The sequence below is a fragment of the Pinus tabuliformis genome, chromosome 9 (genome assembly GCF_031772625.1).
Source record: "Pinus tabuliformis cultivar Carrire ecotype Pingquan chromosome 9, CPIR1, whole genome shotgun sequence".
Taxonomy (NCBI): domain Eukaryota; kingdom Viridiplantae; phylum Streptophyta; class Pinopsida; order Pinales; family Pinaceae; genus Pinus; species Pinus tabuliformis.
The window spans coordinates 1,431,525,391-1,431,597,479 of record NC_142307.1 but is presented as its reverse complement, the minus strand read 5'-3'; the positions used below and the strand labels follow the sequence as shown (position 1 = coordinate 1,431,597,479).

The window sequence follows — 72,089 nt, the reverse complement described above, 5'->3', positions numbered from 1 at the left end:
AACAAAACTGAGGAAGAAAGTACTGCTGCAACTTAGTGACCTTCTGAAACCATATCTCAATATAGCTTTGATATCCTTGGTCCTTTTGCTGATCTGGATCATTCTTCATGTCACCTTCTATCATGACTTTCTCATCTTCCTCTTTTTGTTGATCTTTCTCTTGAATACATGGAAGATTTGATGGTAACCATGAGGGAACTTTCTCCATCTCTGATTCTGATCTCTTCTCTTCATCAAGTGCAGCCCATGGTTCTTTGATCTTTTCTTTTGGATCTTCTTTTGCCTTTGGTCCTTCAATGTTGTCAATATAATCTCTGCTTTGCAACACTCTTCCTGAGCTCTGGTGAAGATCATTGGGCTCAAGAGGAGTTGTTTGGATATGTTGTGCCTCAGATTTGCAATGGGGTTGAGCTACTCCATTGCATGGCTTTGGAAATGGTACGGGTAGCTGAGTGGAGGTGTGAAATTGAGATGGAGATGGATGGCATTGTGATTGGGTAGGCATTTGGGGTTGCCTTGGTGGAGGAGGAGGCGATGGTTGTGGATGAGCAGGTGGTGGAGGAAAATGAGCGGGATGAGAGTTGTACTGGGGCCTCCACTCCTGATAAGGTGCATTCCACTGAGGCTGTGGCTGAGCATAAGAGTGAAATGAATGAGCAACTGGTTGGGCATAATATGGATCTGTGAAGGAACAAGGAGAATATGACCAAGGAGGAGGTGTAGACCAGGAAGGATGAGCAGGGGGATCCCAAGAAGGCATGAAAGTGGCTTGATAAGGGTCATAATAGGTCTCGGGTATCCCTTGCAGCTCCTGCTGGTAAGATCTAGGTCCATGTGGCCTCCTTTGGTTCATATAATAGAGTGATTCAGTGGCTCCCTTGGCTCTTTGATATGCAGCTTTGATTCTAGGCAAGGAAGGGCACTGATCTGTAGGATGGTATTCTTCACATACAAAACACACTTCTAGGGAGTGCATTGGACATTCGTTCCTAGGATGCTTTTTAAGGCACCTAGGACAAAAAATGACCAAAGCCCTCTTGGCTTCTTCTTGCTTCTTTTGGATCCGCAAGGTATCCAGTTGCATGGCAAGAAACTGCCTCATGTCACTCTTGAAATCTTCGATCTAATTTGCAAATTCATCTTTGGATAAGGGACTGCTCCCAACATTTTTGCTTGTAGCCATTTGCTCCAGAGGAATGTTTTCTTCTTCTTCTCCCCTAGAGGTTCTTTAAATATGCCTTGATGTCCACCCAGGGGTTCTTTCATCACAGCCATCGAAGAAGAACGTTGGCTGTGTGAAGCAGTGGGGGTGTTGTGCAATCATTTTTCTAACTTATCTCTACTCCTACAAAGCATGAAATGAAATCTTTTTGGTTGTTTTTTTTCTTTTGTTTCTACTTCTACTTGCAAAACTGAAATAGATTAAACTGCAACTAACTATCTTGCGAAAATGAAAATGCGGAATTGAAATGAAAGCAGGAAAGGACTAATCTATTTTGCTCAAATGAAATTGCAGGAATGAAATGCTAGTCTACGCTTGCGGAATTGAAATTCTAATCTATGAAAGCAAGAAATGCTAATCTACTTTTGCATAAATGAAATTGCATAATGGAAATGAAATAAACTACTTAGCAAAAGGTTGTAGTGGAAAATAGAAGAATAGCAACAATCACCAATACTCTGCCGCTTCCCCGGCAACGGCGCCAAAAAGATGGTGGGCTCCAGTATTGTAGCAATAATGCTACAACTCCTGGAAATCCCTTCTTTAATTTTATCAACCCGGTAGTTCGTAACAAACTTGGAAGCGACGGTGCTGTATGCACAAGTACTAGCTCTTGTCGCAGCTGTCACTTGGTCAGCTGGCACAAGTCCACTAGGGCTCAAGCCAACTTCTATATGCTCTCAGAAGAAGCTTGCTAAATGATGGACGAAAGCTAACTCAAAGGAAGCTAATCTACTTGCGAAAAGAAACTGAAAGCCAAAAAGAAACACAAACCCTAGCAAACCCTAATTCTACCAACTAGTCCTATTGATGCAAAAATGAGAATGCAACTACGAAAAGAGATGCCATTACTTCTAGGAAGGTAAAATGCATGTGTCTAAGTTATCACTATCTGAAGAAAACATCTTTTTGTATTTTTGCTTAAGTTGTTGAAATTATCATGCATGTGCTTCTAACTAGTTTTCCACTGTGCAGGGATGGATCAAGGGATGAAATGCTTTGGGAAAGGTTGGGATGGTACAGAGAGGGTCTACGGGATCCCCAGTATTCTTTCTGAGAGTTTCACAAAGTCTGGAGGACATGCAACCGTGTTCATGAACTTCTACAGGAAGTCTGCAGGGGCTTCTACAGGAAGTTTCTACAGGATGTTCTGTAATTCTTCTACAGGATGTTTACGAATTGGATTTTTGAGGATGGATGGTTGATGGAAGATGCATGGATGGTTATGGGGGTAGGATGGGGGTCTGAAGTGACCTAGGAACTGATGGATGGAGTGGTGAGATGATGTGGAAGGCTGACTTGCATCAACGAAGGTTTAGGCAAAGGAAGAGCAAGAAGGTAGGGTTACGTGGCAAAAGAGCAGATGGGAGATGAGGAAACAGACTTGGTGATGGAGAAGCTGATCTGGACGAGGCTTAGATGAACGAGGAGGTGATGAAGGTGCCCTGCATAGTGTTTACAACTGAACCAACAAAGACATGCAAGAAAACAAAGATCTAGTTATAAAACCTATGACCTAGTTACTTCACTCTAATCTGACCTAACAGCAAAGGAAATGAACAGAAGTTTATTTGCAGTGAAACCATGTGAAACGATTATGAAACTAAGTGATTATAAACCTAAACATGCATCCAAACTGATATCGAGTTCTGCAAATGAGATTCAAACACTAATGATTGCATGGTGAAGCAAAGAAAGTGTTTTTGTTGGCAGCAAGGTTACATTGGTCCCAGCTCGTTATCCCACTGAAGGAGAGGTGAGACCCAAGGTACTTGATGGCCTTTTTGTAGAGCTTTTCCTTGTCAATATCCTATCAATATATGCTAACATAAACAGCTACTTTAACCATCAAAAGAAATCTAAATAATAAAGCAAGATGTAAGTCTAAAGAGCAGATTTTATTTCAAGAACGCAGCAAACACATAAATATAAACAAGGGAGGTACTGGGCGCTTGAGATGGGCCCAACCCCAAGAACTACAGCCTCCCAAGAGAGATTTAGAGCTGGTGCAAAGCTGGATCCATCTTTATTAATCAAGAAATGAAAAGTTACATCAAAACTGTCCACAAGAAGAACTTGAACATGAGCTGAAAGCAAAGCTAATCTATTGTATATAAATCGAACTACAAACTAGCTAACTAATGGCCAAAACAAAATGACTAACTGGCTACAAAATGACTACCCACTAGCTAACCCAAATGAGGCCCTAAGCCTTCTTATTTATACAATTTGAGGACCCAACAGTCCTCCTAAAGTTTAGGGACTTGGCTGCCCAAGACTTGTAGTTAACAGCAGTCCAACTTGACTTGCTTGGCTGCCCTTGAGCTGATTGATTCGGTGGCCCTTGAACTCCGATCTGATGGTGGAGAATTCGAGGTAAGGGCCCATAAATGAGGGGGACACCTTCCTACAAATCCTCTAGCTTGTTCTCCCACGAATTTGGCTGCCAAGTGCTCATTAAGACCTTCAATTTTGTCTCCAAGTTGACCAAAAAGGCTACACAAAGCACCCATTAGACTTGTTGGCATAATGACTAACCAAATTCACTCTATTAACATAAAAATAATCAAAAACATGCAATAAACAAATGAGAATGGTGGACTAAGCCAACTTAGGAGGTTGAATGAGCCCAAATAATTGTACATTTTTGGGGCTCATCAGACTCCATGTCTTTACCTTTCATGGATTTAGGACTTCACGCATTAATCCTTTTATTATAGATCCATGACTCCACGTCTTTATCATTCATGGATTTAGGACTCCGCACCCTATTTTCCATGGATTATCATCTACTCTACTTTGAAACTTCGCGCTTCAGCTTAAGGTACCGATTGTGAGCTCATACTCATTTGATGGTTTGTTGGTAAGGCCTTGTTCCAAGACTTGCACACATCACAATCTCATAGATCAAAGGAATCAAATGAATTTCATAATTAACTTATTCACATTTTACCAAATATTGTGCATGACTTCCACAACCATTTTGGTTCTGGGGAAATGACTTTCGCAACCATTTATAATTTGAACATCTTTGTTTGCAAATAGCCACGTCCACTGTCACATCTTGCTCAGTACAATATTAAGCATATATAATCATAAAAATCATGTATCATGACTTCCACAGTCATTTATAATTTGAGCATCCTTGTTTGCAAATAACCAAGTCCCACGCCACATCCTGCTTAGTACAAGATTATGCATATATAATCATACAAATCACATATCATCCATAAATCATAATTAACCATATATTCCACATAACCATGATCATCCATGGATATATATGTTTCAATCCTAGATCACCATCCATTTCATACACCAATGTCCAAACTAGGATACCAAAATAGAAAACATCGATAATATGCTCTTAATCAAAATCAGTTCTTATACACACAACCATAGATATTATCATAACCACATAGCAACTTGGTGACCCAAACTAGGTATATAGAATATAAGCATGTATATAAGTATGTCATGCATAATTTTATATAATTACATCAAAATCACCCTCTCTAAGTGTCACAAAACTAACCTTGCCAAGGTGGGACACTACATACTCCCCCTATTAGATTAAACTTGGCCCGAAGCTTTATTATAGTCATTGGATATATATATATATATAGCTTTCTAAAATCCAATCAAGTTGTCCATGAAGACCAAAAATACCCTTATTAATCAAGTACCATGTATAGTTATGCCATACTAAATAGATTTTAACATATACTACAATACATACTATATCAAAACAATCATCTAATCAAGCATATTATATCTAGATACTATCATTTGACAATGATCTCACATTACAAATGATTGTATTTTCCTTATGTAGTTCATTAAGAATTCAAACCTTTCCTGTGTCATTCTCTTAGTTTTCTATAGAAAAATTAAGCTTGCCAACTCACAAACAACTCTCACATTAGTTGTATAAACAACAATGATGGTCCATCCCATCTCACAATAAAATTTGCATACAAGAAGCATCAAATCATCCACATACAATATCCATTGAAACTATGCAACAAAACATGTCATATATATAACCCACTCTTACATCCCACTTGATTTATGTCTCTTCTCAATCCAAGTTTTCCCTTTTTCATTCCATAAGGCACCCTTGCAATCAAAATATTTAAGATATACCTACAATTTTTACCAAAAGTTTCCTCTTTAGGAAAAATCACAATTTGATATTCAAGACATAATTTTTTTTTTCATTTTTTTTATTATTAAATTAACAAGCTAAGGTTCCATACAGTGCTCATTGACCCACTTCTATATTGTAGGTCATTCCTTGAATTCCCTTAATCTTCATCATTATTCACTTCTCTTACTTGAGAATAATTATGAATGACTCAGTTAGAAGATATTAATTCCAAAAACAATTAAATATATATTTTCGAAAGTGGGTTGTAATCAACAAAAATTCTCATAATTATACAACTACAATATCTATATTATTGAATCTATCTTGATAGCTGTAAGTTAACTTGTTTTCCCACTATAAAATCACTCATGATTTCTATTCAATAATTAATCAATTAAGTTGGTTTCATGTCTTATTCCTTATTATTAATACATATACATACACACACACAAAAAAAACTATGAAAACCATACATTTCTCAAACTATGAAGAATCTTACTGATTTTAAATAATATTTAGACTATCATAAAGGAATATATAGCCTAAAGATATATATATATATATTACTACCTCTCAAAAGATTATAACCTTTTACAGGATTACTAACTACTCATACAACTATACATCCAAGCACAAAATTCCTAAATCCATCAATCTCTTCCATTCGACATATAATACAATCAACTTAGGCTTCTAAGTCATGCAATAATTTCAATTCATCAAAATGTGATCTCACTCTCCTTCAATTTCTCCCTCAAAAAATATCACAAGCACATATTCTTGTAAAACAAGAACTCAACTAAGCTTTTCATTAATCACATACCTTTTTCTTTAAGTTCAAATAAAACAAAGTTCTCACCACATAAAATGTTTATCTTCTAAACATGTTATTCTCTTTACAAGTTAATCAAATTCTAAGAAAACAGTTCATCAATTTCATAAAAAAATATGAATTTTGACTCGATCGCCTAACTAACAATAGTTTACAGTAGTTCTTGAGTTCATTCCTCATAATTTCTCTAATTAATTTGGTTAAATAGAATTCAACCAATATTCAACTGACAAAATCATTAAAGAGACTATTATGGCTTTCCTAGACCTAATTTGTCTTAAGCCAATAGAAAAGATATTTCATCAACTTATCACAATAATCTTTTTCTACATTTCAAGCATTTGAAAATCATTTTAATTCTACCTAAATCCAACACATACAAAAGAATTACAATACTAGAGGATAGATACCTAGTTCACACTTGACTCCATATATCAAAATCAATTATTCCAAACATTCTAAACCACCTAATGGTGTTCAGTATACCAATCTTAGTATCTTATTTTGTAATAAAAATAAAATAATGGATTTAAATCTCAAGCAAATTCATGTTACGAATCTCTATCCATTTAACTTTAATTACACATAATCAATCCTCCTTAATCATGTCTATGAGATTCCATCAAAATATTTTTGTTCATTCTAACCAAAAGAATTACTTAGCTCATAGATATATGTTAGTATGGATTCCACACCCATACCTTACCTCATTACTTAGCTCATAGAAATATGTTAGTATGGATTCCACACCCATACATTTTCTCATAGATATATGCTAGTATGGATTCCACACCCATACATTAGCTCATAGATATATGCTAGTATGGATTCCACACCCATACATAACTTAAGGAAAACATAACCTTCAAGTGTTCCTTAAAATGGCTTCCACAACCCTTCATGCACTAGTCATTTAAGCCTCTTGTTTATTAGGAAGGTCATACCTCAACCTAGTATTTGAGTAATTTCAAGTTATTTGATGCATAATGTCAACCCAAACTACACAAAATCATGTCAAAGAAATCATAGGAATTCCATTCTTACTCATTAAGAATGTATTCCCAAATCATATTTTAACACATCAAATTAATGCACATACATTACTCTTGAATCTACATTCACAGTTAAAAGTGACATCCTTCAAGGTAGCTTTTGTTAAGTTTTCATTAGTGCAAATAAGAAAAAATTCAAAATTAACATGACGAACTCAATCATCACCTTAATTGAATCTTGGCCTTACACTTGTTACACATTCCCAAAACATACACACGAAGGTCATCATACTATAATTTAGATTAGGCCAATATTTTTCTTGGTAGATACAATTTCAGCTAGTAAAGATGGCTAGTAGGCCCATATCACATTGATAATGATGCATTAAACATATATGCAACCATGCATCCACTCCACATATCTCACTCACCCATTGACAATCAAGCCATTCACATATTTCATGCTTGGGTTTAAACCCAGCTTTCTCAAGCACATCCTTTCCCATCATATCTTTAAGTCTTTTAACATATTTCTAATAATTTTTCTTAAAAAAAAAGTAAGGGAATATAAGAAAGCATTCCTTTTATTTCATGAGTTTCTAAATGACATAATAATAATAATATCCCTTGTGAAAAAATATGCTTCCAAGTCACCATACACAATAATTCAACATGCATGCAAAATCAACATTCATGCACCATCAACCTATAAGAAAACATGTTAGCCGATTAGGCCCCAGTGTTGTAGTTGGCCCTGATACCATATGTAAGGTCCCACCTTACCAACCATCAATAATATAGAGAAATAAAGGTCACAGTGAACACTAATACTCAATTTTTTTTCTTTTTTTCGTATATTTTTTAAAATTATAATACGACTAACTTAGTTATCATGTAATCATGTTCCTTTATTTATTTCAATATAAGAATATAACATAAGAAGCCAATGCTAACTTTACCCTAAAACCAATTCCAAAACGCCTTTCTCCTCAAGTCTAAAAGAAGATAGCATGTGCTCTTTCCATACTTATATGTGAGCACTAAGTAAGACTGGAAATAAACTCCACCATGATACCATGTGTAAGCATTAAGCTAGATCAACCTATTTGATCTCCTAGATTATTCTAAATAAGTTCCACTTATTGACTTTTGACATCATAACCACAAAAGTATGCCACAAGAACCTAAAATATTATGCTTCTATCACAAAAATCACATATAAGGGTATGAGTATTAACCTACTTGTAACATGATAAATGAAAGAGGAATATGCCTCTCTTCATCAGTAAATCTAATAAATATGATATGTTTATTGATTCATCAATTAAAAATTCCTAGTGGCATTGCTTCAATCATGAGACTCGTATAATGAATGTTGCAGCAAAAGAAGCCATTGTTACAAATTTAGAAGCATATTATTCTTCAAAAATAGCCAAATAAAACAATGGACTTGCCAAAATTGGGAACAATAGTTTTCTACAGTCATTAAAGCATAGGACTATACCATAAATACATGCAACTCAAATGAAACTTATGCTCACTTGCACAAAATCCTACAAAATTGATCAATATAAAATTGTTTCCAACAAGAACCCCCTTTTTATATGAAAGCTTCAGATAATAAAAGTAACAATTTTCCTATTCTCTATTCGCACTTCAACAACTTATTAAATTTGTTTTCAACATTCAACTTGCAGAAAATATGAAGTTAATCCATTAACTAATATCTTCATAAATTTCAAGTGCATGAAAGCTACAGTAAGTAAGACATTTACTCTAACACTTTATATGCACAAAAGCTACAACCATTGAGGCATTTTGAAAAATACTTTGCAAGCATGCAATCTACATCCATTAAGCTCTTTTGACAAACAATTTGCAAGCATGTAATATACAGTCGTCGAGGCATTTTGTCAAACACTTTGCAAGCATACAATCTACAGTGATTGAGTCATTTTGTCAAACACTTGGCAGTAATGAATTTGAGATTCTTCTTCAAGCTATTTATCTCATAAAATTCATAAACTAAAATTAAAATGTTGGCATATTGAAACAAGGATTTTCACCCAAAAAAAAACTCAACACGCAAACACGGTTGGCAGCAGCAATTTGAAAAATCCCTCAGATTTACGAATCAAGCTCTAAAAATATTTTTTTGGGAATGAAATCGGGGGTTACATGGTTAATTGGTACGAATACCCCCTGATGTTGAGTTGAATTGCAATAAAAACTCCAAGAGATTCAATTCTTTAAAACAACAAAACTTTGGATCTCATTTACCACTTTTGTCAAACACATGGAATGCAAACTTTCATCTACAGCTCTACATGAAGAAAGGTAACCCAAAAGTATGCTACTATGAGATGTTCATTGAATTTATGAATTTCTATGTTCACAATATGAATTCTTGATACAAGCAATTAATTGAACATTTTACAACCTACAAAGCTACTTCCCTTTACATAAGTTGACAAACTTATCCACTGCTACAATTTGGAAAACACATGGAAGCCCTAAACGCTACAAACATTAATACTTTCTAACAAATAATTTGCAACAGAACAACAACAAAAACTTACATACAATAAATTGCATCCATTGAGGAGTTTCTTCAAACATTTAGTGTGCAACATCTTTTTTTTTAGAGGTCTAAGTTTCAACCAACAACCCAATTCACAGGAAGCCAGAACCATGTATTAAATTGTTAAAAGGGGGCAATGAAATGCTATCAAACATAGAATATTAGCTTTAGATAATAGACATGACCTGTTATGGACAAAATTTCATTATAAACAGAATTTGAAATCATTGGCAACACATCCTTTAATTCCCTAACTGTAGATTCTTATACATAGCTGCCATGAAACTATTAACTCATTGTGGGTTAACTCAGAAATAACTTTCTAAATATTTCATAAATATTCATAATTTTATAATAATTTAAAGTAGCACTAATAAATTTAAAATCTAAACACTTTAAAACTAATAAGAAACCAAAATTTCAAGAGCATTTATAGATATACCTGACAATGTGTATATATATAACTCGAAAAGGATGAGAGTATCCAATTCCCTTACCAACTCATTGTGAATCATCCGTTTTTCCACCCAACCATATCCACGGAGAACTTCTCCCCCTGAAACCCCCAAGTTGTAAGAGCTCTCAAGCAGTACCAAAATATAGCATTAGAGAGATATACAAGGTAAAATGAGAAATATAAGTTTCACTTCCTCTCAATACCACTCATGCACAACTACACTAGGTAGAACTACTTAGTAATTTAGTTTAGGAATTTCATATTCATTTCAACAACATTTATCTACTCTCCAAGACTCTCCCTCTCACAATCCTCTTCAAGTCTCTCCAATCCTCTGTATTACAATGCACATTCCCCCCCTTTTTATATGAGAATACATGAGACACATATATAGGAGGAGCAACAAATTCTTGTCATAAAGGCGGATTAATGTGCATGATGTGTATTCCATTTAGAGGAGTGTAACTCATGCCATTAAGAAGAGGTATGCATGCCTTAGTTAAGGAGAGTGTAACTTATGCATTAAAGGGAGCGTAAGAGGAATCTTTCATGACATGTATTTAATGAGTGTAAGAGGAATATGTCATTATTTGATGAGTGCATAAAAGAGAGTGTAATGTATTATTAGAGAGATTTACATAGAGCCATTAGAGTCATCAAGGAGAGGTGTGAAGTGATTGAGGAGATGAAGGTGAATTGTAATTCCATTTTAAAAATAATATCATAGTCTCATAAAAAATAATAATATTATTAATAATATTGAGGATTAAGTCGAAATTGAACTATTATGATTGATTAATGATAAGTTAAGTGAATTTCCTTCAACTATACTTGATTACCCATTGATTGAAGGTGATTTACTATTTTTTGAAATTCATACTTGAGATGTTATACATGACTTTCTATTTTTAGATCATCACTCCAGAATTGTCAGAAATGAGATTTTATTAAGGAAATTCATCCTTGAGTTGCCCATGAGTGGTATTTTTCTTCTGAATAATAGGGATTTTGTATCCCTATTGCATGCATCTCTGTGCCTTAGTAGATTGAGGACTTCATGCCCTGATCTACTCCAAAGATCCAAGATTACACACCTTGATCTTTTAAATATTTAGGACTCTCCGTCTCAATCTTTTTATTATAGATCCAAGGCCCCACATATTTATCTTTCATGGATTTAGAACTCTGCGCCCTAATCCTTTTATTATAGATCCAAGACTCCACGCCTTTATCTTTCATGGATTTAGGACTTCGCGCCATAATTTCCATGGCTTATCATCTACTCTACTTTGAAACTTCGCGCTTCACCTTAAGGTACCGATTGTGAGTTGATACCCATCTGATAGTTTGTTGGTAAGGCTTGGTTCCAAGACCTGCACACATCACAATCTCATAGATCAAAGGAATCAAATGAATTTCATAATTAGGTTATTCACATTTTACCAAAGATTGTGCATGACTTCCACAGTCATTTATAATTTTAGCATCCTTTTTTGCAAATAACCAGGTCCCCTACCACATCATGCTTAGTAAAAGATTATGCATATATAATCATACAAATCATATATTATCCATAAATCATAATTAACCAAATATTCCACATAACCATGATCATCCATGGATATATGTGTCTCAATCATGGATCACCAACCATGTCATACACTTATGTCCAAACTCGGATACCAAAAGAGAAAACATTGATAATATGCTCTTAACCAAAATCAGTTCTTATACACACAACCATAGATATTATCATAACCACATAGCAACTAGGTGACCCAAACTAGGTCTATAGAATATAAGCATGTATATAAGTATGTCATGCATAATCTTATATAATTACATCAAAATCACCCTCTTTAAGTGTCACAAAACTAACCTTGCCAAGGTGGGACACTGCACACACTGACAATGGAGATGACAATAGATATTTAAGTAGTTGAAGAAGATGGTGGATGAAGAGGATGTAGATTGAATTTAAAACCAAAATTGAATGTAAAAAAACTTAGGTTGGCCAATGTTGATTAGAATAATGTAGATAAAACACCCAACAATCGATGAGTGTTGAAATCCTAGTTTAAAATTTGCTATGTGAATGCTCCTTTTGGCTTATTTTAATCTTTTTTGCATCTACAAATACCTACACACTTGGCACCATTTTCGATATAAACCCCGGTGTTTCTAATTGGATATTTTTAGTAAACACCCTAAGGAATGCATCTTAGATTCATCAATGAGGTTGCATGAGGAGGAAATCAAGCAACATGATGAGATCGTTTGCTTGAGGAGGAACATGCAAATAACATGAGGAGTCTTAGCTTGATTTGTATGCTAAGGGTGTCATCATGTTGTAGATGAGAAGAAGATACTAGGTACAAGTGGAACACAAGTATGGTACATAAAGAAAGAAATGACTCAGTGGAGCAGAGAAAAATGGACGGTAATCATTCACTAAGGTTTTTAGAATCAAATAGATAAATTGCCCATCGACCATGAGTAAGATTTAACAAGTAACTTTTAGTAACCTTGCCAAATTTTCTAAACCCCAATTGACTTTTAATTTGTTGGCTAAATTTAATGTGTCACATTTAGCAACTTTCTAAATTAATTGAACCCCCCATTGACCTTTCATTCATTGGCAATATTTAATGTTTCTCCTTCAGCACTTTTTCAAATGCGTCAAACACTCAATTGACTTTTCAAAAGGGAAATTTTAGGAAAATTTTAAGGGCCAAATTTCACAAATGGGCTAATTTTCCATGTTTATTCCAAAAAAATATTCACCAAATTCTATTTTTTTCTGAACATAATTCACCCAAATTTTGAGGATAAAATTATTTGATCTTAAAAATCGTCAAAATTTTATAAAGACTATATGAAATTATTAGAAATTTCAATATTTTTACAAAATATCATCAAACATTTTACATTTTGCATATTAGAGACCAGTAAGATTTGCCAAGGTTTTCTACACTTAAAAATAAATTTCCATCTTTAAAATTTTCCCTGTTTTTTGGCTTTTGTAAATATTTAATGTGTTATATTTAGCACCTTTCCTAATCCATCGGATTTTGATTGAATTTTTGGTAGTAGGAAATATTTAACGTATTACCTTTAGCGCCTTACCAAATCACTGACGGTGGTCTCTATTGAAGAAAATGTCTCTATTACCAAATTCCTTGAACCAACATAGGTGTGAATTCGATGTAAATGAGCATACTTACTAGGAGTTACTACCCACTAAATTTATGGAATTCTCAACTCAAAGATAGGTAAGAGTAACAAAGTAAAAATGAAAAGCTACTATGTTGTGGATTTGGTTCAGCAAGCATTAAGGGAATTGTGAGGTCTAAAATGGGCCTCCCAAGGAAAATAATGTGTGTGATTGTACACAACACAACCACATTGTTGATCTTGTGGTTGTATTGGTAATGGTCATGCCAATGTGTGTGAATGTACATGGGATAGCCTTGTGATTGAGGGTCCCATCGTTGAGACACACAGTCACAATGATGTATGTAATTGTATTTGACATAGTTGGATGCTTGCAAGGCTACTTATTGAACAATTGTGTAGGATCATGTGACTAAGGGAGATACAGTTGCACAGATGGAGTAATGGGACCTTTTTTTTTGTAGGTGGGAGGTTAACTTGCATGTTCTCTACAGGATTCCATAATGGTTTTATAATGGAGAGAGCATGATTACATGGATATTTATGTATTAGTTCACGAACCCCATGGACATAGTGGGACTTGGCTATGTGGGGGTTGTTGAAATACCTTTAGTGCCACCCAATTCGCTCCTAGAAGGAGATATTGAGGTTCCTAGTGTGGCACTAAAGGCCCGACTAGGGCATGTTCGATATACGGGGGGGAGCAGTTAGAGATATTGGTAGATGTTGATATCTACTTCTTGACTTATGTATAGCAATGCGTAGAATAACTCCCTTGAGATACACCTCACTTTCCCTTGACTCTAGAGGTGTGGGTCTTTTGAAACAGTGATGAGGGAATCATTAAGGTTGGCACTAGCTCGATCAACCACTTCCACGATGTGGTTGTTAGAGTAGCGGCCGCACTTATAGTGTAGATATACGGTGGGACCACTACCTATCGATTTACCAAGAGATGGATGGGAATATTAGAGTGGATGATCTGCAAGACATTCTTTGATTAGACATGCTTTGTTCACTTGAGCTTGGTTTTTTAGCTGACGCAAAGTGTTGGTTGTCGATTATAGGAGTTTAATGTTTGTAACTGTCCCATGCAACTTTTTCTTTGAATAGGTTGTGCTCCTTCAATCTTAGATTCGGGTCAATATGGCTCCTGCCCCCTAGCCTAGGATCATGCAATCGAAGAACCTCATGATCAAGGAGGGAGGAGGCGAGGCCATGAGATTTTGGACCAAGGAGGTATATCAGTGGTGGCTATCCAACCCGTCATTATTTTGGAGATCCCATACATTGAGATGGATTTCCAGGGCAATGTTGATACCATTTGTCCCTTAGGGGAGACCTATGGGTGCATAGGTATTAGTTTGTTATTCTATCTACATTATCATTTTATCTATCGATTTGATATTTATATAATGTTCTGACATTTTTTTTACTTTGTGGCACATGATATACTTACAACTAACAGTAGTTTATCAATCAAAGCACGTTGAGGTCCCTTCAACACTGCTCCTTGTGGATTGTCTCCCAACACTAATGCTCTATATTGTAACCATTCACTAGCCAACACACCTTTTTCTTTGACTTGTCAAAGTCCTTCATCCTCAATGCATTACTTCCTTCACCACTAATCTCTTTTCTCAACACTTTGTTGTCTTCCTTGATTGCTCATATCCAGTTCAACAACTACCACTCGATTTTCTCTATTCTCATCCAAATTTGTTTGGCTCACTATCAAGTCTTTGTTTCTTCCATTGTACTCATTATTTCAAGTGCTCTTCCTTACCAAACCATCCTCACCCACCCCTCAATGCAAGGCTTTGTAATTTACACTACCATACTTGGTGGGTCAAAGGGCAATAACTCTTCATCAACATATGTATCCAAGTACAAATTTTGTATACCAATCTCCCCCAAAATGCTTTCTTGAATCTCTTTGGCCTTCAAATATCATTGGTGTAGCTCTACTACAAGCTATATAATGCATTCTTTTGATGCTCTCTTTACCCAAAATCTACAGCTCAGTCAACAAGGTAATTGCAACATTATATTGTTATCATATTTTGGATATTCCATTCGACCATCTTCCCTTCCCTCCAATGATATTGTGGAGCTCTATCAAGTCAATGCATCCATTCATATATACTCACTAAAATATTAACCTATACACTCTCATAAACCTTTTCATACAGTCGTTTCTCGTTAAACATGTTCACATTCCATCCAACTAACAAAACTTCTTGCCCAACAAAATTTTTTATCACGGTTTCTAACCCATGTTGCACTCATGCCTTGGTTGTTAGACAACCATTGCTTCATTTTACTCAAACCACACACTCGTGATCTAGCCCTAGTAACGAAAGTTTCATGGTTCTAAGATGTATACCATGGGTCACATAGGTGTCCAACAAATATTATTTTATTTTGACACTAGCATTATTAACAAAATTAACAAAAACATTTCAAAATTCTCAATTTTTAAAGGTTACATTTAATGACCATATTTTCCAACCTGACAAAAACCTATACCATTATGAACAAAAAAACCTAAAATTTGACCCTCAAATAAAAAAGTGATGGTGCCAATAACACAAGTATATTTTGGGAGCTAAAATTATGATTTAATTGAAGATATAGATTTAATAACTAATATTATCACAAATTAAATAACTCAAAATTGAATCTAAATTAATACCTAAAATATATTTATTAAGTGAGTTTCTTTTATTTACATTAAAAAGTAAATTAATTAAAAAATTAAAGCTTAAAAAATAATAATAATAAAATAAATTATATAACCCACCCAAAATTAAAATTAAAAAAAAACAATCCAAAAAAACACCAAAATTAAAACTAAATTACAAAATTCAAAAATAAATAAAAATAAGAAAAAACTTAATTAAAAATAAGCATACACATGTGCATGCCCACATACACACTTACAAACCATTTTAAAACTAAAATTAAGATATAGCAATTTTGGGAGGAAAGCAATAACCAAAATCACACCTCCCCCTATTAATCCCTGTTGCACCCAATCAGCCTCAAGCATTTGTTTTGATTGAAATAAATACTAAAGTTTAGACTCGACTAAAAGGCAGAAAACATTCCAATGTTTACATTACATTATAGTTATTTGTTTTGAAATTACCCAAATATATGTAGGGTATGTTCATCTACCATGAATATTATATGAATGCTAATAAATATTACTTTACAAATTATAAATTAAACTATGATATATATCAACACATATTACTTTACAATAACTTATAAATTAAACTACGATATATACCAACACATATCTGCTATAATCTTGTAAAACATATGTATCATCATTGTGATACATTGTAATCCACAATATTTTTTATATTTTTTTAATTATAATATTGTTACTCTCTACATTAGGTTTCCAACAATTTGGAGTGAAATTTCTAATCATTACAAGCACTCATATTCACATTCTCAAAATTTCCCTATTCAAGAAATTCATTCGACATAAATTTTATAGAAATTTTTTTTTAAATAAAAAAATAAAATGCATTTTTTTTTATTTTTTTAAATCTGTTAATTTTCCATTTTTTTAAGTCTGGTTTTTTTTTATCTTTTAAATGCTTAGTTTTCGAGCTTGTTTTCCCAATTTATTCATTTTTAATATGAATTCAAAATAATTTTCAAATAATAATTTAGGAATCTATTTCAAGATTTATTTTTTTTTAAATGCTTAGTTTGCGGAGCTTGTTTTTCCAATTTATTCATTTTTAATAATAATTCAAAATAAATTTTCAAATAATAATTTAGGAGTCTATTTCAAATTTTTATTTAGAATAGTATCAATTGTCAAAGTCATAGTTTCAATTAATCATTTTAGTTTTAAAAATAAAATTAGAACTATTGGTAGCATCATTTGATTTCAATTCAAAGATAAATTTTAAGATTTTTATCCATAATAATATTACTTGTCAAAATTGTGATTTCAAACAAATCAAAATTTCAAAGTGAATAATACAACTTATTTACTTGAGAATTGACTTTTATATTTTTAACATAGAAATATAAATTTTTTATATCAAAATTTCAAGTGAATAATACAACTTATTTACTTGAAAATTGATTTTTATATTTTTAAAATAGAAAAATAAATTTTTTATATCAATATTCTTATTTTGAAATTACAATTCTCATTAAATGCATAATTATACTTATTAATCTCTAATTTAATTTTAAAAAGCAAAATCTAAATACATTGCCCAAAAAATAAAACATAATCTTACAACCTCACGTTCTTTATCTTCACTCATTTTATTCATTTTAAATGTACTTTATCTTCACTCATTTATTCATTTTATTATTATGTTGTCAGACCAACCAAAATCTTAACTCATTATAATGTATAGGCTTGTACATTAATTCATTAGCCATCAATACAGAATGAACAAATATGGCATGAATATCATGCATATAAACCATCAATATAGAATGAACCAATATGGCATGAATATCATGCATATAAACCATAAAATGCAAGTAAAGGACAGTCAACCCCTTTAACTTGGCACATGGCACATACAAATGGATTTTATACAATCCTCGAGGCATGTAGACTTAGTCAAAGACCCTCACATAACAAAATTTAAGACCCTCACCATGACCATGGATCCCTTCAAATATTCAAAACACTTCACATGGAGAGAAAATTCAGAGCATTTTCAATATAGAAAATGTCAAATGAATTTGAATCCAAGCGCTCCGGTTAGGAGAAGGCTTCAAAAGGATAATTGAATTTGCTAGTGCTACCTCGATGACTCGTAGCAGCGGCCAGTAGTCTTCAAACAATGTCATCCATTAGGATTTCCAATCCTTTTCTCGTGGCTATCACTTAGGCTTGGTTCTCTTGATATTCTGTTAGTGTTATATGTTCTATGGCATGCTGCTAGAATTAGATTATTTTCTTACATGCAAACCATGATGTATTATAATGTATGCCCAAGAGTCTCAGCTGTTTCGTTTGAGAAACTTTGTAAACCTTTTCTGTCAATGGAAAGGCGCAACTTACAACGGAAAGTGACAACTTTGAATGCCAGAAGCCCCTTTTATCTAGGTTCAGTAATTACAATTCATTAAGACAAAAACAGAGTCGAAGTGAATCTTTACATCAACATATGTCTGTACTCGATGTATATGTATCACTGTACTGTGATCATTTCAACATTGTAATTATTCATTCACCTCTTAAAATTTTAAAATGCCACTCATCTGGGTGTATATGTAATATGTCATCATTGATTGTCGTCATTTAAACTCTATCATTGTAATTATCCAGACACCTCTTAAATTACCCTTCCAAATTTCAGATGTCCTTCAGTGACAATGTCGCTTCGAATAGCTGTGAAGAGTAGGTTCAAACAAAAGCCATGCATCTACACTCCGCAAGCCATAAGCATGATTCCTGCAGAAAACAATATTTCGATAGCACAATTCCACCAATATAATTTACATTTTAAATTCAATAGCTTGAATAGAAGGTCAAGAAGAGGATTCAAATTCAGTATCAATCCTGATAGAAAGAAGAAAAAAGGGGTGGTGAGGGGAATGAGGAAAAGCTCAGGTGGCAGCATATTTTTACCACACTATTGAAATATTAAAATATTTCAAGCCAATCAATAGTTTGTTTCATTCTGGCGACACTGTACAATACATAAAGAACATAATGGGTCATGTGTTACAAAAGCTCCAAACAAAAGCTAAGAGGTGAATGCTTCACTTTCATCGCGACAGTGTTTGAAACATGGCGGGCAATGCGTCCAGTTAGACCAATCCAAAAATCGGCAATAGCTGAAGGCAATGCATAGATACCACTTTCCAAAACCGAAGACACACTTTCCAATCCTTCCTCCATGATTCCACTCAGTGTGATGACGATTAAGCCAGGTCTCTTCTCTTCAGATGAGGTGAGTCCTCTAATGAAATCATTTGAAAATGCACGAATATTTGGAATACTGTTCTGCATATTATAGTTCTCTTTAGATCCTTTTTCACATTTTACTGGATCACATGGAGAAGGACCAACTTTTACTGAATGAGGACTTTTATCTTCTCCTTTGGTCCAATTGAAAACCGTGTCTGAGCCTAAGGTGGAAAATTTATTGATCAATTCCTCCTTTTCTGATATTAAAAGCTGTAAAGTTGCTTCCTTTTGCTCCAGAAGCTTTTCCAGGTCCGTCTGCTTCTGTTTACTACAATCCATAGCTTTACCCATTTCATCAAAGTCCCTGTAAAAATAGATGATGTCATAAATTCAATTATAATCTCTTTTTCATTTCTCAAGAATGTGGTAGGCAGGAAAATTTCAAATTACAAAAGTAATAACTAAATCAACAGTTTGAAATCAATTTTAAACATAACTAGAAGGCTATAACTGTCATAAAATTTTCAATTGGACGCAAACACTGTAGGCATTCCTTCAAATGAGAGATAAAGGGGCAAGATGAATGCAGATTACTCACTGCAGTAATGTTTCTATAAACATGTTTTGTCTCACCAAATCTTGCTTGATTTCACTCTTTTCTTCCTGGAGAGAAAGAATAGTTGAAATATATTTCTGCTCTTTCTCAGACATTGTTCTTTGGACTGCAATCAGCCTATCGTGTTGCATCACACAGACTTCAGCGAGAGGGAATAAAAACCCCTCCTCAATCTCTTCCATTGTTCCATGCACATTCTCTTGAGAGCATGCAACTTTGGCAATCGCTAAATCCTTTACATAGATTTATAAACAAAAAAACCTATGTTAATTCTCGTATGCGATAAGATACCAAATCTAATTTACTAAGTACTATACAAAAAGCATATCAATAAGAATATCGATAAGTGAAGCATATCAAGAGGAATTAATGGAACTCTTCAAATTGGAATAAAAAAGCTTTCTTATTTGAACTTTACAGAATCAAAATCTTGTGCTTTCATCTTCATCCAGCTATAATTTTAGAAAAGGATCCTAAGTTGGGAAGTTATGTACCTACTTCTAGTTTGGAGAAATTCATTCATAGTAGAGCTAACTCGAGATACTTGTGTAGCTTTCTACAATAAGAGTTTTTATTGCTTCTTGTATTTGTGTAGGAATTGATCATGATAGTTGCCCATGCGCAAAATTCTAATCAATAGCATTTTGATTTAGCAAAGTTTTTCGTGAAAGTCATAGATCGCTGCTCAGATCAACAGGATATATTCAAATATGTATCTCCCAAGATTTTACCAGCATTACTTCATTTAGAAATGTCTCCAATAAAAGCTTTTACTTCTAGAAAGGAGCTTAAAGCTCATGTGTCTGAAGGTGTCATTTCTATTATAGAGTACACCTCTCACCAAGGTAGCAAGGACTCTGACAATCAAGGAATAAATAATAGACAACATTGAAGTCAGCAAGGGCTTGCCACGGGAATTTTAACTTTGATAAGACTTATCTGTTCTACAGCTTGATTCATCTCATTAACATCAACATTGTTCAAGTCACTGAGGTCCCCCAACCAGCATATCTGGTTCACTTAATTGTTTCATAAGCCCAAGATTACGGTCAAACCTTTTATTTCTTCAGAGAAGTAATTAGGAACTTCAGCTATAACTAACAATAAAAATATCTGCTTATTTCTCTTACAGAAAGATGACATTTTTGTCAAAACAGCAGAGGAACAAACGAGCCATCAGCCCGCCTGCCATGTGCCATGAAAAACCTAGGTAATATAAAATCAAATTCTTTCTCATTCTTAAAGTTCGTTGCACTTTGAAGGGACGTGAACTTTGGATGCCTATTTTTAGTGAGACATTTGATGGCATGGGTTGGGATGTGAGAACTTGAGACCAACAGACATTTACACAACAATGAAGGCTATTACTTGATACAAACATGATTGAAGCGATATGGCTATCGATAGAGTTCCTATAAAGAATCTACCCTGGAAAAGGCACCTTCCCCAAAATTACAACAACGTAAAATTGTGTTATGCTTGTTTTCTAGGAAGGAAATGAACCTTAGTGTCAAAGCTTGGGTTTGTTTAAAAGCAAAACCGACAATAAATCAGCCTCAACATTACAAAGGGGCTATGGTTAAGGATAAAGCAAAGAGTATACCTGGCATGTAATGGGAATTCCTTTAAAATTCCATAATGAACAACAAGAAGCTATGCCTCTATTCTGAGAAGAAACTGAACATATGGGTTGGCAAGATAGGAAGTAGACAACACAGCAAATCTGACGTGGAATTCCATAATAAGCAGCAAGAGGCGATGCCTATATTCTGAGAATAAATTCAACTTTAGGGTTGATAAGAAAGATATTACAAAATGAGTTAGTTCATTGAATGATGAAACCCTAGATAGGGATGAGTGACATCACTGAGCACCTAAGTCACATGACACACCCCTAGGACACTACATGTCCTGTATCTCACATATCAGACACAAATTCGATGGGAAATTTGTCGAACAGGAGTTTGACCTGTGTCATGTTCACAGGACATGTGTCAAACTTGTGTCTAGCATGTGCCCTAGATGTGTCCCAATTTTAGGACACTCGTCCTCTCAAAAAGCAACCTATGGGCTCTAAAAAGGCAACCTGTCCCTATTTTTTCTCATTTTATTCAGCAGATTGGAGGTTAACGTGTCTTGGTGTGCAGATGAGGGTTATATTTCAGCTTTGAAGGGATTCCAAGTGCTGAGCAAGTGGTCTGTCAACCAGACTTCAATTTTTTTTCCTACAGCAGTTCGTTTTCTTCCTCATTTCAGAGAAATCATAGCTCAATCAGCAAGGGCAGTTGGAAAAGGTCAAAGAAAACGGAGAAATGCCCCTTTTGATGTTGTCCCCCATCCTTAATTTCATTATCCTCTGCTACTGTTCCATCTGCTGGAAGTGGAGTTACAAATGCAACTTCAAATGTTGAAATAAACATTACTGTAGCAAGACAGCAGGCTCAAGAACAATAACATCCATTGTGGAAGTATGTTACAATACATCAAGAACCCCAGGCCAAGTTAACATGGGGAGAGAATGTTATTTGGACATGTGGATTTTCCATACTCAATTTAAGAGCACCGAGTACCGAGTTAAGGGCCATTTGTTGGGCCAGTCTTGTGGACTTGGAGCATGTCCAGCAGTGAGTTCACCCAAACAAAAACAAATGGGAAGAGAGGACAATGTTGGAAGGGAAGGTGGCAGCAGTAAGTAGGAAAACTGAAAAAAGAGGATCCTCTTCTTCTTGAGGAAATCATGTAGCAAATTTCAATTTGGCACTGGGAGTGCAGTTCAACCAGCAAAAATGAGGGCAGCTGATCCAATCGACAAGATATTTCAACAAGAGAGGCAAGATGAGGTTGATCTTATGATTGGGATTTGTTTCTATCTCAACTTCATTTGATTTAATGTTGCACAGTCTCCTTTGTTTATTGAGATGTGTCGAGCTCTAATTGAAAGGGCTTCAACTGGGTATATCCCTTCTAGTTTAGAGAGGCTTAGAGCCACATTGTTGCTTAAGGCAAAGAAGGAGGTGGATAAAATAATAGAGCGTCTCAAATCATCATGGCCCTCATCCGGGGTTAGGATTGTTTCTAGGGATGGAAAGATGTGGCATGCCATCCATTCATCAATTTCATGGTGTCTTCCCTGAACAGACCAATCTTTTTGAAATTGGTGGATGCTCTTGGAAAATACATGGATGAAGAATATATGGGTCAGTTATTAATTGAAGCTACTAAAGATGTAGGAGTTGATTCTTGTGTGCAAATTATTATAAATAATGCACCTATTTGCAAGGTTGTTGGCATGATTGTGGAAGCTAAATATCCACAAATATTTTGGGCACCTTGCATTGTTCACTCTTTCAATTTAGCACTTTAATCTATTGTTCCAAATGTGACATGGATGGGAAGTCTTATTGAGAATGCATGCCATATTCGCAATTTTTGTACACAACCATACCAATGACTTCACAATCTATAAAGAGTACATACATCCATCATTGTTGAATATTGTAGATACGTCATTTGCGTGCTCATTCATCATGCTTTGAAGGTTGAGGGAGGTCGAGGCCATTCTTGGGTTCATGGTTATTTCAAAGATTTGGTCTTTTTGGAGAAAGAAAGATCAAGCTTCTTCAAAAAAAGTCAAGGATGCAATGTTAGATGATGGTTGGTGGGAGAGGGTAGATCTTACCCCTATCATCTCTTTGTTGTGGTTTGCAAACACAGACCAGCCCATCCAAGAATAGGTTTATGAGGGGTGCGATTCCATGATTGAGTTTGTGAAAACCATTATTTTATAGAATGAGTGCCCTAAGTATGGGACATCAATGGAGACCTTATTCACCACCATATAGGATATTCTTGTCAACAAGTTGGATCAGAATTGCCTACCTTTGCATTGTTTGGCTCACTCTGTTGGTTTTTCCACAGCACTTAAAGATCTAGTTTGAGTCTAAGATCACGATCACAAACACACTCAAATGCCACAACACTTCTACTCTGCACATCGGAAAATACACAGCAATGAATCAACTAGTACACAAGACATATTTCAACCCAACACTTGTTATATTACAAATCTTTAATACAACAATCTTATGGCTCCGTACCATGGATCATGGCCCTTACAATCAGCGATGATACAAGACAACAACTAGGGCTTGGTATCAACAACTATGAGTACCAATATGTCCTTGAACAAAATACACTTGACCTACTTGCTGATGTAGTGCTTCCAAAGCCCTTTCAGTCCACGTACATTAAACACATCTAGCGAGTACTCTGCCTTCCCTTTTGTTGATCATGCAACTTCTACTCCCTTAGAAAGCATGCATCTCCAACTCCACTATCTGCCATCATCAACCCTCCTGCTTCTCCAAGAGTGACTAAACTTTGGCCCAACAAAATCTGCCTACTAGTTGCTCTCCTTCTCCTCCAAGAGTGCCAACTCTCAGGGTCTTCACCACTGCCCACTTCTTGCCTCTCTGCTACTCCAAAGATGATAGGACTTAAGGCTTGAAGGTTGCCCTCTTATCACTAAAGTTATCCACTAAAACTCACTGAATTAGGGCTCAACACATGAGGCCTCTTATCATCAATCCTCCACCCTTGAGGTCAATGAACTAGAGCCCAAACAACCTGCCCTCTTAACAGTGACAAGCTTTCCCTTGTCCACTGTACTAGGGCACTCCAAGCAATCACTAACATCCCTCCAACAAACTGTGCATAGGTTGCGTCTCAATTGTCCAAACTGGACCTACCATCCCTTAGCAAAACATCAACATGGAAAGACAACCCATATATTTCTAGGGCGACTTCTTTTTGTTGGAAAATCAAAGTAGTTATATTAGGGTTTGATTCTCCTTTCTTGATAATTACTTATGAGTGTGTTGGCTTCTTTTACTTCTTTATTATCTTATCTTTCATCAAGCAATTACCATATTATGTGTGTATGAAGATCACAAAACAAGAGGCACAAGATATAGGCACTATGCCAAAGCAAAACCCCCCTGAAGGGGAAAACCCAATCAAGATAGTTCTTCCTTTCAATAGTATTCTTTGAGACTCTTCACCCTAGACCAAGACCAGACCTTCCCTCCACACCAAGTAAGCCTCCCAGATCTTCGACCCCTTCCAGCAACTTCGACTAGGCAGCAGCTTCTGGCAACAACGAAAGTTGGAAGAGTTCAATCTCCCAATCTAGGGCACAAACCAGAGAAAGAGAGGAACCAAAAGTTCAATTTTCTTCTTCTCCTTAGACTTCCCCAAACTCGCACTTCCTTCGGCATCCCGGCAACAGACTTCGCACTTCTCCAACTACTCTTGAGATATCGAACTAGCTTGAGAGATGATGCTCCAAATGACTTCGACTAGCTTGTATTTATAGGCTTCTTGTGGGTCGAATTAGGGTCCTTAGGCCGACTTGATCTCTCTTAGGCCAACTTGATGTGGAGGATACATAAATCATATTTGACTTAATACTAAACCTTTTTACATGATTCAAAAACCCAAGAAGGGTCTCTTTGAATGTACAATGACTCTATAAACTCAATATTAATCCTAGGAGTCCACAATAAGGACTTTGACTAATATAATGATGACCCAAGCATGAAACCCATGCTTTTAATAAGTCATTGTTACAATAAGAAAAATTATTTTCTTTATTTCTTTTAACAAGTACATTACATGATGAATCAAGTACATAAATGAAGACCAAACATAGTTACATTTTCCAACACTCCCTCTTAACTAGGGAGGTATTCATAATGTACAAATACAATGAAAGATCTCAAACTATATGAACCATGAAGATCTTTAGGCACCACAATGCCATGGACTATATTCCTGACCAGGGAAATCTATCCACTGGTCTCTCAACAATTTAGGCACTGCAATGCCATAGACTAGATTCCTAACCATGGCACTCTATCCATTGGTCTCTCAAAAATTTAGGCACCACAATGCCATGGACTAGATTCCTGACCAGGGAAATCTATCCAAGTGGGAATAAGATGGACTCAAGCTTTCAACCCCTCTAGGTACCATCAAGCTTACTTGCTAACCACCAACCCAAAGATCCAAGTGTATATCCAAAAACAAAGCTCAATAACCAACACCACGTTTCCAACTTCAGAACATCAACACAAAGTGTCGGCCAGATGTCCTCCCAGGCAATGCTTCACTCACAAAGCCTCAACACTCCTAGATCCAACAAAACAAGGATAACCAATCTCTCCCAATCAAACTGATTGGTAACCAACATGTTATCAAAGCCTTCGAGAGATTCACCTGTACAAACACAACTCCAATCAATAATATACTTTCATGTGTACATAATCAAATACAAACTTCTGGGGTCTAGATGTTGCTTTTCAACTTTTCATAGTAGGACTATCAACCGAATCTTTGACAAAAGATTCCTCAATCATACACTTTTCTTCCTATTTCATATGCAACAACATATTCTTCAATCGGATCCTGCTTTCCTTCTTTCAGCAGTACCTCAAAATGCATTCTCCAATTTCCTTCTCCTACTCACGACCTTCGCTAAAACTTACGGCTATTAGTCCTGGTCTAGTGCATGACACATGATGCAGAGAATCATATCTGACACTCCCTCTTAACCAGAGAGGATCTAATCATTCCTATATAAGGAATATTCTCAACCATCCTCTTATCCTAGGGAGATTCCTTTCATTCAAGCTCCCTCTTATTCTAGGGAGATTTCATCTAGACTCCCTCTTAACTTAGGGAGTTCTACTTCTTCTTTTTGTCATCGGAGAATCTTTCGTGGCTTCCAACCATTTCATCAGAGTTATTATCATCCTCATCATGCTTATCAACGAGCATCTTCACCAAATTGAAGATTGTGTACCTGCACAACTTAAATAGCAAGTACAACCAAATCTATAGAAGCATGAAGTTAGCCATATCAAAATCACAGAAGCATTTCAACTTTATACATATCAGATACCCAGACTTAATTACAAACAAGAGACATATACTCTTCAACATCTTGCTAGGGACTTTGTCATAAACCCTAGACTACATCATAACAACTTTCATTACAACTAGGGTTTCAATGTTTCTTCCAAAGGTATAACATACCCTACTACAACATATAGGAAAACCCAGAAACAATTCAAACAAGTATAGATCTACAAGGCATCTAACAACTTTCAAAATTCATATGTTAGACATTCCACTAGGGATAAATCCTAGATTTTGTACAAAAGAATCAATCAAAACCAATCAAAGCTTAGTCATTAACATGACCAGCTTCCACTAAGGTTAGTTGCAAACCTTAGATTTTCAATCAAACATCAATCCCAACTAAAAACCAAATTTCAACAATCTTACACAAATCTCAAATTATCATATTGTCATTATTCATCAAAGATTTTCACTTCTACTAAGGTTTAACTCCAAAACCCTAGAATTTCACAAATACTATCATCTTAGAGAAACAAACATTGACTAGGGCTTAGTTCCAAACCCTAGGATTCATGACCACCGACAAACAAGTCAACTCATACATCTAGGACTTCATCATCATGCATAAGCATTTCATATCATGTGTTAGTCAAACCCAACTTCACAAAGATCAATAAAAGTTAGACACAACAATCTTGATTACACTAGGGTTTGATTGGACAAAGACACACACACCAAGGAAATCATTTCTAAGACATTATAAGGGCCTTTCTCACCCATTCCATCAAACCCCAATGAGTTAGGGTTTCAATATAGAAACATAGAAAAGCCAACATTACCAATACTTCAAAGGTTCGGTATTTTAGACTTTATGATTCAATCCTAACAAGTTAGGTTTTCCTAATCATACCAAAATCCCAATCATGACATTATCAACAAAAACTTCAAATAGCATTTTCACAATAACCCTAAGAAGTTTAGGGTTTCAGTCATTCACATTAGCATACCCTTAGGCTAGGGTTTCCAGAACCTGTCTAGGGTTCTACAAAATCAATGAAGAATATGAGTTGGGTGGGTGGATTTATCAAGTGATGAATCAACCAAAACAAGAATCATTATGATTCAATATACCTAGACATAACAATGTTAGTAATAGATTGTTAAATGAATAAACCTTTAATATAAAGAAACCAATGTATTATAGTTTAAGGCATACCTCTGTTTCATGACTAACATTTCCTTGGGTGGCTTTCTTCCATACTCCTTGAGGATGTAGCAGATGTCTTCCTAATCAATTCCTTAGAAGTGTATTCCCCACCATTGTCAAACCTTAGAGTGTTTATCTTTTTTTTAGTTAGGGTTTCCACTTATGCCCTAAACTCCTTGAACTTATCAAATACTTCAACTTTTGTTTTGAGAAGGTAGAGTCATGTCTTTCTAGAATGGTCATCAATAAATGTCACATATTAGAGATGACCTCCAAGCGATTTGTCGGACATGGTCCCACACACATCAGAATGGATGAGGTATAATATCTCTTTAGACGTAGTTTCACTATTATGAAATGGCTTTCTTGTATGTTTTCCCAACGAGCATCCCTTGCACACTCATTCATGATCTAACTTCATATTAGGAATACCATGAACCAGCTGACTAAGAGTAGGGATGACCATACCGCCTATGCCATAGCTCAATGGGACTTATTTCCATATGAACCAAAGCTTGAGGAGGTGGTGTAATGACCCTATAAAGACTTCCTTCACGAACTCCAATAACCCTAGCTTTATCAATGTTAGAGTCTTTTCCCCAAACCAATGCTTTTCCATCAACAAAATCAACTCTTTCCCCTTTATCTTCTAAACAAGAAATAGAAAGAAAATTCATTTTCGAACCTGGAACATATAGAATGTTGTTGAGATGCAACTTCAATCCATTATCCAGCTTCAACGATGTTGATCCCAGGCCTCTAACAGCATAGCTTTTGTTGTCACCCAATTCCACTACATGAGAAGATGTCTCCTTTGATAGTGTATGAAGTTGTTTACTTTCACCTGTCACGTGTCTCGATGCTCCACTATCAATGATCCATGCATTTTCATCAGTAAGAGAAGCTAAGAACCCTTGACTCTTGACCTTGTTGAATAAGTAGTAGATGACCTTTTTGATCCAGCTTCTAGCAGTGTGATACCCATTCATCATAGAGGGAGAATTTATGCCAACAAAGTGATCTTCGACTCTTCCTGACCTTAGCTCCGATACCATGTTGGAAAATCAAAGTAGTTATATTAGGATTTGATTCTCCTTTCTTGATAATTACTTGTGAGTGTGTTGGATTCTTTTACTTCTTTATTATCTTATCTTTCATCAAGCAATTAGCATATTATGTGTGTATGATGATCACAAAACAAGAGACACAAGATATAGGCACTACGCCAGGACAAAACTCCCCTCGAGAGGAAAACCCAGTCAAGATAATTCTTCCTTTCAATAGGATTCTTTGAGACTCTTCACCCCAGAACAAGACCAGACCTTCCCTCCACACCAAGTCAGCCTCCTAGATCTTCGACCTCTTCCAACAACTTCGATTAGGCAACAACTTCTGGAAAAAACTAAACTTGGAAGACTTCGGTCTCCCAATCCAGGGCACAAAACAGAGAGAGAGAGGCACCAAAAGTTTGATTTTCTTCTTCTCCTTAGACTTCCCCAAACTCGCACTTCCTTCGGCTTCCCGGCAACAAACTTCACACTTCTCTAGCTACTCTTAAGATATCTAACTAACTTGAGAGATGATGCTCCAAATGACTTCAACCAACTTGTATTTATAGGCTTCTTGTGGGTTGAATTAGGGTCCTTAGGCCGACTTGATCTCTCTTAGGCCAACTTGACGTGGAGGATACATAAATCATATTTGACTCAATACTAAACCTTTTTACATGATTCAAAAGCCCAAGAAGGGTCTCTTTGAATGTACAATGACTCTATAAACTCAATATTAATCCTAGGAGTCCACAATGGGGACTTTGAGTAATATAATGATGACTCAAGCATGAAACCCGTGCTTTAATAAGTCATTGTTACAATAATAAAAATTAGTTTCTTTATTTCTTCTAACAAGTACATTACATGATGACTCAAGTACATTAATGAAGACCAAACATAGTTACATTTTCCAACACTTTTGTCCTCAAATACCTAGCCCTATGCACAATGTAATCTGAGATTTTCAGCCCTATCTAGGGTTTCCTGTAGCGGCTACAGAATTGCTCCAACTTGGCCTAATAATCCTCCAAACACCTGCACAGATCATCCTCTACAAGACCTTATCTCCTGCATTGTATCTCAACCCAATTATCATAGTTGTTCCAAGGATAAACCACTTTTGTCCAACATCAATTAGGGCTCAACCCTCCTGCAATACTCAGAGATAAAACTCGACCTGTCACAGAGAATTTACACTACCAAAACGTGCACAGAATCTGTCCTCCAACTCGGCCAACAGTCACCTAACTCAGCCTCTTCCAAAACACAGAAAAGATGCTCAACAACTCGTCATTCCTTCACTTGGAATTGCTCTTATAGGCATGCGGCTACCTCAGATGTCTCCCTCCTATGATGTGTTGCACTTGGATGGTGTGGAATGAGGTTCATTTGTCTCCTTTTTTATAAAGTTCTTGGTGGGCTTCTCTTAGCCACCAAGGGTCACTAGATAACACCAAGCTGACCTTAACAACTTGTTAAAACTCCATAAAACATGAGAACAAAAATTACTTTCATTCATCTAATGCCACTGCATTGATGCCTTTGTTGCTTCTTAGCCCTTCAAGGGTGCCCCACATGCCCTCGATTACCAAACCATCAAAAACTCCACTTGGTTTTGCGTCCACAACTTTGGGTGCAAAATCCACTGCTTGGATACTTCACCCTCAAAGCCCATCTCGATCAAAATTCTCCCAAACCCTATACCCTAGGGTGTGGGAGTACCTCCCAAGCTACATAAATCAACACTCCCTCTTAGCGAGGGAGGTAATTGCACCACTAGAAAGTATCTCATCATCGTCTTCACTAGCGACATTAGCCCAACTCATGGCATTCACTGCTGCAGCATACCCTGTAGAATGAACCACACTCATCTTGGTAGTGCCTCTGCCACCAAAAGCCTCTTGCTTCTTCCTTTCCTGATAGGCCTTCATGCCATCCCATGGTTCCTTCTTGCGAGTTGTAGAAGTCCCCTTACACCTCACTGACCACGCACTCTTCTTGGGCTGCAGATTTCCCCTCTCAACCTGCAAACTCCCGCTATAACTTGGATCCCTCTGAGCCTCAAGAACCTGCACCTGCTTTTGCTCTTGATTTATAGGCTTGCCCGTCAACCGATATAGACCATGCTTCCTAACTCCGATGACAACTCCAGTAAAGTTAGAGCCTTCGGGCCTAAGCTTCGCTTTCCCATCCTGGAAAATCATGTCAAACCCCTTCGCCTCGATCACTAAGACAGACAACACGTTAAATTTGAGCTTCATTACAAACAATACATCATGAACTCGCAACAACCAACCTAACTCCATCCTGAATGGCACAACACTTGATCCTCTGATCACTTTCTGACTCTTGTCGCCAACCACCATGTGCAACTTTGAGTCCCATTCAATTAGATTCTCAAACACATCACGCAAACATTAAAGGAAATTTCATCCTAAAAGTGGCCTCTTAAGGAAAAATCAAAAAATTAATAAAAAATGTCGTGTAGACTGTTTTTAATATTACTTTACTTGTATCCAATGTTATCAAAATCTAACTGGTCATCGAACCGGAAAACCTTGTGGACTGGGAACCGGTCGGAACTAGACCAGAACCGGAAAAAAATCAGGAAAAAAAAAAAAAACCCGTTTACCAAAAACACATAAAATATTCATATTCTAAAGAAAAAACAGATATATTCATGTGCATCCACGTGAATCCAAACCATTTATACACAAATATGCAAAATTTCTCATTTATATATCAAGTAATAGTGCATATAACCAAAATAGCACTTAGTGCAGAACACCACTGAACCAAAAATGTTACAAAAATCAAGAAGCAGGCTCTAAAAGGCCTTTATAGTCCAAAATAACATGATAGATCATAGTATTACACTACAAGCTACAGCTACAGCAAATCAATGATCAAATCATCAATCATCATCTGATTCCTGATCATCCTCCTCATCCTCATTTGAAGAATGAGTAGCATCCAAGTTTGCAATGGGATTATGGCTTGATTCCCCTGGCCCTGAAGTTGTTACTAGTGCTTCTGATATATCTACCTCTGCATCCTGTGGAGGTGGGTCCAAGTCCAACCAAGAAAGGTCTTCATTATCAAATGTTGGTGTTTGACACTCCACAACCCATTCTAATGTTGGATCAAAGTCACCCAAGACAATGTTGTTTGATTCAGGGGTTTTATTCAGCAATTGGTTGCGCCTCAACATAAGGTTGTACTGAACAAAAACCATGTCATTCAACCGCGTTTGCTCGAAACGGTTCCTCTTCTTAGTGTGTATACACTCCAATTCCGCTCACACCCTGAAGCACTACATGTCTGGCTCAAATTCGAATTACAAATTTTTGCAATTCAGGGCATCCACTATCAAATCATTGCCACCAATAAGCTGTAAAAAGGGTGGACGGAAAAAAGTATTAACAAATGAATTTGAAACTTGAAACTTGGACTCAACAATTGCAAAATTTAAATTGAAATGAATAAATTATTAATATAAGAATTTGCAAATTTTGACAGTTCTTACTTGGAGGACTCTTTGCTCTATTTCTTACAGCCATAGAAATTCCAAAGGTACCAATACTCTCACTGAAATTCAAGAGCTTGTTATGAATTTGATCTTGAGTCTTGGAATCTGGGACCATGTGCTCAATGCATTTATACACTCCCCCTAAAACCTCCCCATCAGCCTCAAAATTTGTAGTGTAATGGACCTTTCAAAATTCAGAAAACAAAAACATATTTATCAAGTCAACAAAACTAAAACTTATAACTTATAAGCAATGAGCATTAAAATCCAAAATTACATACCTTGGATTTAAGTAGTAGTCAGTTGCATGTAAAGGTCTATGGAGTTGTTTGTTCCATATTTCATCAATGAGTCCATAGAGGAATGTACTTTTTTTATTTTATCCCCATATGTTGCCTTTATTTGTTCCTTGGCCTGATCCATAGCCTCATAAACAAAACCCATGGAAGGTTTATCACTATCCACAATCCGCAAAACTCTTACAAGAGGCTCACTAAATAGCATAATCTCCTCTGCCTTTGACCAAAATCTTTTGTCAAATAGTTGGTCAACCATAGGTTTCCCTTCAACCTTTTTGCCCCACAGATGAATTCCATTCATCACATGAAAACATCTTCCTCAAGTTCGATTTTTGTTGAACAAGGGATTGCAAAGAAAAGAAGTCGGTTGCAAATAGTGTGATCGCTGATCAAACAAGCTCTTTACTCCTTGTGTGCTTTCTCATAAGGTTCAAAACCAATGAATGGTTCTAGATGTACCTGGCTATGGAATTTGCATCTTCCACACACTTCTTCACCCACTTAATTTTGCCAATATCCTCAAGCATGAGGTCCAAACAATCAGCTGCACATGGAAACCATCAAATGGTGGGGTGTTTTTCCTCCAACATCTTTCCCGCTGCAACATAGAGACATTATCTGTGATAATTTGTACAACATTTTCAACCCCTACTTCCATAACTACTTCATCCAAAAGACGAAATAAGAATTGTGCATCCTTCACCTAATCAAATGCATCAATAGATTTGAGAAACATAGTACCTTTTGGACAAGAAATTAAGAAATTTAGTTTGGTGTGAGATCTACCATCAGACATAATTGTGCATCTTGTTTTGGTCCATGATTGCTTGAAATCTGTAAGGTACACTTGTATTCTTTGGACCTCAGTTTGTAAAAGTTGCCCCCTGATATCATGAAAACTAGGGCCTTTGAAGCCCGCTCCACATGAAGCTATAGCATCAATCATGGGCTGATAATATGCAGAATTAGTAGCATTAAAAGGTATGTTTGCATCATACCACCATCTAGTAATGCATTCATATGCAACCTCCTTCTCTATCTTCTTCCATTTAGCATCAAGGGTTGGTTGAGAACCAGGGGTGGTGCGGGGTACAAAGAAGGAGTCAATCCCTTTATGGGTTGTTATCCTCTTCAAGTTAAAAGCACTTGAACTACCCTCTCCAACTCTAGCAGGGAAACTAGAGGAATCTTCAAAACTGGGCACATATTCTTCAAAATTAGGGTCACTAAGCATAGCATCATCCTTTTGACTTTTGCCTATATCTTTTTTAATTCTTTTGTTTTTCCCCTTTCTTCATTGTAGGCTTCAATTAAACTTTGCATCTCTGCTTTAAGATCATCAGAAACATTTTCACAAGGTTTTACTTGCCCTCTCCAATGTGCTAGGTGTTCTTTAATTCTATGGATCCCCCCACCCTTAACTTTTTTCCCACAATAGTTGCAAACTTTATCCCTTGTTCATTTAAATGGCAGTGAACCCAAGTTGGATCATTCTTGTTTTGGGGGCCATGAAGAAGAAATGAAAAATCTACATAGAAAACCCTAGGGTTTTTAGAATTCTATGGCATTTTTTTAGAGAAAAATAAAAGAGGAGTAGAGGCAATGAAATACTTGGAGAAGATCTGTAAATTTTGAGAAGAGAAGAAGCTCCAACCAATATGAAAATAAACTCTTCAATCAGCTCCAAAATCTCCCTCAGAAATTTGCCAACGAAATCCCTCAAAATAACCCTGCAAATTTCAATAATTGTTGAAAAAAAAATAGAAGAAAATAATGGCCACAAATTTTTTCCAACAAAAAATTACAAATCTGAATTCTGCATAAAAACACTAGGGTTTTAAAAAATTTAGAGAAAAAAAGAATAGATTTTTGAAGAAAAATATAACATTAATGGTTGAAAAAAATACCTTGAATTTCCCTCTTAATTTTCTAAAGAAAATCAACTCCAAAATCAGCTCTGGAGCAGCCCCTACAAATCTGCATAAAAACACTAGGGTTTTTAATTTTTTTGAGAGAAAAAATTGATTTTTGGAGAAAAATGGAACAAAAAAAAAGGCAAAAATTTCCTTGATTTACCCTCTAATTTTTTTGGATAAAATCAACTCCAAAACCCCTTTGAATTCAGCTATGTAACAACCCCAACAAACAAAAAGAACTTCCACCAACGCCAAAAACAACTAAAGAAAACCCAAAGATCTCTGGGAAAAAAATATCTTTGAAGTAGCTTGAAAATTTGCCAACCCAACAGCTTTCCAAGACTCCAATCAACTCTTCAACTCTGCAAAAAATCTCCCCCAAAACAACCCTACAAAAAAATCCATGAATTCTCCTCACCGAACTCAGCTCAAGAATTGCAAGAGACTCGAATGAATAGTGTGAGTGAAATAGAGGGGGGGGGTGTTTGAATAGCTTTTGGGGGGCCTAGAGTAGCGTTAGAAACTAGAAAAAATAATTTAAACAACAACAACAATAAAAAATTATGCCCTGGCCGCGAGCCTTACGGACCAGCAGAACCGGTGGGTTCGGACCGACCGCTTCTGCCTGAACCAATTCGGTTCTGATAACATTGTTTAGAGGAAGGATTACAAGAAGAAGAGTTGGGAAAAAGATCCAAATGAATGTTATTCTTCTTCATTGTTGCTTTTAAGGCTTCCATCTTCTTAAACAAATGTGTCTCCAAACAATCGTCACTCCTACAAAAGTTACAATGTTTCCAATGTTCTTGCCTATAGAGTAGGAGAACACTGAGAGGCTTTGGGAGTCAGGACCCTTGTAATTTTTTATGTTGCAAGGTTGTTGCTTCTTGGATGGCTTGGGGATTTGTTTTTGTTGCTTCGTTGAGGCTTTATTTTTGGCCCCTGACAAAGTGATTGATCCAAGTTGCAAGAGCATATCTAGCTCTTGGGTTAGATAATCACAAAATGCTTCAAAAGTTGGAAAAGCACTCCATGAGCTTAACCTACTCTCAAGTGAGAATCACTGAATGCTTCAATAAAGGGCATCTTATAAGTAGTACCTTGAGTATTGAAATCTTTTCTAGTAGAGTGAAAAGTGGACATTGTTACCCCTTGAAAATGCATGGTTCATTTTGCATCTTCAAGGGAATTTATTATCTTTCTAGTGCAGACCTTTGGAGTTTAGTGGTAGTTATAGGTTGCACGAGACACTTAGAGGCCATGCACCTTGTTCTATCCTAGCCATCATCTTGGGGAAGGAAAAAGGTCATTGATGGTTTGAAGGAGGCCTATCCAGGACCACATTGATGGATGATATGAGTGGCAAGGGGGCCAAAGAAGATGGCCACCCTACTTTATGGGGATGTATAAGGCATGGTTCATAGAGAGATAAGTGTTAATCACAACCTAAGGAGATAAATGAACTACCTTATTTGGGATTTATAGCATGACATGAGGTAAGCAAAGGCATTAATGAGCATTGTTACCCACAAAAAGTGGGTGACCCCATAGGAGAAATTTTTCTCCCATCATCTCTTCCAGTTGACCAGCCAACAGCGCCTGACAGCCACTAGTAGCCGATGACGATGTGCCATTCATATCTCCGCCACCTGCATCATTCATATTTTCCTCGCCCATTTGGCAAGAGTAGATGTTGGAAGGTGGGCTTCCAATCAAAAGGTACTTTACACATTTTGCAATTTGTTGCTTATGCTTGTTTGTATTTGGGCATTTGACATGGATCATGGAGTAACTTGGAAGGAAGAGCGATTTTTACTACGATCTTGTTCCCTCACCTTAAATGGGGTATTAATCTTTCATTCTAGTCCAATGGGACCTCCCCTAATGGCCCAATGGGTATAAGAATGGCACTATTTGAAAAAACCTAATTGAGATAATCTAATCTCATTTCTCCCTATTCCATACTTACCACTTTCCATCTCACATTACAAGCCCTTTATTCCACCTCCCTTCTTTGGGTTCAATTGACCATTAGTTCTCTGGGATTTGGCACCATACATCCACATACCTGGGTAGGGCCCTAAACTTAGCCCTGGGAAGTTGATGCCACTAAACGAACAAGAAAAGCCATATGATGGCCACAAGCAAAAACAAAAGAAGATCAAAATGCAAAAGATGTTCGGGACATAGACATTAGCACGTGGGCAAAAGCCTAGCATGAGCTCTACCTCACTCATTATAGCCATCACCCGATTTCTGAGCACACATTGCTCTTAATATTATGAGAAGGAACCCTTGCATGTCCTAACTCCTAGTGGGAAATGAGTTGCCTCAGTATTAAGGGGGTAATAACTATTATACATCATACATAGCAAGCTCTAACCCTTTGAACTATAAGCAATAATACAAAGAAAAATCAAGAAAAGGTAAAAGGCACACAAGAGGGGTGGAAAAACAAAAGCCGAGTTGGTAACTCACACAACCACAATTGCTCCCTCCCCACACCTAAACACTCAGAATGAGGTGCCCATCATAGCTGGTCCCTTTGACCAAGGCACTTAGCCATGAAGTCTTCTTCCCTCCATTCCATCATTATTCATATGACACCTATCAGTTGAAGGGTGGACCAAGGACATGGTGTTTCCCCCGTAGGGGTTGGAAACACCTAATAAGGTGGTCTATTAGCCACTCATACCTAGGGAGGTAACACCATTACGAGTTCAAAGCCTTAATTTTGGAAGTGATGACTTATTTGAAGTGTCAATTACCCATTACTTGCAAGTTTGGTTCACTTAGATGCAAAAATGATTCAATGTACCTAATGATGTAGTTCTAGCACTGCATATTGTGTGCAATTTCCAGGTGGTTCCACAACCATGGCTTGGGCAAATTATCTAGGGCCCAAGTCTCTTAAAGGAGCATACTGACACCCATAAGGGGCGCGTTGAGAGCTATGGGTCTCCAAGTTGTAGCAAAGTATCACACATAGCCATGGGCACCTCTAGCACCCACATCATTCTAGCACATTGCCCTACATTAATGAATTTTATGGGATGATGCCCCTAGACCCAGCATGCCCCCAACCGACTTAGCACTTCATGAGGGATTGGCAGCTGATCCAAGGCCCAGAGGAGGATGGTCTCACACCTTGAGATATGGGAGGGCTATCACCACCTTGAAAGCCCCCAACATTGGAGCAGAGACAGGCATTTTGACCACCTAGAGACCCATGAGACCACTTTTGTGCCCTAAGATGAAAATTGGGGTCCACAGTGGAGCGATGACAAAAACCTAAGGGCCAACCCTTAAGAAGTGATTTTAGAGGGCTTCTACTCACATCTTGGAACTAAGAAGCCTCAACGCTAGCCCTAGAAGGGGTCATGCATGCATGATATCATCATTCTCTCACCTACGGCTCACACGTGTGGGCAAGAGTTATGTTTTATCATTGGCTACTAGGTCGACTTGTGACCTAGCTTGTTATTAGCACATTATTTTATTATTTTAAGGGGCATTAGCCTAAAATAGACTTTATGATTCCTCATATAAATAGAGAAGAGATCATTTGTATCAAATGATCATCACAACTTGGAAATTTCGGCCTCTCTTTAGAGAATTTCAGCCTTCTTTTCTTAATGTACATATTGGATCTACAAATGCATTTTGATATTTGGAGCAAATCATTTGTCTCTAAAGATATTGTCTTAGATCAATAGATGGAAATCTTTGCATGTTATCTTGTAAGTGAACTTATTGTTGAATATTATTTTCTTTATGTCTAATGTATGGAATATATTGAATCTAAGGTTTGCTATTATGCCCTAATTTGTTGAAAATCTATTGAAAAGTATCTAGATATCATTATTGCATGCATTACTCATTGAATAACATGTGAATGATAATCCTAGTGGTGAACTTTATTAGCTCTCCCATGAAACTCCTTGATTCATTGCATAGGTAATTCCTAGGGTTTTTGATGCTAGGGCATCATTTATCCTTCCTCCTTAGCAACTTTTTGGTCTTTGATGCTAAGGCATCATTTATCCTTCCTCCTTAGCAACTTTTTGGTCATTAAATCAACTCATAGATTCCATCTGCCCAAGAATAAGGCACTAGTCATCCTTTGTTAATGATCACTTAAACTTTCATCCATAAATTTTCTCTTTCTCTCTAATGCAGCCCCTTTAAAGCCAATCGGCCACGCTAGTGCTTGGTGCAAATTCCTAGGGAAGAGCAATTTTCAAAGTTGAAGTGTCTAAATGCCAAGAGGAGAGTGGTTTCGACAAAGTCCCTTGTTTTCGTAGGCATTGACTTCAATTTCATCCAAAATTTCTTTGCCCTAGTTACTAGCCCCAAGTTAGCCCTAGTTTGGACTTAGCTTCAACATGGGGGCTTTTTGAGGGTTTCATGTGCGTTGTTCTTGTTGAAAATCATTGTTGGAAACCTTTTCTCCTTGCCTGGACCTTTGGCCACCTCAACACTCAACCTATCAATCAAGCCCTAAGTTTTGTGCTCTCAACCCTGTGTCTCTACAAAGAAAGTGAATTGGTTCTCATTGAAGCCTTGGGCCTAAATTGTGTTTTTCTTGTGTAAGCCCTCATCAAGTCACCTTATACCTAAACCTTAGAATACCAATTAGGTGACCTCGTATACTAGGACTCCTCCCATCGATGAAAATCCGTAAAGAGCAGGGGGTTTTGGATGTGGTGACAATGGGCCATCACCCCATTGTTGTCACTTGGTCTAGCGTTATCCTTGTAGGGTGCCCCTCTCCAAGGCTTTCTAGATTTTGCGGCAACATTTTTGGCGTTTTTGCAGGGGACGAAGCAAGTCTACCTTTATGAACTTTGAATATTTAGCTTCATCCCTAACAACAAGATAAATCTTTTTTCGGCAACTTTGTTGGAAGAATGAAGCCCTTGTTCTTCATTGAACTCCAAAATCCAACACTTATAGGGTGGAGCAAGCATTTCTCAAGGCATTTTGAATTCCCCCTAGTGACTCCCCATTTGTTTTCTATGCAAGACTCGAGGCAATGACTCCTTGGGATTTGCATGAGATGTTCCCTGCTTTGGATGTCAAAGAAATCCCTAGATATCCAAATCGGTGGGATGCAAATTATATGAATAATGTCCCAAAATTCGATGGTGATCCTTCTTTAGCTATGGATCATGTTGTCAAATTTTTCAATTATACCTTGTTGATTTAGGTAGCATCGGATGTGCTCTAAGCCTCAAATTTTGGAGGAAGGCTTGGGCACATGTATTCCAAAGAACCCAGAAAGCGTTTTGGGAAATTCCACCAATAAGTGATTTTATTAAAAAAATTAATATTTTTAATGAGGTTCCTAAGTCTAAACTTAGGAAAATTAAAATATTAATGGGTATTAATCTAATCATGGGTGAAACTTCTAGAAAAAGACACGGACCAAGCCAAAACGATCTGATCCTTTGATTAAGATTTAATCTAGGTTGTTGGTTGTCCAACAGGAAGATATAAGAAGGGGCTTGAGGGTCATTTGGAAAAACACACTAAGAGATCAAGGAAATCGATTTTTCTGAAGTGAGAAGTTCTCAGAAGAATAATTTATTGAGGAGATTTCTTGCAGCAGAGGGGCAATGAGAATCTGAAAGAAGGAATTTATGGAGAGTACGAGGCAGAGAGAGGAGAGTAATATGTCCAGAGGAAGGTTGACGCTGGCCCACGCAATGTTGACGCAGAGGCAACGCTGTCCTTGAGGGGAAGTCGAGTTTTCTATTGAGGGAAGTCGAGTTTCAGTTGTTGGGAGCCAGGGTGTGAGTCCGGAAGTAGAAGTTCGATTTTCTCAGCCAGCAGAGGATCCGGAAGAGGGGCAACATAATACCCAAGAGGGGTGACGCAGAAACTGTCGGAAGTGACGTGTTTCTGTGCAAAAGCCATGCAGAGAGTAACGCAGAGCCTCCAGTGCAACAGGATCGGTCACTGGATCTCCAGTGACAGGGCGAGATCATTTCACCAGTCTTTTGTTCAGTATTCTCTCTGTATCGGATTCCTGAGGAGCATCCGAGAATTGTACTCCTATTTTCTCCTACATAATAATAAAACCCTCAGAGCTGCTACACTAGTTTTCCCGCATTGGGTTTTCCAAGGACTATTGTCCAAAAATAACGGTGTCCTATGTGTTTCTATTTTCCTTGCTCAATTTCTATGTTTCAGAATCATATTTAATTTGGTGTAGGCTGCTTCAGTAATTTACTTCAATGTTTCAAGAAGAAATCTGAAATAAGCTTGTAATGTAATTTACAATCTAGGTGAAGTAGATTCAGTTGGTTGCAATACGATTCCTGAGATTGTTAGATCTAGGAATTTTCACATGGTATCAGAGTTGTTGATGTGAAACAGGGAAGAGCAAATCTAGCACTAAAGCAAGGGCCAACTTGCTGCAGCAAGCAGCAATTTGAATCCCTCGAGGGATTGCATAGTTCTAGCCAAGAGGGCTATATTTTCGAGGTTGTCTCTCTCTGAGTGAGCCGACAAAGAGGTAAGACTGTCGAACCGAGAATTTGCCAAGGCAAAAGAGCTACGCAGAGCCACGCAAAGCTAGAGGGAAGCAGTTTTCTACAAGCTGATTGCTGGGCAAAAAAGTCGTCAGAAGGAGGAATCAGATCACATAGTGAGGGAATACTTCCTCAATGATTACTTGCCGAGGAAATCAATATTCCTCATTTGTTGAGCAACAGATGAGCAGCAACTTACCAACTCCATCAAGGAGGAAGTAGGCCAGCCTAGAAGCTACGCAGTAGGGAGAATGTTAAAATTGGCAACTAGGGCCAAACTCCATGTGGGTCATCTTATTAATGGCAGCTGATATTTTTCTTGACTCTTGGCGTTGACACCTGGCATCGACTCTTGGCTCGACAAAGACTCTTGGATCGGCTGCCAATCTCAACAAAAATTCCCTCTGCCCCTACCATACTCCAGCTTGGTAGTTTCCTAGCTATTGAGAGAGACAACCCGACTATACACCGCCAGAGACACCGGGCCTCCTTGCAGTTTGGGGAGGAAAGAGGCACCCAACCCAAGCTTTAGAAGGATTGACGGACCTTCCTCTCATATAGAGGTGTAGGATTGATCTAAAGATCATCCAATTCCGATAAGTATTCATGGAGATATGAATTTATTTGTGTTATGGGCAATTCATCAAGGTCGGCCAGCAACCAAATATACCCCACTTGTGCTCAACGTTTTAGTATAAATAAAGGAGGACTTCAAGTCATTTGATATCATCTCTTGTGATCTCACTCTCCACTTGTTTGGGTTTTTTGTGGAAGAGGAGGTCTAGAGGAGATGCCTTCTATGCAACCCTAAAGAAGGGTCATCTAGGAGAGCCCTAGCCACAGACTTGTAGGAGATCTGGCCGCAGATCTAAGAGGCCCTAATCCGCAGCTAGAAGAGCCCTAATCTGCAGCCAAAGAGAGCCCTAATCCACAGCTAAAGGGAGCCCTAATCTACAGCAAAGGGAAGGCCCTAACCAGCAACTAGAGGAGGCCCTACGTTGCCCTACCTAAGGGTGATATGGATATACCCTAGCCGCAGCAACCTAGAGTCTGGACAGCGTGGGAAAACAGGGATCCGAAGTCTGCTACAGGAGGCTGAGTGGCTGAGGTAAGTGCGGATAGTCTTAGGGTTGGAACAGTGATATAATCAGGATCCGAGTTTGTTGTGAAGAGGGCCGAGAAGGCTGACTATTAGGCCGAGTTCCTAAGGGTCAAACACGTTGCTGTTTGGAAGTTATTTTGGCACATTTTCAGAGGTCTGTTGCTACAACAATCTGTTGTGCTAGGCCGCAGGCCATAACACACAACTAGAGGCTGTGTGAGGGCTGTCAAGGGTGGACAGCGCCCTAAGCAAGCAGTGTGGGTGAGGAGGAGACCTATGAGGGTATGTCGCAGCCCTTAAAGGGTTAGTTTGTTGACTGTGGGATGAAACTAGGGCTGTTGCAAGTGCCCTAACCAAGTGTGCAGCAAACAGTTGTGCAAACAAATGACAGCATGGCCTAATTGGACTATTTGGGCATGTTGGTGTAGCTGGACATATTATGGGACAACAGCTAGTACAGCATAGTGCTATCAGCATACAGTGATGGGTAGCAATGCAGCATAATGTAAAAAGGGTGCAGCATGACGTGATGCATAGTACAGCACTATGTATGATGCAGCTACATGATTGGATGCAGTGATGATGAGTGCAACATAGAGTGCAGATCCGTGATGAGAGCAGCCCAGTGATTGGAGAAGCACAGTGACAGGAGCAGCAGCATGAAGTGCATAACATGGTCATTAGGTCTAGCACTGTGATGATGAGTGCAGCATGGTGCAGCATGGTGAGGTGCAGCACATGGACGAGATGCAGCACAATGATAGGTGAAGGAGTCACCTTGGAGAATCAGTTGAAGCAGCATGTCTTCAACTGATCTCATGTAGAGATGATCTATTCTCTTATCTAGAAAGTCAAAGTGTTGACTTCTGTTGTAAATGTACTATCTCTCTCTCTCTCTACCGAACTATTGAAGAACATAGAAGAAGAATTGATCAAGGGTTTCCCCACATTGGGGTTTGTCCCTGGCTAGCGCCACATCTTGTGTCCTCTTGTCTTGGCTTGTCTTCTGCGATTTATGTTTATGTTCTATCTGCAGTTTACTTTAATGCTGATGTGATTGCTAATCTATAAAAGATATTGAGCTAACTGTGAAAATTGAAATAAATTGCTCTAAGCATAAAACATACCTAAACTTAAGAGAGAAAGAGGGAGTTGTTCGACATTTTTTCGGAGGATATGGAAACTAGTGGCTTGAGAGATCAGGACAGGTTGGACGAAGCTTCCAACTACATTGTCTGGAAGGCTAGAATGTATTTCCGTCTAGATAAGCATGCCCTCAAGACATATGTTGATAGTGTCGTAGTTGAACCTGCGGATGCAGATCCGCTAAAGAAGTACAAGGCTGAGATGTCAAAGGCCAAGAGAAAGATCCTAGATGGAGTCAAGGATCATGTGGTATGTCACATTGCTAGCAAAGGGACTGCTAAGGAGATGTGGGATGCCTTGGCCACATTGTATCAGGGATCTTCCAAGCAGCGGAAGATGTACTTAGAGCAGAAGCTGAGATCTGCTCAGATGCAGAAGGGAGAATGTGTGGATCCATTCCTCACGAAACTGAAGGAGACCCGTGATGAGTTGTCGGTTAAAGGGCACACCCCTCAAGATTCGGAGTTAGTGAGGCTGGCTCTAAATTTCGTCTCGGATGAATGGCAAGTCTTTGTCCAAAGTATCATGGGGCTCTGAAACAAGTAGAGTTGAGGAGAGACCTGCTCAAGGTCAAACTTGATAGAAGCAGTAGCAGCAGTGGATCGAAGCCCAAAGTAGAAGAGGAGGATAACGCAACCCTTGCATCGAAGGGACAGTAGGGGCAACAGAGACGAAAGAAGGACGTCTCCAAGGTGAAATGTTTCAGATGTGGCGAGATGGGCCACTATGCATCCCAGTGTCCTTTGAAGAAAAAGGACAAGGATGAGAAGCATGATCCTAAGGTTGCAGCCGCAAAGATTGAACAGGAGGAGGAGTTCGCCATGACAGCCAAGATACCTCCAGGAGGGAGGTGGGTTGATATAGAACTGTAGTTCGATAGAGCTACAGATGGGCAAGATCCTTGAGGAGCCCACCTCTTGGATCATCACCTTGCTACGGGAGCCCATGATCAGTAGTAGCAGGATGGAGGAGTTTTCAGTTGGTGCCATGGAGTGTTGATTCAACAGATGCAGTAGTTAGTAGCGCCAGAATGTGAGCAACACAGAGCAGAGAGGCAGCAATGCATGGAGGCATAGTGCAGAGCTTCAACAGCATAGTGACTTCAGAAGACAGCGTGGGACTAGCAACAATCAGGCTTTCAACACCAAGGTGTATCCACGAGATACTTATCCAGTTTTAGGTGTTTTCAGTTGCTTCTCTCAACAATTAAGTTGCAGTACAGATGCATTGTTAGCAGTGGCAGTGCTAGCAGTGTAGCAAATGCAACATTTGAGAGGGAGTTGTAGTACAAATGTAGCATTCACAGTGGCAGTGTAAAAGGCAGTAGTACAGTAGCAGCAGCAGCACAGTAGTTGGTGGACAGCGTGTCAGACATCAGCAGCACAGAGGACGATGCTTCAGAGTCAGAGCAATATGCAATAGCAGTGTATTGCTAGAGCACATTCTGTTGATTTGGGGTAGCATCAGATGTGCTCTAGCCACGAAATTTGGTGGAGAGGTAGGGGCACATAAGATCTCCAATACCCATAAAGGGTTTGGCCAGATTCTAAACAAATCAAGAGATATTAAAATAATTAATATTTTTAATGGAGTCCCTAAGTCTAAACTTAGGGAAAATAAAATATTAATGTGTATTAATATGAATCTGTGTTAGAGTGGTCCAAAAGACATGGATCAAGCCAGATCTAATCTTAGTCGTTGATTAGGGACTTAATCTCGGCCATTGAGATGTCAACAGGAAAAGTATAAGAGGAGGCTTGAGGGTCACTTGGAGGACACACCAGAGTGATCAGTGATTCTATTCTCTAGAGCGGGGTTTGCTAAGAGAGATAGAATCAGTGATCAGGAAAGCAGCTGAGGGGCATTGAGTACAGAGAGACAGAAAGGCAGAGATAATGCCGGGGTAGCAGCAGAGCAGCCAGTGCTCACGCAGGGCCACGCAGAGGCAGCTAAGTGTTGCGCAGAGCACCAAAGGGGCCAGCGTAGCTAACACAGAGGCTCGGAGAGCTGACGCAGGGCCTCCTGGGGCTGACGCAGGCCAAGATAGGCTGACGCAGGGCCAACGCTGGGTTAGGAGAGGCTAACGCAGGCCAGATTGGGCAGACGCTGGGGTTTCTGGCGCAGATTGGTGCTGAGTCGCTGTCGTAAGGATTATCCGGGGTTTCAGCCAGTAGATTTGTCAGAAACTGAGAGGTATTACTGCCAAGGAAATTCTCTGTTGGGTAGGCCAGTTTTGGCACCCAGATTGCACTCTGATATTGCTTAATAAGAAAACCCTTAGATAGCTACACTGGTTTTCCCACATTGGATTTTTCCGGGGACATTAGTCCCAAAATAATGGTGTCATGTGGTGTGTTTGTTCTTGTTTCTTTTAGTTGTTGATCCGTAATATGTTGAGCATGCACTGGTGTTTATTTTCAGTATTTACTTTGTAAATAACTTGTTAAGGAAGATAACAAGTAGGTAGGAATAAATCAGATAAAGTGCATGGAGGGTTTCTAACTAGGTAAACTTAGAAACTTCAACACATTCCTCGCTAAGAGGGAGTGTTGATTTGTGGTAGCATCGAATGTGCTCTAAGCCTCAAATTTTGCAGGGAGGCTTGGGCACATGTATTCCAAAGAACCCATAAAGCTTTTTGAGAAATTACACCCAGAAGTGATTTTATTAAAATAATTAGTATTTTTAATGAGGTTCCTATGTCTAAACTTAGGAAAATTAAAATATTAATGGGTATTAATCTAATCATGGGTGAAACTTCTAGAAAAAGACACAGATCAAGCCAAAACGATCTGAGCCTTTGATTAAGATTTAATCTAGGCTGTTGGTTGTCCAACAGGATTTGGAAAAACACACTGAGAGATCAAGGAAATCGATTTTTTTGAAGTGAGAAGTTCTCAGGAGGAAAATCAATTGAGGAGATTTCTTGCAGCAGAGGGGCAATGAGAATCCGAAAGAAGGAATTCCCAGAGAGTACGAGGAAGAGAGAGGACAATAAGACATCTAGAGTAAGGTTGATGCTGGCCCACGCAGTGTTGATGCAGAGGCAGTGCAATCCTTGAGGGGAATTCGAGTTTCCTACTGAGGGAATTCGAGTTTCAGTTGTCAGGAGCCGAGGTGTGAGTCCAGAAGGCAAAAGTTCGATTTTCTCAGCCAAAAGAGGATCCCAAAGAGGGGCAGCGTAATACCCAAGAGGGGTGACGCAGAAACTACCAGGGGTGACGCAGTTCTGCACAGAAGCCACGCAGAGGGTGATGCAGAGCCTCCAATGCAGCAGGGTCAGTCACTGATTCTCCAGTGACAAGGTGAGATCATTTCACCAGTGTTTTGTTCAATATTCTCTCTGTATCGGATTGTCGAGGAGCATCCTATAATTGTACTCATATTTTCTCCTGCATAATAATAAAACCCTTAGAGCTGTTGCACCAGTTTTCCTGCATTAGGTTCTTCCAGGGACTATTGTCCAAAAATAACGGTGTCCTATGTGTTTCTATTTTTCTTGCTCAGTTTCTATGTTTCAGAATCATATTTAATTTGGTGTAGGTTTCTTCAGTAATTTACTTCAATGTTTCAAGAAGAAATCTGAAATAAACTTGTAATGTAATTTACAATCTAGGTGAAGTAGATTCAGTTGGTTGCAGTAGGATTCTTGAGATTCTTAGATCTAGGAATTTTCACATACCTCAGAGATCAACATGGCTCATGAGGATGCTCTCATGTGGTTTTTCATTAATTCCTTTGGGGAAGATCAAAGGGATTGGCTTCAACAATGCAGACCAAAGAGCATCCCTTCTATTGCGGTATTTATTGAAGAATTCCTTAAGTATTGGGGACCAATGGGTCATGTTGAAGATGTCATCCAAGACTTGACTATTGCCCTCCAAGAAGAAGGCCTCCTCAACCACAATGAAGAAGTTGAAGAAAGCTATTGCCATCCAACAGAAAGCATCACCCTTGATCATCTTGATTATTCTAGTGATGAGGAAGAATACTTTGAGCAAGAGTCCTCCCCTAATCATCTAGAAGAGCACTTTGAAAGTGATCTTGGAGATGGCCTAGAGGATTGTATGCCTAAGGTTGCTCTTCAATGAAAGTTCATGATCTTGATTGTTGAATTCTCCATTCTTTAGTTGCAGGAGAGGATCCAATGGCGTAAGTGGGATTCCTCTTTTCCTTCCTCATTCAAGACTCCTTTTCATGATACATGGTCTTCCTATTTTCCCACCTCCTACCCTTATGGTTCATCATAAAAATCTTGCAAAGGAGCAGGTGATATTTGGTTTCCCTATCTCATAATGGCACATAAGGCCAAGTGTTTTTATATTGATCTAATTATATGTTGTTTACATTGGTTATATGACTATACCTAGCTCATGCATTGTATATTGGATTTGCATGGTAGTGTAGGAGCATTGCATATTCTTTTCACATGCTAATATCACTCATCTCATGTTCTCATGTAGATTAGAATGCATGTAGTTTAGAATGCAGTTAGATTAGACTTTATTTTATGTATGGATTTATTACTTTCATATAAAACATGGGTGATACCCTACGCCCAATGCACATGCTCCCAAATAGATTTGTTGCAATGTGCAAGTTGTAGGTATGCGGTCCCAGGAGATTGTCGAAGTTCTAATGAATCATGTGCTCTACGGTGAGCTCATCTTCTAGTTGGAGCAAGATGTTACACACCAAAAGTGGGTGACCCCATACAAGAATTTTTTCTCCCATCATCTCTTCGAGTTGCCCAACCAGCAGCCACTAGTAGCCAAGGACGATGTGCCATTCATATCTCCGCCGCCTACATCATTCATATATTTCCTCGCCCATTTGGCAAGATCACATGTCGGATGGTGGGCTTCCAATCAAAAGGTACTTTACTCATTTTGCAATTGTTGGAGGTTGCATGTGCAAGTTCCATAGGAGGTGTGAATTGTAGGAAAGGGCCAAGTTAATTTGCAAAGGGAGATAATGAAGTTTCCCAAATCGATTTGTTCAGAGGTAGAAATAAATATATTGTCGGAGTTTTGCCAATGTCATCCAAGCAATTGTATTTTCTCAATAGTAGTGTTTGCTGAATATATTAATATAAACCCTCAGATCTGAAAATTGGTTTGCCCCACATTGGGTTTTTTCCGTTGACATTTTTCTCCAAAAATACTATTGTAAATTGTGTGATTGGTTTCTCATATATTTCCTGTAATTTTATTTTGTGAATGGTGTTATTCATGTTGTTATTCACTATTTCCAACTACTGAATTAATTTGTCGTGAACAAGTAATAAAAAATAATTAACTGGGTTAATAGCACCTTCCAGGTAGACAGAAAATTCACATCCCTAAGGGTTAACTAGGTTCACTTCATGTAGTAATGAATGGGAGTAAAGAGAACCTAGCAACAAAGAAATGAATAATGAAAAATGAAGTGGGTTTGGTGTGATGAGTGAAAGGGGGTCTGATGCCTTATCTATCTGGGCTATGGAGTCATTTGAGCAATTTTAAGAGAGTAAATCAAGAGCTATAATTAGCCATAGAACATACACTATAACTTCAATTAACTTTAGGACCAAGAAACAATCAAGTGATGTGAATTATCGTACCCTTAAATTTTCGTAATTAAATCTCACAAGGCTATGAAAGAGAGGGTCTATCTAGATCCACAACTCAGAGCAATAATGAAGTGGCCCCTACCAAAGATTGTCTATAAACACACCTAATCAAAGATATGGAATGTGTAATTTTGCGGTATTGAAGGTAGATAATAAAAAATAATATGAGGAAGAGGTAAGGAACCTAAAACTTAATCGACCCTTTCCAAAAGTAGCATGATGCTCCTCTTATGGCCTTAATATTGTCTGTGCTATTCATATCCTACAAAATATAATCTCCAAAGGTGCACCTTAGAACATCTATCCACAATATAGACACTAACAAAAACAAAACAACAACTTACATACACAAGACAAAATAACCTCCAAAGCTTGGAGCTAGCTAGCTCACAAGTTCTTTCAATGTATTAAATTACAGCTATAACCTTTCAAGTCCTGAAGATCAGGTATTTCCAATATCCTATGCTCTTAAGGTGCACAACATCATCCTAAGAATCCAATGTTGAAATTAACTATGCTTAATAATCTCTCGTGTTCAAGGGACCTGGTAATTGTAGGATCTCATGTCTTTGAGGTACATAACTTGCTCCCATAGACCTGATAAGGCACCACAGTAAACTTCAATAAAGTTTTTGGGTCACAATAGGTTGCATTCAAGGACTTAAAGCGACAAACCCCACAACATCAACAATTTCCAAAACAAACTGAATCATGCCATGTGTTCAGGGCAAGCAGAGGATGATGCTAACTCCAACAATGGAAGCAGAGCACAAAGACACATGGCAACCATAGAAACTACCACGTCACTTTGTTGATGTCAACAAGGCTAACTTGACAAGGAAGTGGATCATTCAAACAGTGCCATGTGGCATAAGGACCAACAGGATCCAAGCTGGTTGGATGTGTGGACCAATTACATGGTGCCACTGGAAACAGGGTCTCTAGTACTTGAAGATCTAAAAGGGGCTTTCTTCTCAAAAATTTGGCCAAGTACTTTGAGGGTTGAACTCAAGGAGTATTTCATTGAATTATAGAAAGTTGAAACAACTCTAATCCGGGCAGACAGGCTTTTACAAGGCTTTATGTATTCACAATGCATAGCTTCCTTGGCAGACCCAATGACAATCAAACTCAAATTCACAATTTTCATGTTTGGAGAGAGTTGGGGGGATTAATGTTCTAAAAACAAGACATAGTATAAGTCCTAGAATCTTCCTAAAAGCATGATATGAGGATGTGTGGCACCATCGTGGATTTAGTTGAGAACCTAAAGACAAAGGGTTGAGGAATTGCAGAGCCACCATGCAAAGACCACAAAACTATTCTTAGAGCTACATACAGTAGCCACATCCATGCCACAGAGGCATGAGTCAGCAGTAGCTGGCTAACACATGAACCAATCATCTAGTGCCACATGGCAATGGGGCCCACCACAAAATCTTTCCATAATAAAGACTTGTATTAAGCAATGGTTTAAGTAAATGAGAGGGATATCTAAACTTCGAATCTATGCAAAAAGATGAAATAGTTACATCCATCAAATTTTGAAAGAGGTAACCATTTAGAGTCTTTTAAGACTTGGTCAATATGTGCATTGAATTACAACCACTTCAACTCTTGATTGAAACAGCTATCTTTCATTGTTCAATCTTCAATTGTGGCTCGAAAAGAATGAGAAAGGGATGCTTGGTCAAATAGTTGTTCTGCATTCAAGCACAAAGTCCTCATTCATCCAGAAGGAAAAGTATGTTCTAACTATTAATAAAAAGAGGTGGATCGTCATTATTGTTGGGCATCATCTTTATGCATGTAAATTAATGAAATTGTTGCTCACAAGAATTTAGAATATGTCTAATGCAACCAGCCTTTGGTTTTCTTGGAGAAGATAAATAGGCAATCAAGTACAATCAATGCACCCACTTCCTCTAGGCTTATGGAAGACAATTAATCCATATTACTACCCAAAATAATCTGTGGATATATCAAAATGCTTATTTATATGACGGAGAGCATTTGATCTAAGGTTCACTCCTATTGACCTTGTTGAAGATTCTGTGTTAGTTGTCATTAATTTTTTCCCTTCTTTTTCTCTTTACTTCTGATCTGTACTCTCAAGACTGCAATCATAATTCCTGGTAGGCCAATCTTGGCTCTACTATTATCTGTGGATTGTATCCTCAAAGCAGAGCAACTACATAATAACTAAAGTGTAATCCTTTGTCAATCTGTGATGTCATTTGTAAGGCATAGGAAAATAAGATTGTCATTTCCACTTTCCTATTTTCAGGCAGCACTATTCATATATTGTTTCTATTCATATCGTGTATCTAGGCAGCTTTGATGTTCCCGATCATGCTGTTTTCAGGCACTATAACTAATAAATACTTGGTTTATCTATTTACTTGGTTCATTGGTCATGTGTGGTTGTTCAAATAGTCTACCTATTGAGTATACATATACCATCGCACCACTGTCGAATAGCTTGAACAATAGAGTACAGTGCCTTGTAGGTTGAGTATTGTTGCACTTTGTTGTTAAAGATTTTAAAGTGAAAAGCGCTGCATAAAAAAAACTCCCATTGCATAGTAGAATACATTGGTTTCAATATAAAAAGGTTGACTAAGTCTAGAAGAGAAACAACCAATGCTAAGCAAAGACATTTTTTGAGTTCTTCAGGGGCCTTTTATGGTCAGTCAACCTAGAAGAAAGCTAGTTTTCTGTTGTTGCCATTAAGTATGTGATTAAGGGGCCAAACAACATGGAGAAACTAAGTACAACGCTTCAGTTAAAATTTGCAGCATCGAGGTAAATATGAAGTTCCACAAGGTCTCGAGAAAGAGGCCAATCTTTAATGACTTATATCTTGCTAGGATATCGTATGCCAGTATCATCAATCATGAACCCAAGTATTGAATCTACCTCATAACAAACAAGCACTTGCCAAAGTTATCTTGGAGTTTATGTCATCAGTTTATCTCATGTGTTATTGTAGATGGAGATATCATCCAGGCACACTACTACAAACTCATATGTGAACAGTCTACAACAACATTCAGCAATCACATAAAATAGTTGTTAGTCAAGCCACAACGCACGACAAGCCAATTAAATGTGGATACCATACTCGGCCAAATTGGCCATCTTAATACAAAATTTGGGTCCACTTAAAATTCGGCAAAATTCTTGCAAAAATTCAGCTCTATTCATATTGAATCAAATTCATAAAATTTGATGCACACTATTTTTGGTCAAGATTTGCCCAGTAATTTACCTCCAATTCCACTCAATAAAACCCTAAAGTGAAAAAAATAAAAAACATGCACAAACTCAATGCGATTATTTTTACGGCTCACTCCATCTAACATAAACTCATCCCAACTTCCACTTACTCCTCTGCTCACTTGGTATCTCCTCCAAACTGGTGCAACTAGTATTTTTTTAACCCCAATGGTTCATAATATATTAGCACCAGCATGTCTCATGAGTGTAAAGTCTAAACCGATACACTCGGGAGTCAGACTATGTAATACTCAAGATACCATATTACCAACATTTTGGCCCTTGGATATCAATGATTTGGTTTAAACTTTATAGCTTAATAGTATCGTTGCAGCGTTGTGAGGAATCCTTACAGGTGATTGCAGTCTTAGTATCCTCTATTGTTTGAAGATTGCCTATTGTCCATGGATATCAACGATTCAATTCATATACTCATCATTTTCATGCCAACGTTGATTTGGAAATGGAAGTACAGTGGATTCAAAAGTTTGAAGATTAACTATGTTCCTCTATACATCTATGGATTGACTATCTAGATTCTACATTTTTTTTATTTTCTAAAACTTTGAAGAATTTGCATGTATTTCATATTAGTGAGATGTATACTCCCAATTTGTTTCATGCTAGATTTTTCCATTTGATTATTTTTTATCGTGCTGATTTCAGCTTCATAAATAGGAACTAGGTTAAAAATTGGACTTGGTAGTCAAGTCCCACTAGTATGATTGAATTTCAAAGGCTGTGTTCTGTATGGCAGCCAAGGTTCAAAACTTGGCGTAATCGGGAGAAGATATCAAAAAAATCGAGTCATGTTAAGGGGTGGTGTGGCCCAAGCCAAATACGATCCCCAAGTGATTTTGACGATTTAGATGTCCCTGGGTTGTGGTTTTTTAGACCACAAGCTAGTCCACAAGTCTTAGACACACTAGCAAACTAAATATAGTCCACAAGTCTTAGACACACTAGCAAACAAAATAAAGAGTAGACTTGGTAGTGAACAAAATGCAAAACCTACCCAAGATAAGCAGGCTGCTCTACCACTAAGCTACATGCCCCTTTCATGATAGTTACCTTTACTGGTTCAATATCAAAGTCTGGATTGCTAACAAGTCTTAGACACACTAGCAAACAAAATAAAGAGTAGACTTGGTAGTAAACAAAATGCAAAACCTACCCTAGATAAGCAGGCTGCTCTACCACTAAGCTACATGCCCCTTTCATGATAGTTACCTTTACTGGTTCAATATCAAAGTGTGGATTGCTACCTCCTATATTGCACTAGATAATAAATTATTGGCATATTGTGCATTCCAGGAGATCATCATCAAACCATAGTTACCACCTTACAATATATGAATTCAGATTCAAATTTGGATTCTATACGATTTGAGAAAAAAACATACTGAAAATAACCTATTTGAAAAAAAAATTAAGAAAAATACAAGAGCATATATCTAACATACGCAGCTGTTAATTTTTCACATAACATGCACAAGCAGAGAAGAAAACTTTACATTGCGGTATTGACCTCTCTAAATAGGAGTGTGAGGTTGTAAAAAACATTTATTCTTGGTTTGTTATGTTTTATTTACTTGTCAATTAGGCATAATTCAAGTGGCTGGCAGGAAAGTTGTGATCCTCCCCACGTGAGTTCAAATCCCAAATTGTGATATGAGGGTGGGGTGGCGGAAACTACTGGGTAAATTATATTAACAATTCAAATCCCAAATTGTGATATGAGGGTTGGGGGGCGGAAACTACTGGGTAAATTATATTAACAATCGGTGCTTAAAGTAATGTTTTCCACAACAAGTGACAGAGAAGTGGGGTGGCGGAAACTACTGGGTAAATTATATTAGCAATTCAAATCCCAAATTGTGATATGAAGGTTGGGGGGCGGAAACTACTGGGTAAATTATATTAACAATCGGTGCTTAAAGTAACGTTTTCCACAACAAGTGACAGAGAAGTGCGAGTATCTTAAATAATGTATTTCTAAACCACGGATCAGAGCCCCACATCTAACCGCCTTTGTTTATGCTTCTTAGATCCCTGAAATTTACCCAATATTTTCCCACCCCACTATCATATAGCTTGCTCCCTTCACAAGTCAAGTATTGACTCTTTATTTGGCCTTGAGCCCTGCCTAATCAGGTTTACCATGAGTACCATCCTCACAATGAGGAGAATTACTCAATAGCCCTTAAAAAAATTGCATTGCACAAAAAAAGAAATTAAAATATAAATAAATGAATGTTTATATATATCCTGCTAATTCGGCTTCAGATTTGGATTGGGACTCACTGGATGATCAATGGAAACGAAATCCGATTTAATGAATTCGGTGAAAGACAAATTGAACGAATTGAAATGTGATTTTTTGTGAATATTCAACCAAACTTAATTGGTACCCAAATTTCCAATCATCCAGTCATGGATGAGAACATTCTCAGTTTTCTACTTTCATTCTGTTTTAAAAAAATTAGTTAAAAAGTTTAAGGTATTGCCATGATCTGGTTTCCCAGTGGGAGATCAGGGAGAACCAAAACTATGGTGTGTGTATTTTTTTTTCCCGAAAAACAGAATTTATCTTTACCCCGAATAGGTAAAAAAACACTACGATATCTTACTAAGGGCAGCTTTGCTCACGCGTAAATTGGTAGCCAAATTTCCTAACGGAAAAGACCAATTCAGCCGAATATAGTAACTATGGATCAAACTCTGGAACTGGTCCCTCCTAAGAATTCTGAACGATCTCCAAACACAATTCGACCCAAAAACATAAACACACTACGATATCTTACTAAGGGCAGCTTTGCGGACAGGTTTTCTCCTCGTAAATTTCACAGACCTTTTCCACTCACATAAAATGACGGCAGCAACCACCAAATTTTTATAGCTTGCCATCAGCTGGTCCAGAAAAAGAACAAGAAGCACACGCCGAACTTTAAGTTGGCTTAACTTTCCATAATTGCGTATATAACCCGCTGGAAAGCAACAGATCCATCAAAACGCTAAATTTTTAGTCAACAAGGGTTTGGTTATATGGTAAATCTGGGTATTTTCGTACCCACCGAAGTTCAAATTCCCATTTCTCCCCCTGTTTACCGTTTCAAACTGGGCAAGCAAAATAGCTAGGAGGAGGGATCTTGTCACCTTGCTGCATTGCATTATAATATTCCCAGATTGAGAAAGGATACGCCTGCTACACACACTGACGATAGAATGTTCGTTTAAAATACATCCACAGGCTTATGAGCCGTATTAAAATGCTGTTAAAATAAAACATAAATAAACGGTGAAGAAGCCGTACTCTAAGAATATGATTGAGGGAAGCCTCGCTCCACCGTTCAGGATAACAACGATGTAACCGCACCAACAGATCCAGTCTCCTTGAATTCCTCAAAGAATTCTGCAAAGGCTGCGAGCCCTCTCTTTCATTTTCCCTGTATCCATTTCTATTCCGAACAGATTTCTCTGAAAACATCATATAATTGCCGTCGTTCTTCTTATTTTCTTTGGAACTTGCATAACCGTCTGAGGTGCTCGCCCCAATTTCTCCAACGCTTTCTTCCATGATCCCTTCCTTGATCCACAGAAGAATCCCTGGACAACAAGATCGAAGTCCCTACAGTCTTCAGTCGCATCAAAGGGTAGAAATAAGTGGCAGGTCCCTACAGTCTTCAGTCGCATCAAAGGGTAGAAATAAGTGGCAGTTTCATTTTTTAGATGCGTAGGTGGAAGAAATAAGTGACGTGTTCCAGTACAATGGAAGCCGTGTGGGTTATGCAGCCAATGGCCCGACCATGACATCCCGAGGATTATTCCTGCCCATTCATTTTTATATCATATTATATATAGTTTACCTGGTTTTTCCCATTCATTCATACTCCTCGGAGTTATGGTCTACATTTGTGTTGCTTTACCTCGTGGGATTATAAGAGTATTGGATTGAATTACTTCCATAAGATTGGACAGTTTTAGGGACTATTAATTAATTCATATTCAGATTTTCTTACGTTGATTTGTCGCAGTGGATTTTGAGTAAGAAATTCGTGAAGCTTTGTCTCATCAAAAAGTTTATTGAGACTATTTATCTTTACACTGTTATCGATGAGACTATTTATCTTTACACTGTTATCAAAGTGACCACGAATAATTTTATACGCTATGCTATACTCTTGGATAAAATGTAATTTTGTTTCTATCATTTTTTTGTTGCAAAACATGCAAGTTTGTTTTTCCCAATCTTATTTAGGGACTCCACAGCTACTAGTTTCACATCTTAGATGACGGGAGCTAGTCCTCAGCTGAGCAATTAAAATTTTAGTTGTTCCCGTGATTGAGGAACTCAAATACCCTTTATCATCATGTTTACACGTTGGGTTAAATTCATTGACATAATATGTTTTTTTTTTTTGCCTGTCTGCTTTGTCCACATGGCAGTCATAAATTTTTCTCACACCCACCTTTTTATCTCCTCCTGAGCGTGAGGTAAATCATGCAAATTTATGTCCCATTTGCCCAACCACTTTTTGTTTTGCTTCATCCATGTCTTTTTCTAGCGATTTAGCTCTTCTTCAACAACCAATTTGGGTCACCAATGCTTATCCATATTTTCAACCTTCTTCAGGTAACTTAGCAAATGAATGATCGTTGAAGCCTCAATTGGAAACATACTAGCCTCCGCTAAAAGGATATCATATGGGACTGTTGATTTGACTTTGAGGTTACTTGTGATTAGGTGTTTTTGAATTATTTCTATTTGTTGCTATTTGTGGCTTGACATATTGTGCCCCCATATTTCGCAACCATAGAGGACAATTGGCACCACTAATAGACCAAAGAGGGTTTTCTTAGTCTTTCATTCCCATAGTTCTACTTGTCTACCCCTATTCTGAAGAAGGTACGAAGCTTTCCACCCTCCTTGCATTCTCTTTGATCTACATGTCTCCCAACTAAACCTACAGTGAAAGTCAATTCCTAAATACTTATACTCCTCTACAACCTCCAAGGGGTTGCCCTCAAAGAGAAAAGTAACATGTTGTTTCTTTCTTTTCAAAGAAAATATCATGACTTTAGTTTTGCTAGTTTTTACTTGCATTCTCACATCTTGACAAAAGAGTTCCAGAGCTTTCAAGTGTTCTATCAAACCTAATGCAGATTTAGCACTAAGAATAAGGCCATCTGCGTATAAAAGTATTTTCACCACATATGTTGTCAGTGGTATGCCTTCTCCTTTAGTATTGTTTATCCACTCTTCAAGCTTATCAATATATAAACCAAACAATGTGGGAGAGAGGACATCCATGTTTGATTTATATGTCACTGCCAAAGCATTTAGACATGCCTTCCTTTGTTTTGATTTTTTGCTCTAACCCGCTCATAAATCTTATGAACAGTTGCCCTATATTCCTTTGGGACCCTTAGTTCTTCCATTTTGTGTCATAGCTTGTCTCTAGGGACAGTATCGAAGGCATTTTTTAAGTCAAAAAAGCAACAAAACGCTTCCCCACCTTGGTTGTCCCAAACTTTTTCAATGAAGTGTCTTATAGTGATGCAATGATCAATGGTAGAATGTTTAGGCCTGAAGCCAACTTGTCCATTTGCTCTATTTCTCCCTTTTTCTACCCATTCGCTGATTTTGCGCTCTAGTATACTACCAAAAAGTTTTCCAGGAAGATGGTTGATCATAATAGTACGGTAGTTAGAAGGGTTATTGATGTCTCTGGTTTTATGAATAGGTATTGAAAAGTTAAATATTCTACAAACATTATAACTTGGTAGTGTCTTAAATGATTTTTTATTATTGATTTCTAAGTAAAGAAATAAAAAATTAAGATTTTCAAAATAATATATAAATTAAATGGTTGGTAAATTTGGATAAACATCAATCATAGAAACATTAAAATACTTTATTAAAATTGAAAAATTCATAAGAATTAACAAAATTATAATTCTATTTAAAATTATTATTATTATTAATGATAAAAAAAATTAAAATATAAATTAAGCATATATACATTTAAAAAAAACATGTAACAATTTTTTTAACCATGAAGATTCACCTCCAATTTGTCATGGTGATTTTTAATCTATAAATAGAATTTGTTACAATATCATGGCTTATCAATACGACAAACCCAAAAACCCATAACTTATTTTATAATTTTTTTGTGAACTAGTGCAAATGATTTTAATTAATAAAATGAAGTATACATTGAGATGAGATTTCTCAATTATTAGTTTTTGTAGCATCGTGTTCTAATCACAAAATTTGGTGGAGAGGCTAGAATACATGAGATCTTCAAAACCCATAAATTGTTTCTGGAAATTCTACCTACAAATGGCTTAAATAGATTATTAGTCAATTTTCAAATATTTCTTAAGTCTAAACTTAGGTAATATGACTAATTAATCAGAATTAATTAAGTCAGGGTGAGAAGTCTCTAGAAACTCACACGGATCTATCTAGAAATAATATGAGCCATCGATTAAGATTTAATATTGGTCATTGGAGACCCAACACGAAGATATAAGAAGGAATCGATGTGGTGATGGAGAATGCACGAGAGTCACTTGGAGAATTTGATTTTCCAAAGTAGCAATAGTCAGTTTCCGAAGAGTTCAAGCTTCATTGAAGCAACAGAGATAGGGGCAGGGGCAATGATCCGAAGGAATTTTTCCAAATCTGGAGAGGCAGCAACAAGAGGGTCGAGTTATTCCCAATGAGGCAACACAGAGGACTACGCAGTTGCACCAGTTTGGTAGTTTGATTTAGTTGAGGAAAAATTTGTTCTCAATTCTAGAGGTCGGGCAGAGGTTTCAGAGTGTCGGAGAGACGATTTCCTCAGCATTGGAAGGCATAACGACTTTATCAGAGACTGGTTGGAGGCTTAACATCATAGACATTACGTAGAGCAGCACAGAGGTTGATGCAGAGGGTCTAGGAGGTCGAGTTTTCTGAAGGCAGGTTGTGTCAGGATTGCTTGTGGAGGAAGGGTAATTCCCTTCAATAATTTTGCCCAAATTTTTCTTGTTGTGGATTTCCAGTTTCAGGCATCTAGATTGCATTCAAATATTCATTGTTGCATAATAATAAAAACCCTCATTGCTGCATCGATTTTCCCAAGTTGGGTTTTTCTAGGGACATTTATCCAAAAATAATGGTGTCTAATTTTATGTGTGTGCTAGTATTTTCTCAGTTTCCAACACTATTTATTTTCTGCATAATTTAATTTGTGAAGGTTGAAGTGTGTTTAATTCGATGTTGTTGTAGCACCTTTAAAACTTGTATCACTAGCCATGGAAACTGTTAGGGATATTTAAACTAAACTTTATGTTTTCACTAGTTTTCGCTTGGGCCTCCATGGAACCTAGCCCAATACCTTGAATCTCATCTGGAATTGTTTATTTTATATTTTTAAAATAGTTGGTTTGGTAGGGTAAGGATTTGAATCTCAAGAGAAGAAGCCTTCAAATCCAAGGGAAGGAATAATGATCTCTCTATAGAGCAATAAGTGTTTATCATACTTTGATAAGCCATTGTTGGATGAAATTAACATGGGGAAACTAGCCAACCCATTCTTTTGGTGCACTCAAGGCATCAATGAACAACCCAATGTAAGGTCTTCAAGTGGGAAGAAGAATTTCAATCAATGTGATTAGAGAGGCATATCAAGAATCTTTCTGCTGACAATGACTCCTATACCTAGCAATAAGACCGTGATCAAGATTAAGCAATTTGCATGAGAGGATATTTAAAAATATCCTCATCAATATGTAGAAGAATTTTAGAGGAAATGGGGTAGGCATAATCCTCATAAGAGATCTAAGCTTCAATTTGTCTGATGTGGAATAAATGAACATGAGGTAAAGATCAAATACAAGCAATCTCGGAAAGAAGATAAATGTAGAGCATCAAACCTACTGAAGAGCACTTGAAGTTGCTCATTATATTGTTTCCCATTGTAATATTGGAGTAACCTAGATTTATTTCGCACTTCATTTGCTTCTTCGAGAAATGCATGGCTATTTTACACAAGTGCAACATGCTACATGACCTTCCAACGAGACTTTTATGAAGATTTAAATGACAATTTAGACGGTGTAGTCTATTTTACAAGTAAATCAAGTCTCAGACCTTCGAGGAATGGCATAGTCAGACTTAAATTGCTTAGATTCCAAGACATTATTCTACATTATGTGCTTTATACTTTGGAGCTCCAAAGGAACTTGTTGCCTCTTGTTTATAGTTAACAACAAGGCCACTCCATTCATATCTTCAATAGCAAAGTTGAAAAAATAAAGACTACCAACAACATGGTCAAGTTATGATAGGAGTGGAGGATGAAAGACTTCTAAACTTTAAAGGGACATCTAATCATGCACAAAATTTTACATACCTCTCTCACTGTAACGAAGGTAAAATGCCATCTAGTATGTCACGGCTTGCTAGAATTTGGACACATTAATTATGACATTCTTGGTTTGATGAAAAACAATGGTGTTTCTATTTTTGCTAGTACTCCTATGAAATTGAAGCATGTGATGCTTGAATCCTTAGAAAGCATAACAAAGAATACTCACGAGAGCTTCAATGGGGGAGCAATACCATACCACGTGCATTCATATTGGGGGATATAATTTGAAGAAAAAATGAATTAATATATTCAACATATAATAGGGGATAAATGGTTTTTATATGTTGTATAAAAAATGTTAATGAAAAAATGGATACCTGCAATATTTAGTGAAAGTAGAGGTTTTTTAAATTGGGAAGGTGTATTGGGTTTGTATTGGTAGGGGGTTCAATAAAGTGTCTTTTCGAGGTATTTTTCAATATGTATTCAAATTAAGGGTATTGTTTAGTGTGCCACAAACACACGTGCTATGTCAGAGGTTCATTGAGTGAAGCCCCTATGACAATCCTTCTATGATTCCACTCTAGAGCATGCAAAAAACTTTGATTGATACATTATGATTTGTGTGGTCATATGCCTATTACATATACTAGTTGCAATAAATATATCATGACTTTCATTGATGATTACACCAATATGTTGGGTATAATTGTTGAACAATAAATTCACAAGCTTTTAAAACTTTCAAAATATTTCATGCATGGATTTAAAATGAAGCTCAATCACATATTGGCTCTCTTCATACCAATAATGGAGTAGAATATACATCTATAGACTTTAAAAAATATCTTCATCAACATGGATTTCATCATCAAACCGTAATTCCATACAATCCTAAATAAGGTGGTGTAACTAAAAACTGAATATGATTATCTTGAATATGGGTAGTTCTGTGATATTTTTCAACAATGTAAAGTTGATGTTATGGGCTGATGTGGTTCTATGTGTAGTATATCTGAAAAACAAGTGTCCATCTCATGTTTTTGGAAATAACACTGCATATGAAATGTGGTATGGCCACATTCCTTTAGTGAGGCATCTAAGGGCCTTTAGTTCTACTTGTTATGCATTAATTCACATTGAGCAAAGAAACAAGCTTGATGATAGGAGTTATAAGTACATATTCTTGGAGCACTGAAATACTAACCATACATATCATCTATATAATAAGGTAAACAAGAAATCCATCATTTCCAAAGATGTAATTTTTCTCGAATCTAACAAACCTGACAAAACTATTGAGCAACAACTTGATCATCGATTCACTCATGTAAAGACATATATTGAGTTTGATGATGTGATTCCACATCTTAAAAGGGCATCCCTATCTTGGATCAATTTTTGGAATCTCTTTTTGAAGCACCATCTCCTCCTCATGAAGAAGTTTGTTATAGCATCGTTTAACACTCCTGTAGACTTGATGCTCTTTTATGGCCCTGGGTAGTCCCTTTTCCCATGCAAATTTGACATTATACTAAAAACTTGTATTTTAAATTCCATATGTGACTCTGCCCACACAAAATCATGTACATATGCAGATCCCATAACACTATACCTGCATATACATTTTTAAATATGAAAGAATGAAATAAAATTCTATTTCGGGCGGGGTTTGCGGGTTTTACCGAGAGCCCACCTACAGGAGCCCATGGCCTAATTGATAACCAATTTGAGATGGTATATATACACCCCTTGGGTAGCCCTAATGGATATGAGAAGAGAGATATCAACATTATACTCTATTTCCCCCATATCAAGTTTGCTTTTCCTATCCCTCCTGCACTCCCAATCTCTAAGAAAACCTTATTTCCTTTGCAGAGATGCTCAACCTCCATATCTAGCATCTTGTTTCACCTAATAGAGAGGTTTCCTTTGTGGCTCAGGCTAGACGAATCCAAAGGAAGGCTTTGTTGGTGCCTTTGGCCTAGATCAGGGTGTATCTATCCTATACTTACTGTTGTTAATCAATAAAGAAGCTCATGTCTTGTTCCCAATATATGTTGTCATCTTATGAATGATAGTATGGTTGTTATATATGATGATATAACATATTCTTATGTATGCACGTTGAATTATCTATTATGTATATGCTTTTGTGATTGATTTGCAGGTCTGCACATCTTGGAGGAAGCAGAGGGTTTGGACCATACAAAAACATCTTCAAATGTAGGACCCTCAGGTATGTATCTGAATCCAACTTTGATAATTCGAATGCTTAGCATGCTTGATTGATTGTTCTTTGTTGATTATTTTATCCTTCTCTATTGAGGCTTTCAACTCTTGCATTAGGGAACTTTTCCCACCAACAAAGTTATATCTACTTCATCGAATTAGGAAGCTATAAATGATGTAGTTTAGAAGATTGAAAGGATGAACCTCGATGTAAATGTCGCACCATATCAATTAGTGGAGAAATGCATATCATATAAGAAAGGTCCACCAAATTGGCTTATCAAATACTTGAAAGTGTTCATTTTGATGAGGTCAGAAAGATAGGAACCAGAGGTTCCACCATACGATATGGAGGTGACATCAATAATTTAGATGCAAGTGATGTAGATGAAATGGATGTTTCATATGATTGTGAATTGAATTTATATACTAACTCTAAACCAACTTCATTTGAAGAAGTTGCTTGTCATGACGAATGGAAATAAAACGTGCAAAAGGAGTATGATGCTCTCATCAAGAATGAGACATGGATGTTGCTAGACTCTCCATTTTGAACCAAACCAATTCGTTGCAACTGGATCTTCATAAACAAGTGTTGAAAATAGCAACAAGAAATGCTAAAAATAAAAATTCTATAAACAACATTGCTACAGATAGCATTTCAGGATATATTCCAACTTTAATTTGTCCTTGAATTAAAATTGAGAATTAAAATTCGAATTTTGTCTCACCAGTTGTTTGAAAAATAATTAATTAATTCATCTTGAGTTAATTAGTTGGAGAAATTCAAACATGAAGTCTTTGTGAAGTCATGCAACAATTATCCTTTTGATTGAGGAAGTTATCCCTCAATTAAGGAGATAAGGATGAGTTGTAATTAACTAGCTCAGTTAACTGAGTTAAGTCTAGTTAAATTAGTTCCAAACAGTTTGAGGAACTAATTGTGAGTTCAGTCAGTTAATGCATGCATGCATGAAACTAGTGTACTCCAGATAACTGAATATTCTCTCATAAATAACTCATGCATGTCAGTTCAGACAAGGACCCAGTTGAGATTAAAGACAGGGACATTGTACTATCAGTTGGAGGAATTTTCCTATAAAGGAAACTCATCCATGTAGAAGGAATAAGGTTCCTTGAGGATTGCGCAGTTCTGACAGGGTGTAGGATCAATGTGAGTGATCAGTCTTCCACTTGGTAACAAGAGGATCACCCAGGAGAAATTGCGCAAGGAAATAGGAGGCTTGGACGGCAGAGGAGAAGGTTTGTGAGAAGCCTTGTTGGCCTGTAAGCATCCAGGAGGATTGTACTGAGAGCTGGTTAGCTGTGAGAGCTAAGGCTTTGTATAATATTGATGTATTTCCACCTTGTATGATAATACAGATAGCGGGGTTTTTAGCTGAGGCTTTCCCCAGACTATTCTTCTATGTTTCATGTGTGATTGAATCTTCTTCTCTGTTATATGTGTTCTGTTTGATCTTGCTCAAAATCGATTAAGTTCCGCAAGTTTGATTGTAGAACTAGATTAAGTATTTTGCTTTAGTACATTGCATAATCAGTTTAATCTACAATGAGAATTTCTACAACAAGTAAAAATTAAATTGATCACTTGAAACACACAAAGAAAGGCTCACGAGAAAAGTATTTTCACAAAAACAAGACATTGATTATGAGGAGAAGTTTTCTCCCACGCAAAAAAAAATAAAAATGGTCACTATCTATACCCTATTTTCCTTGTTACCAAAGAATGGATGGAAAGTTTCTCAAATGGACGTGAAAATTGTTTTATTGAATGGAGAATTAAAAGAGAATGTTTTCATGTCTGGACTAGAAGGTTTTGTTGTGAAGGGACAAGAACAAAAAGTGTGTAAACTCATCAAATTTGTATATGGCCTAAAAAAGTGTTGCAAGCCTAGTATGAAAAATTAATTGAGCATCTTTTGAAATTGAATTTTGAGCACTTTATTCTTGGTGATCCAACTTGGTTTATCAATAAATATAGAAAAATTGTTATATATCTTGTGGTAAATGCATACGATCTATTGATAACAAGGAACAATGAAATCTACATTACATCCATAAAGAAACAATTGAAGAAAGGTTTTGAGATGACAAATTTGGGATATCTTCACTTTTACTTGGGAATCGAATCGACTAAAAATCTAAAGTGGATATTGATCTCCCAAAAGAAGTACAATGGAGAATTTTTAAACATGTTTGAAAAGGCCGAGTGCAATCCTCTCTCTGCTCCAATGGAACAAAATTTGAATTTCACATCAAAAGAAGGGAGTGAATTTGAGGATGCAACCAAGTACAAACAACTTGTAGAAATCCTTATCTACCTCACCACAACCAGACTAGATATTTCATTCATTGTTGGGATTCTTTCCTAATTTTTGAAAAGCCTTATGAAGGACATTAGTCTATTTCCAAAAGAATTCTAAGATACTTGAAGGGAACTCAATACTTTGGACTCAAGTATTCTAATGTAGTTGACTTCAACCTAATTGGATATTCTAATTCAAAATTTGATGGGGATAAATAAAATGGAGTGTCAATTCCAAGCTATCTCATGAGTCTTGGATCAGTAGTCATCTCTTGGAGGTCACACAAATATTTGGTTCCAAATGATTCCACAAAGAGATGGAATATGTGACAACTACAATAGTAACAAAGGAAATTGTGTAGCTCAAGAAAATGCTTGAATATTTGCAAGATAAAAAAGTGAATTCTAGTCCTCTTCTAGTTGAAAATAATTATGAAATCAAAGTTGGCCAAGAATCCCATATTACATGATTGAGTGAAGAATGTCAATACAAAGTAACATATAATTGTACATCATGTAGAGGCCAAGACTATTCATCTAAAACATTATTCCACAAATTAGCAAATTGTGTACATCTTCACCAAAGCGCATTGAAGAGAAAAGTTTGAAAAGTTTATAGAGATGTTTGGAATCACAAGCACCCCTTCGTCTTATGGGGGAATGTTAAACACATAATTATTTGGGGTTATTATTTGTGTACATAATTTAAGGTAGGTGAAATGAAAAGTCTTCTAAAAGATCAATATTTTCTCATGGAATGTGAAGTGAGTAGCCACTTCCTCATGTATATATGAAAGTTTTGAGTTAATGAATAAAATCATCCAAATACATAGAGTTAGACCTCAACCTAACAGGATGTACTTGCATATGTAGAAGATGCAAATAATAGGACTAATCTATAACCACAAATTCATGGCTGCATTTCAAAATGGACACATTTCTAAAGTATACAATTACAATAATTTACCATGTCGATACTTGCTATTTATACCTTACTCAAAACCTTGCTACCGTTTTCTATGGTTGGGGGCATTGAAACCACACTTTCTCTTCCATAAAATTTGATCATAAGAAATTGTTGGAATTATAATTATTGCTCAAAATATACTCTTAAATTAATAAAAAGAAATATAATCTTTGTTGCATATTTCTCCTAGCTTATGTTAACAGTGTTGGACCCGCCAAAATTCAAGGGATCTCCTTAGTAAGAAGTCTCAACTAGACCTCAGACTGTTTGGAGTAGGAGTCCCAATAGTGGGTGGTAATGTAGTGCCTTGACCGCGGTATAGCGCAGAGATAAGTATGATGACTTTGGGTGGAAGTAAGTGTGTGACCTTGCAATGAGTCACGTGAGATGCATGGGGGTTCTAACACACTAAGGGAAAAAAGAAGTGTGCCCCTTAGAAGCCTGTAATAGTACGCAGCTTGAAACGAACACACGAGTGGAATGACATCACAAGCTGGAATGTGGAATAGTCCACTAATCAAAGTGACGGTTAATCCAACAACACGCATTCAATACGATTCATACAATTGCATACAAAGTAGTTCATAAGCAAATGTGTGAGTTAAACAGCATACATTACTAAAGCAACCAGAATAGTCCAACTACAATAACAACATATGCATGAAAGCATGTTGGCTATGTTATTATTATTATAAGTGAAAGTTCCATCCGTACATACACCATTGATGGCCACTAGCCCCAATAGTGGAACATTACAGTCAAGAACACTTGCTCCTCCAAAGAATTTTACTCGCTCTACGTTGTGGAGAAGCCAAGGCTCGTCACAATACTCCCAAGCCTTCTCTAAGCCTAAGCCTAGCCAAAAGCCTGGCTCCCAAAAGCCTATTCTATGGGTTATGAGGTTCTATTTATAACAAAGGGTGGGGTGACCCTTCACATTCCCCCTTTGTGAATATTTGACTCCCCTCATGTCTCTTCAACTTCTTTACAAATAACTTATTACATTACATAGTGACTGTTCACATTCCACCAATGACACTTGGAATTTCACTTACAACATATTTATAAATAATATACATTTTCCACATGTACCCATGTGAGACAAAATAGGCTAGAGACAGCCTAACAAGACAAAACACTATGACTCAGAAGTTTGGGGAAATACCAACTCGGCAACCTCCACTTGATGCTTCTCGATCACATACTGATGCTAATATTGGTACTGTGAGATGATGTCCCCAAACTGCTTGATGGTGTCTTTCTGATAACAAACTCTTGCCTCCATAGCTTCTGGGTATATGGTCTTGGAACCTTTGTCCAACTCATCCTGAAGCATGTGAAACATGGTTTTGACCATAACAGGACCACCTATGTACTTTTTCATGTTTTGTGCACTCAGCTCCAAGTCATCGTTGGTGGCCTCTCGCCTTAGTAGCTCCAGGTACTTGTCTATCTCTAGCTGGACTTGGTTCTTGTGCTTAGCTTCGGTGAGGGAACTGATTGACGAGATCTTGTGCGTTCTTACCATGAAGTCCAAACTCTTATACAACCGTGCATATGAATCTTGTATGTTGCTCAGGAACAAAGCGAGCTACACATAGTTCTGGATCAACATCCAGACCTTTGATTTGTTTAGATCTACCTGCAACTTCATCATCTTTGACAAGTAAAGCGGGGCCCCTTTGTATCGCATTGTCCACTCTTGGGCATGGGTGATGGCAACATGTACGTCCCTGAGAGTTTGGAAAAACCTTTTGCTCCACTGTTGTAAGCCATGCAGATGGACAACCGCCTTATGCACGGTGATGAATCCGTCATAGAGCTTCTGCATGGTAGTCTCAAGTGTTGATACTTCAACAAGTATCGCTTTCCTCATCTCTGCCATTATGGAACCTGCGCTCTACTCTTTGGATTATTTTGCCTCTTGCCTGGATGCCTACAAGTTCTTTTCCATCTGTTCATTCTCGGTTAACAATAACTTGACATTTGAGCTCGTGGCTCCTGCGTAAGCCAAAGTGGCATCAACCATGGCAACTGGATGCTTTTTGACATATGACATTATCATCCTTTCCTTCATGAATGCAAGTGACACGTGATCATCCAGGAAATGATTTCTCCGGACCTCTACAATATTCTTCTGCAACTTGTTAAAAGATAGATTATACACATCCATCACTGAATCATCATCAAGGAGAACAACCTCTCCTTGCTTGCTCGAGACTGGTTATGACACTAGAGGTGGTGGAAACTGAAAGGTGACCTCAGGTGCTCTTGGCATGAGGTCATTATCTTGGTCGTGTGGCTCCTACCCCAACTCCATGTTTGTCACTTCAATCAGTTGCTCAATATGTTGAGCAAGCTCCCGATCCTACATCTTCTCACCCTCTTCTTCAATTGCCAACTGTTATGACTCCTCAACTTATATGGGAGTTGTTTTCTTTGTCATCACGCTTTTCCTTTCTCCTTCCTCCTGTTTTTGCTTCTCTTCCCTCTCTCTCATTCTCATCTCTTGCTCTTCCTTCAACTTCTTCTTTGTTTCCTGTAACTTTCATTTTGCTTCCTCCAGCCTCTGCTTCTCTTTCTTCCTTCGCTCTGCTCTCTTTAGTTGTTTCTCCCTCTTTGCCTCTGTTGCCAAAGCTTCTTTCTCAATGATGGGGTCTACTTCCATCTTATAGCTTTGCTCAGCCTCTGGGTTCTCGACAATATTTCTCTTCCCTTTGTCCTGCACCGGTTTGCTTCTTATTGTTATTGTTGTTGTTGCTTTCCAAGTTGTTTCTGTCGGTAGAGCAGCTTTCCATGTTGTGGCTATCCTCATCGGCTTTTAGAGTTTCGATTCATTGTAACAGTGTCTCCAAGGGTCCTCCTCGTGCTAATGAAATGTCTCGTGGATCCATGGATAGTACAACTTCACACATTGGTTCTTGCTAATACCGTGGGACAACACTTTTACAAGCTAAAACAAGTTAAAATTCCAGTGGTTGTTCAACAAAATGAGTGAGACAATGCTCTCACAGGCTAAAACAAACAAAAGCGACAGAAAAAGCAGCAAAAGACTAGAAAAGCAAGACTTACCCTGAAAAACAACGACGATCGCACCGAAGGTTCCTTGATCTCCTCGGGAATGCTAGAGCTCCAAGATCGAATGTTGAAATGAGCTCTGGTAGTGTCAATTAAATAGATTTGATTGATTTAGGGTTTATGACGCAAAGGCCAAAAATTAAGGAAAAAGCGATACTTAGCCGCAATTTCCAAAATAACTCAAGTGTCTCCTCCAGGCTACTAAAAATAGATCCCTATTTTCTAGGGTTGCTTTTTTCATTTTGCTTTTATTTTTTTATTTTTTAGGAAAAGTTGCCATGCATGGCCCAGAGAGGTTGCCCAGTTCTGGGAAGGACTGGGCAACTCACTAGCTTATGCACTAAGCAAGTTCTGAGGGAGAAGCTTATGTGCAATTTATGGGCTGAGTGACTCTAGGCTGCCTCTTAGGATCTGTGCAATTTCCCAGCTGAAGGCTAGCTATCAGTTGGCTCTACACAGTTTTGAAGCTGAAGGCTTATTGATTTCTTAGACAATGCAATTTACGAGAGCAAGGTTGGTTTCCCTCAAGGATTGTGCAGTTCACTAAGGAGAGCTTGGAACCGGGTTGAGACCAAGTCAAGAGATCGGCTTGTGGGTTAGACAATAAAGCAAGTAAGAAAACACAAGCCAAAATGCCTAAATATGAGGCTCAATCAAAGCACAAGTACCTGGGTCAGTGTGAGATGAGTTGTTGTGATTTAGGAGGGAAGCTCCAAAACAAAGCATAGGCAAAATTTTGGAGGGTGGTTGTAGCCGCTACAACAACTTCCTAAATTGAACATTTAAAAATATGTATATCAATGATTATATCTAATAAGATCCATCTTAACTCCACATCTAACTTTGTATTTATCGTGAACCAAGAGGGACCAAATACCCCAAGGTGAAAACTTTTCCTCAAGATTTTTTTCGGTGCAATAAAAGTTTCCACCTTGAGGGAATTTATTCCTTAGTAGATCCAAAGTTATGATGGATCTAAACCGGTTCTTAATACGCATACACACATATACCGATATGGATCAAATACCGTAAGGTGAAAACTTTTCCTCGGCATTTTTCAATGTTAAAACAATTTCCCCCTCGAGAGCCCAAGCTAATATGGATATACTTTAGTTGTTAATGTGTGTGTCAACTCCATTGAAATGAATTACACAACTCCCTCATACTAAGTTACCCACTTAATGGTTTCTTTACCTACATTAATCATTTATCATCATTTCCCTAGTCCTCGAACACAAGATAAATATTTCTATTACATCATTATTATTTCAATCCAAACTTTCATTATGTCAACATATGAAAAGGAGGATAATTGGATGAAAAATTGGTGGTAGCAATTTTGGGTGCTCCTAAAAAGAAGCTTAAAGGAGAGAAGACATGAATCCTTTGGTGGAGTCAAGCTCTTCCATATGTTAACAGTCTTAATTCTCAGAAGCTTTAATGATGATAGTTTATGACTTCCCAACTACAAGACAAGGTCATTCTTCTTTTATTTCTTCTAATGAATGCATTTAAATGTATTTTTATTTCTTAAAAGAGATTTTATTTTTATTTAAACATTATGAAAAATTTATAGAGCTAAGCTACTTAATTGTTGTTGGAAACTACTATTTATGAGGCAAATTCTAGATCACATATCATATTATTCTCAAATACATCTAGGTCAAAATACTATTATATTGGCATTACTATCAAATTAGTCGGTGAATTATAGCTAAGAAAAGTATCCTAAAATGTTGACTATCCCTACCCAGAAATGAAATGATATAGGGTTTTAATTTCTCTGTTGATCAATAATGAATTGTAGTTAAGAAAAGTATCCTAAAAAGTCGATTATCCTTACCTAAAAATGAAATGATACAGGGTTTAATTTCTCTGAGTAATATATTGATCAACAATAAGCAATTATATTCTTAATGTAGTCCAATGAGCTTTTATTTCCATCCCCGATTAGAGATGAAATGATATAGGATTTTAATTTCTCTGAGTAGTATGTGGATCAACAATTTGGTTAACAATGGGAAATTATATTCTTTCCTACGTGATAGACAAAGTGGAAAAGGTGGAGACCAAAACCTAAAGGTAGGATGATGAGATGGATACACTCAGAAGGCAAATAGAAGAACTGAAGGTGCAAGTCTCTAATTTGGCAAATAATTTAAACGACTCCGCCTACACAAGTATATCATCAATTGCAAACTATCCAAACTTGAATGACCCTGCTCAATTAGAGTAAGTCCAGTCGTAAAAATGAGTTTGTTGTTTATAAGATGAAATGCAAAATTTGATTTGTAAGAGGTCAATTTTATAAAGTATATACTTACAACACTTAATATTTTATTAGTTTGTATCAAGCTCCTCTAGAAAACTTTAATGCCTCTGGAAAACTTTGATGATATGTTAAATGAGTCTATAAAAATAACTATGTAAACCTGATAGCATTCGAGGCCCATATTTATAAGTTAATATAAATTCTCATTCATGTTAAAAGAAAATAAATAATCCTAATGATGTTTCACTTAAATGATAAATAACTTATTACAATCATGGGAATTGGTGATGAATAACGCATAAAAGTATTTTAGCTCTTTGC

The 72,089-nt window shown here is 37.2% G+C and overlaps 1 protein-coding gene across 2 annotated transcripts; it reads right to left on the bottom strand.

The window, feature by feature from the left end:
- Nucleotides 1-18,854: 18,854 nt before the first annotated feature.
- On the bottom strand, nucleotides 18,855-56,272 carry LOC149153931 (uncharacterized). Of its 2 annotated transcripts, XM_089445566.1 has the most exons (4): nucleotides 55,844-55,972; nucleotides 55,687-55,744; nucleotides 19,915-20,165; nucleotides 18,855-19,680 (listed from the first exon to the last, which is right to left on the bottom strand). In XM_089445566.1, the coding sequence occupies exons 2-4, from the start codon at nucleotides 55,699-55,701 to the stop codon at nucleotides 19,131-19,133; spliced, it is 816 nt and encodes a 271-aa protein (XP_089301692.1). In that variant the 5' UTR covers nucleotides 55,702-55,744; nucleotides 55,844-55,972; the 3' UTR covers nucleotides 18,855-19,130. The 2 variants fall into 2 exon arrangements, with proteins under 2 accessions (XP_089301692.1, XP_089301691.1); XM_089445565.1 differs by lacking the exon at nucleotides 55,687-55,744 and having other exon boundaries at nucleotides 55,844-56,272.
- Nucleotides 56,273-72,089: the final 15,817 nt, after the last annotated feature.

Coding starts and splice junctions, on each gene's coding strand:
- LOC149153931 (XM_089445565.1), bottom strand. CDS start 56,107: ATGGAAGAAAGCGTTGGAGAAATTGGGGCGAGCACCTCAGACGGTTAT. Junction 20,166..55,843: donor CCCTCAATCATATTCTTAGA/GTACGGCTTCTT, acceptor ATCTATGTAAAG/GATTTAGCGATTGCCAAAGT. Junction 19,681..19,914: donor TTTATAGAAACATTACTGCA/GTGAGTAATCTG, acceptor CTATTTTTACAG/GGACTTTGATGAAATGGGTA.